This window comes from Muntiacus reevesi, chromosome 18 (assembly GCF_963930625.1).
Source record: "Muntiacus reevesi chromosome 18, mMunRee1.1, whole genome shotgun sequence".
NCBI lineage: Eukaryota > Metazoa > Chordata > Mammalia > Artiodactyla > Cervidae > Muntiacus > Muntiacus reevesi.
In genome coordinates, this window is record NC_089266.1 from 2,967,152 (window position 1) to 3,039,240 (window position 72,089).

The following is a 72,089-nucleotide window of genomic DNA, read 5'->3' on the forward strand; positions in this document are numbered from 1 at the left end:
GTCAAAAAGTTGTCTTTTTTTTTTTTTTAAAGACATAAAGAAGTACCAAACTTATGTTTTAAAATACCATATTGAGGATAGGAGTACACATTTGTATTAAAATCTAAAACAAATTGAATTATATCGCTGCAGTAGGAACCCTCCGTAACTGGTTGCCTGCTAATACTTCCATGATTAACATTATATCAGTGATAAATCTTTGTCAGTAAAGCCATATCCCACCTCTGCAACTATAGCACGCGCGCACACACACACACACACACACACACACACACACAAGTGAGAAAATGGGAAAAGCTGAAACTTTCTGACATTGTAAGCCAATTTGTACAGTATTAAAGTATCAGTCCCTTGGACAAAGGAAAGCAGGCACAATCATTAATCTTCGTTCCAATATAACCTTGAATGTTTCTTCTATTGATAGGTTGGGATATTGTGCATGCAAGTATACTCAGTTATGTTCGACTCTTTGCAGACTATAGTCTACCAGGCTACTCTGTCCATGGAGTTTTCCAGCAAGAATCCTGAATGGGCTGCTGTTTCCTTCTCCAGGGGATCTCCCCAACCCAGGGGTTGAAAGTTCATCTCCGGCATTGGCTGGTGGATTCTCTACCACTGACCCACCAGGGAAGTCCACGTTCTAGCCCTACTGTGTTCTTAACAAATTCCTCCTCTTAAATGAGTAAAGTCAGTATGGACCCTTATCCCCACACATCCCTGCCTAGCACAGGTGATAGCAGAAAATAATAACTGTCTTAATATAGCTGAATCTGATTTTATAAATGAAAATGTAATGATGTGATGGCAATTCTGAGGAATGAAAGTCCTAAAGAGAGCATGATTTTTACAGCATTAAAATTGTACCAAGTTAGAGATTACTGAATAATTGCAGAATCATATTAACCTGTTTTAGAGTAATAATTTAAAATACTGTATTTGCATAGGATATCTTGAAAAAGTTACAATTTTACTGGCATGTCAAACTGGAAATTGCTTTGGGGAAATATTATTGTAATATTAATCTGGTTTATGCCTACTTAATGTGAAGGGTTCTTTCACATTAAAGCAATCTTTTTCTTCTCAATCCATAGCCCCTGAAATTTCCTGCTCTCAGAATGTGTAGGAAGACAATATATAATCCTTGTCTCTAACTGCAATCACCATAATGTTGGTTAGGCTTTTATTTCTCCTGTAAAACGTCTTTTATTTCTTAGAATCTATTTTCCAGGTGTTAAATTTTCCAGAAGAGTAATTTCCCTTGTTTTAAGTCCTGGCTTCTCTGATATTGGTCTCTCTTGACTAGTTACTTGCAAATAAAAAGAGTTAATTTAAATTCAAGTCCATAACCTATTTTCCACTGTTTGTAGATGATACTACATGGGGAAAACTAATATAGTTCCTTGTTTCTTTTTTCTACTTCAAAAGTGATGTGACTTTGAATTCAGCTGCTCAGTTATTAATGATAACATCTAATTCAAAGATGCTATGTCTTAATAGACAACAAAGTTAAGTTGATTTAATTGGAGCAAATTTCTCTTCCAGAAGACTGGGGTAAAGATGTTTATATAGGTAGAGTTCTGTTGTCATTTTAACAGTAACTCATGTGGTGTCATAAAATTTAGATTGGTACAAACATTAATCACTAAGCCACACACTTCCTTTTTCATTTTGTGCAGGCTTCAAAGTCCTGCAGAATGTATTATACCAGGAGGTACCTGTTTATACTTCTGGGTCACCATTTATTGGAAGAAAGAACACTGGGATAAATCTTTTACCCTAAGTCATAAGGAAACAAGATTTCTTAATTCCTTCTTTTTTTTTTTTTTTTTTTTTAATATTGGCTACAAGTATGAAAGTTTAGCCAAGAGGGAATTGAAAATACCTTCCTGTTACATTTTTTCCACATCTGCAAGGCCTATGCTTAGAGGATTTAATTTTAAAAAGATTTCCCCTTATCATGAACAGGTTATGACATAAGCCAATTCTAGTTTAATATCTTCTTAAATAGAACAGAGCTTTCCTAGAATCCCTATGAATTTCCCTGTTTTATTCTCTTCTTGCCTGCCACTTTCCAAGACTTCCTATCACCTTTGCTCCACTGTTTGCAATCCGTATGGTCCTTCAAGACCTGTGCAAGCTCCACAAAACTGTCCTCAAAAATTCAAGCCAACAGCTCTGTCTTCCCACGCTTGACTTACCAGGACAGAGTTATGCTTTGCATTTGTAAGTGTTAGGACAGATCAGTTATTCCTGTATGGTTGATATGTGTAAGCTTTTATAATGATCTAAGGCAAAAAGAGAAGGGTTGGCAGAGGACGGGATGGTTGGGTGGCATCACCGACTCAATGGCCCTGAATCTGAGCAAACTCTGGGAGGTAGTGAGGGACAGGGGAGCCTGGCGTGCTGGCGTGCGTGGGGTTGCAGAGAGTCTGGCATGACCGAGAGACTGGACGGGAACAGTGGGCGCTTCTCCTCTGCGGCTACATCCAGGTGACTACCATGGCAACAGAGAGGCTGCGAGATGAATGGATGCTTCTTTACGAAGGGCTGAGGGTAAAGCGTGAGGCCATCGAAAGAGAACGGTAAAGGCCTTTCCTCTGCCACCTGCTCATTCAGTTAGTAAGCCACAGGGAAGCTTTCCAGCGCGGCATCTCAGAAGACCTCAGTCATTAAGCATGACAGTGAGCATGGTCCTGAAGTGCTTCCTCTCGGGGTGAAATCATCTGGCTTCAGGGAGTCAGAGGAGAAACAGGAATGAACGAGAGGAATTGAAGCTGGGAATATCTCCCAGATGCATGCGTGCATTTCAGGGAGACTGACAATCTAATCATTTCTTTATTGCAGTGAAAGGTTATCTCTAATTTGGACTGATAGGAAGTCACAAGCAGTGTTCTGAAGGATTTGCTAAATATATGCTTCTGTGTGGCACATTCGTGATCTGGAAGAGGGCTTCCTCTGCTCCCAGAGTTCAGGTGGCTCTGTCAGCGGCTTGCTTCTCCAGATGCTTTGCTCTGCTCCTCTGAGGTCTGTCCCCTTTGTACACGCTGGGCCCGTCCGGGGGAAATTGCATCTGACGGTTCCTCCACTGAGGAAGCAGCACCATAGTGGTTTAATGACTCTGACATTTCAAGTCAACTTGCTGGTTCACATACAAATCAAACTTTAATACAATCTATGATGGTTTTATTGCATGCTATTGCTTCAAAAGACAAAAAAAAAAAAACCAAAAACACAAGCTTCCACCCCTTGGAAACTTTCCCTAATTAATTTGAAGACAGGTAGTAAATCTGTCCATTGCATCCTGCCTTAATTTAAAAAATAAGAATAAATAGATCAATAAAATAATCTACCATTCTTGCTTTACCTGTCATCTCCCAGTGCACGTCGGCATCATATTTAGGAGCATATGTGAGCATGTTAAGGCAAAGAATGTCAATGTATAATATCAATCTATAAGAAGCCTGATGCAAAACTGGTTTAAGCTGTGAAAGAACCCAATAGACCAATTTCAGGCTTACAGTTAGGCTAACAGGAGAATAAGAAGTACTCTACACGGCGACGCCCTGTGCAGAAGAATCTCCAAAGACGTGATTCTGGCCCTCCTGACCTTGGCAAGGTCTGGAGAGTGTTTTCGTCAGCATGGATGGAGGGGGGCTGCACTGACATCTAGTGGGTGGAGAGAGGTCAGGGACGCTGTTCACTTCCTGCCGTGCTCAGGTCTAATGCCTGCCCCCCGCTCCCATCAAAGAATCACCAGGTCAGAGGGTAATAGGACCAAGGTTTAAACTCCTATACAACAGGCGAGCACTTTCTCCCCCTGGTATAATGAAGGTGTTGTTTCTATTTTAGAGTGCTTTGGGTGCATGTGTGGGTATGAGTGGGGAGAGGTAGGAGGGAGGGAGGGAGGCTTTTAGGATGAGAAATATACGTACTGAATATGAAAGTGCTTTCTCTGATAAATTGTGCAGGCATTGTGGAAAACAGTTTGGAGGTTCTTTAAAAAACTAAAAATGGAGCTGCCATATGATCCAGCAATACCACTCCTGGGCATATACTCAGGGAAAACTCTTACCCAACAAGACACACGCACTGCAGTGTTCTTTGCAGCATGATTTACAATAGCCAAGCCCTGGAAGCGACCTAGGTGTCTGTGGACAGAGGAGTGGATAAAGAAGATATGGTGCGTGTATGCACAATGGAACAGTGCTCAGCCGTAAAAAGAATGAGGTACTGCAGCCACATAGATGGACCTAGAGATTATCATAGTAAGTGAAGTAAATCAGAGAGACAAATACTCCTTGATATCACCTGTATGTGGAATCTAAAATATGACACAGATGAGCTTATTTACAAAACAGAAACAGACTCACATAGAAAGCAGACTTATGATTACTGAAGAGGGAAGTGGGGGAGGGATAAATCGGGAGTTTGGGATTAGCAGATATAAACTGCAATTACAGTTCAGTCACTCATCGTGTCCGACTCTTTGTGATCCCATGGACTGCAGCACACCAGGCCTCCCTATCCATCACCAACTCCTGGAGCTTGCTCAAACTTATGTCTATCAAGTTGGTTATGCCATCCAACCATCTCATCCTCTGTCATCCCCTTTTCCTCCTGCCCTCAATCCCTCTCAGCATCAGGATCTTTTCCAATAAGTCAGTTCTTTGCATCAGGTGGCCAAAGTACTGGAGTTTCAGCTTCAGCATCAGTCCTTCCAATGAACACCAAGGACTGATCTCCTTCAGGATGGACTGGTTGGATCTCCTTGCAGTCCAAGGGGCTCTCAAGAGTCTTCTTCAACACCACAGTTTTCAAAAGCATCAATTCTTTGGCGCTCAGCTTTCTTTATGGTCCAGCTCTCCCATCCATACATGACCACTGGAAGAAGCAGAGTCTTGACTAGACAGACTCAGGTTTGCTGATAGAGCAATACTTTTGTTTATGTGAACGGTAGCTACTAACAGCTCATACATTCTCAGCGTGATCTGCTTAAGTCATGAAATTGTCACGGGCACTATTCCTGTCTCTATTACTTAGATAGTGTTAATTTTTATTGGAGCACACGTACAACATTGTATTGGTTTCTGCTGTCCAGCAGAGTGAATCAGCTCCCTGCATACACAGATCCCTTCTTTTCTGAATTTCCTTCCCTTTTATGTCACCACAGAGCCCTGAGTAGGTTTCCCTGTGCTACAGAGTAGGTTTTCATTAGTTTTCTATTACTATCTCCATTTTAATGATGAGAAAACTAGACTCCAAAGATCCTCTTAGTAAATGTATATTAAACTAAAAAAAAAAAAAATCTAAAGCATTTACCCCATTATTATAATATGTTAAGTCATAGGTTTTGGAGACCAGTCGCCTTGCTGAAGGACACACAGCTATGCAATGAAGGGACCAAGAAGAAAATGTAAACTTTTATTAGTTTTTCCCCCATGATCCTCAGGGTTACCCTATTAATAAAGGATCTAACCTGGGTAGAAAGAAAGTGCTGTGAGTAATTACATTGGATCACACATTCTCCAGACTAAACTGGCACATAGCTGAGGCATCTGACACATGGTCCTATAGGTACAATTTTGCCTGTCACTCTTGATACAGTATATTGCATTCTACAGCCTAAAAGAGTTGATGACTGTATGTTTTTACATTGAAATAGTACAGGCGTGCTTTCTTTTTAATGCAGGTATAAATCAAGATACACCAAGAAAGAAACAAGTTAATTTGCTTTGAACTTACTTGGTTGCTGAAAAGAGAGACAGGACTGTGTGTCAGTGAGGAAACCAATGGCTTCATCAAATAAAGGAAATTTGAGAAGGATTTATTTACAGAGGATCCACTTGTAACATGTGGGTGTGGTAGGGAAACCACAAAAAGAACCCAGGAGGGAAGAGCTAACCATTCTGTCACCCCTAGATCAAGTATAAGGTGCCAAGTTAGATCTGTAGTTCAGATAAATAACAAATAAGTGATGTAAGTTTTGATGTCAGCATGTCCCCCCACCACTTTCTCTTTTCTGTTTTATCTTGCAATGCTAAGCCTCCTCCCTAAAAGGAAGGAACAGAGTGAGATTCCTGGAAGACCAGAAGGCAGTGATCTGGGTAAAGAGATGAGGAACCGTAAGAGCAGTGAAGAGGCAGAGTGAGCCTATAGAAGGGGACCTCGGGATGAGGAAGCTGGTCTCCCCTTCCTCCCCCTTTGAGCCCCTACAGAGAGAGGCTTCCCAATGTCTGAGCCCCCAGGGACCAGCTTCCCAGGACACAGAGCCCAGGGAAGAAATGGGCGGAATAAATCGGAAGAAACTAGTAGAATCTATCTGGCCCAGATAGGTTACATTTCTAACATAGCAAAGCTGGTGACCGGACTTTGGAAAAATAAATCTATACTTGAGGTGACACCTGACTAGTTAACCATCTTAAAATTAATTTTTTGAAGTGTTCCATATATTGGGGGAGCTTGGGATTAGCAGACACAAGCCTGCTATATACAGGATGGATAAACCATTTCCTACTGTGAGGCACAGGAAACCTTGTCCAATCTCCTGTGATAAACCAGGATGGGGAAGAATATGAAAAGAATACAAGCTAGGTATAACTGAGTCCCTTTGCTCCACAGCCCCAAACAGCACGATGCTGCAGATTAGCCACACTTCAACAAGGTTTTTAAAAATAATTACCTTGTAATGCCCCTCCCCCCCGCAAAAGCCCTAAAATCCATAGGAGATTACAAACAAATGACATTATGAGCTCTTTTACTAAGCCCAATACTTAGCCTGTGTAACAAAGTTCGAAACAGGGAACACCAATGATGCAAAAAAAATATATGCAGTGAATCAAAGGAAAATTTAATAAAAATAGGTTCCCAGCTTCTTTCAAAAGGCAAGGCAAGTCACAGAATGGAAACCGGTTTAAAGCAACTACATAGTAATAAAAAATAGAATAGCCTGTACCTATTGGATTTTTCTTACAAAACTGGATACATGAAGGCTGAAATTTCTAGAGATTCAATGGCCTCTGGAGAAAATTGTTTAGGATATAAAAACTTTTTTAAGCGATTTGAGATAGGTCATTGTATAACAGTACTGCTTATGCTAAATCACTGCCTGTGACCAAAGCATTTTGCAGACTTAATCTGCACACGTGATTGCGGATACCTATTTTTGTTGTTATTCTTCAGTTGCTAGGTCGTGTCCAACTCTTTCCAACACCATGCAGTGCGGCAGGCGGGGCTTCCGGGTCCTTCACTGTCTTCTGGAATTGCTCAAACTCATGTCCTCGAGGCAGTGATGCCATCCAACCCTTGTCCCCTTCTCTTCCTGCCCTCAATCTTTCCCAGCATCAGGATCTTTTCCAGTGAGTCAGCTTTTCGCATCAGGAGACCAGAGTATTGGAGCTTTAGCTCCAGCATCAGCCCTTTCAACGGATATTCAGGGTTAATTTCCTTTAGGAGTAACTGATTTGATCTCCTTGCAGTCCAAGGGACTCAAGAGTCTTCTCCAACACCGCAGTTCTAAAACTTCAATTCTTCAGCGCTCAGCTTTCCTTATGGTACAGCTTTCACATCCATACATGACTACTGGAAAAATCATAATTTTGACCTTAAAAATATTCATTGTAAATCAAAACCTAAATATCGATTTACACAATATGAGCACACATGTATGGTGAAGAAACACACAAATCTAAGACACAAAGGATTTGTGTACATACATACATATGTGGAAATAAATGCACAGAAATGATGACATTGCCTAATTCTGAATATGAGAATTACAGGTAACATCTCATGATTATCATTTATTTTTCTGAACCTTCTAAATTCCCCACACGACATGACTATGATCAGTCAAAATAAACAGTTTAATATTCTCTTTTATAAGAATTTCATGTTTTAAAATATGTTGAATTGTCCTTTTACATTATTTGTGCTTCTGATATAAAAAAATACCTCAGTGGAAGAACATATTTGCTCCTGGATAATACATTGCATTTATCCATCGCAAACGCTCCAGAGAAGAGGACTGAAACTTCGTGTGTTCCTTTCGTTTTCGTAGTAAAATGGAAATTGTTTGTAGTCACTGCCAAGAATAAGGCTTTGTACCCTTGAGTTTGGCACTAACCATATACTGCGTATCACTCCCCACATACTGCTGGAAAATCTGAGATGTTTTTGGATGCTTTTGTACGAATGAGTGAAGGATTATCTTATCACAATGGCCGATTATACGCTGGTTCTTTTGAATGGGTACGAGGTGGGTGGGACGTCAGGGGACAATTCTGGCCTGGCACCTCTTCTCCCTGTATCTGGCAAAGGAGTGACTTTCGCTCTTTAACTTTCTGTACGGGGAAGGAGAAATGTTCACGGTGGGGGACGTGCACTTGGCATCGCTTAGGCCATTTCTCAACATTTCAGTAACTGGAATGCCTCATTTCTGTGTCGACAGTCCTGAGTAACATAGTAGTACCCAGGAGATCATTTAAAGTCTCATTTTTTTAAAAAATAGGTAGCTTTTCCAGGCAGGCGTAGCATTTTGAATTTTAAGTCCTGTCATCACCCATAGGGGAAAAAAAATATATGATGTATTTCCTTTCCTGAATCTAAGTTCAAATTTTTGAGGTCTTTCTTTTGTCCAAATAATCCCTGAGTGCAATCCTTTTTTCCCCTGTTAGTTTCAATAACTTACTCTTGAAAGATATAAAGGATTAAAGAAATGCTAAGATATGCATTTTTTTTCTGAAACTGAGATTAGCACACACTTTATGAAGCTGATATCCTTCCATCGGAAAATACAATAATAATTTGAGGGTTTCTATGTTGCTGAGTAAGAACAATTTTTTAAAAAAAAATGACTTCTAAGTTCTCTAAATGCTGTCGTTCAGCTGCTAAGTCATGCCCAACCCTTAGCGAACCCATAGACTGCGGCATGCCCGGCTTCCCTGTCCTCCACTATTTTCCAGAGTTTGCTCAAGTTCATCTAAATGTACTTTGGTGGTGGCGGTCTAATCACGAAGTCATGTCTGACTCTTGCGACTCCACGGACTGTAGCCTGCCAGGCTCCTCTGTCCATGGGATTCTCTAGGCGAGAATACTGAAGTGGGTTGCCATTTCTTTCTCCAAGGGATCTTCCCAGACCCATGGGTGGAACCCAGGTCTTCTGCACTACAGCCAGAGGATTTAGCGACTGATAAGCTCTATATATAAATGGCAATAATTATTGCCATTGTCATTGAGACATTAGCTGGAAATTCAGAGAAGGGTCAGATTGCAGAATGTTTTGAGAGTTAATAAGAACTTAGAGATCATGTGACTTTACAACAAATCAAAACAAAACATTGGGAAGTTAACAAAGAAGAGAAGAGAGTCAACGTTGCTTGCTTCAGTTTGAGTTTTTGCCACAGGTGTAGACAGAGGATCAGCTGGAAGCATCTGATACCATTTTCCACCAGGTGTTCAAAGACTAATGCATGGATTCTGTGTTGTCGCCATGGTCCCTAATGTGTGTCTGACTCTTGGCGACCCTGTGCACGATAGCGCACCAGCCTCCCCGCCCAGCGCTCCCCAGGCAAGGACGCTGGGTGGGCTGCCGCCTTCTCCTCCAGGGGACCTTCCAGACCCAGGGACTGACCCCCGTCTCCTGCACTGGCAGGCGAGCTCTTTCCTGCAGAGCCACGGGGAAGCCCCCCGTTTCATGACTGTGCTAATTACAAAAGGAGCCAGTGTTCTTTGTAGCTCCATCTCTCGTCGGACATCAGATTAGTTACGACAACCAGGACTAGGGAGTGAAAACTCCTTAGGGTAGAGTCAACTTAGTCAAATCACGTTTTTAGTTCTTTCATTTATCTTCATCTGAAATGTGGATAACTGTTGTCAGTCACACAATCAATGATAAAAACATAATTTTTTAAAAAAAATTTAAAATTTTCCTTGCACACACGTTCACATACTTCCATGCACACCTCCACATGACTATCTATTGGAGTAACTCAAGGCAAAGAACGGGAAGAGGCTTCAACCGATCAGGTAACCTTTAAGCCTAGCAACTACAGAACAGGGCCGTGTTAAACCTGCCGGCAGCGATATCCGCCCCGCAGTGCCAACGTGCATTCATTTTGGGGCGGGTTACTTTATTGTGGAACAAGTTCATCAATAAATGTAACTTATGGAAGTTCAAGTCCAGTCAATATCCGCCATCTGATCTGGGCTGGGAGGATGTTCAGGTCTCCGGAGGCGGACTTTCTGGGACTTTCTGCAGGCGGTGCTTATCGAACCGGTCTGCACAGCGCTTCTGTCTGCTTCCACATTGCCTTTCTGGAATTAGAGCGTTTTTACTAAAGAAGGTGTGCAAACGTGAGCAGGCGTCCCTGGCGGCTCGGCAGTAAAGAATCCGCCTGTGGGTTCAGCCCCTGGGTCGGGAAGATCCCCTGGAGGAGGAAATGCGAACCCACTCCAGTATTCCCACCTGGGAAGCCCCGTGGACAGAGGAGCCCGGTGGGCTACCATCCAGGGGGTCTCAGAGTCAGGCACGACTTAGCGACTCGACAGCAGCAGAGTCTAGCTCAGTGACAGAGCAAGAGCGGCGGCCTGCAAGTCCTGGCTGTACTTCCCCAGAGCTAACGATGTCTCTTAAAACCAAGATGTCTCAAGGACCTGCCTTGTGAATGAGCCATGAAGGTTTCATGGTAGCAAGATGTGGAGCAAGTACTAACACTAGGTGGATAAGAGCATCCCACCTGGATGATACTTCACATTCTCAGCAATTTCAAGGTGAATGTCTTGCAAGCATTTCCCAGTTTTTATACATGTTGAATGAGACGTAGCTCAGGGGATTATCTGTGTTATAATGAATTTTTTAAAGTGTGTGTGTGTGTGTGTGTGTGTATGCTTGACAATTCTGGCTTCCATTTTCTCTCTCAGCCAAGCTAAATTAGTGAATATAAGTCTATAGTTTACTATTACATAGCAGCATGCAATGTTCAAACTGGGGAAAATGCTGAATAAAATAACTAGTTTAACAAGGTTAGAGCATTTTAGATCTAATTATAATCTCACTTTCTACTTCTCTTGTCCCTTGCACTGGCTTTACTCTTAACCTCACTGCCTTCTAAATTATTTGAAACATAAAATCCCAGCTCCTGACACATGTACTGTTTTAAAATTTTTACTGGTGCTCTTCTTTTAAAAGAAATTTACTACTCTCATATTTGACGTTTTATGTCATCATAAATAGCCCAGAAATCTGAATTCTGCCTGAAACTTCTTTGTTTCCTAGGTAAAACACTGGTCATAAAAATCTATCCCTGCCATTCTTTCTGAATATTTTGAGAATGTTTGTGTTTATTGATTGGGGGAAAGTTTTCATATTTTTTCCCAAATATTGTGAGTGCACTCAAGAGAAATATTGTCAACAGCTGGTGGAAAACTCCCACCAGAAATTAGTTCCATAATGAGACATTGCATTTGACTGTTTCCAAGAGCCCACAATCTTTATCTGCTGATAATAGGCAATTGGGCAGGATATCAGGACCAAATGATTTCCTAGATGTTACACCAGGGAGGAAAACAGATTTCCACTGAGCCTACTGTTGGAAAGGAAGCAAAGAATAAAATTTCCTATTCTCATTCTCACTCTAAAAATGTTAAAAACCGCAACAATTTTCTATCACCTTTACAAAGTTTTATTTTGCTTCAAAATATATTATTTGCATATCTTCTATACATTCACTGCTTTCCTCTCTTCTTGTTTTAGAAATTATTGAGAAGGGAATATTTGAAATTCTCTATAAAAGTGTTGGAACAACTGAATGCTCAGTTTTTCCAGGAAACTGAGAAAAAAAGATGTGATCCATGCTTATACCATATGCAAAATTAAAAATGGATCATAGACCTAAATGTCAAATATGAAACTATAACATTTTTAAGGTATTCTTGGGAGAAAATCTTTGTTCCTTTGTATAAAAATTTATTAGACTTTAACACCAAAACCATGAAATACTAAAGAACAATTGATAAGCTCTCCTTCATCAAAATTTAACATCTCTGCTTTCATGAGACATTGTTCAGGAAATGAAGTCACCATAGACTGACAGAAGAAATCTCAAATCATGTATTTGATAAAGGTCCTATAGCCATACTGCATAAGAACGTTCAAAACTCAAAAATAAAAGCAAATGATCAATTTGGAAAAGATGGGAAAAGTTTTAATAGACACTTTGCCAAAGAACATAAATAAGCACATGGAAATTTGCTTAACATTATTAGTCATTTGGAAAATGAAATTGAAAAACACAATGGGATATGACTCCATAGCTAATAGAATTGCTGAAATTCAAAAACAGACCATATGAGATTTTGACAAAGGTGTGGAGGAGCTGCAAACCTCATGCGCCACTGGTGGGAATGTAAAAAATACAACCCCTTGGGAAAATCCTTTGGCAGTTATTTAAAACTTTAAAATGAATCTACAGAGTAACCCAGCTGTTCTACTCCTTAGTATTCATCTAAGGGAAAGCCTGTGTTCATGTAAAAACATGTGCAGAAATGTTCTCAGCAGGTTTACATGGGCAGCTATCCCAAACTGGTGAAAAATGCGTTTGTCCATTGACAGATTGTTGTTGTTATTCCGCTGCTGAGTCTTGTCTGACTCTTTATGACGCCGTGGACTACAGCACCCCAGGCCCCCCTGTCCTCACTGTCTCTCAGAATCTGCTCAAGTTCTTGTCCTTTGACTCCATAATGCCATCCCACCATCTCATCCTCTGTCGCTCTGCTATCCTTTTGTCTTCAGTCTTTCCCAGCATCAGGGTCCATCAACAGGCAAACGGATAAAAAATTGTTTATCCATTATATAAAGAATAATACTCAGCCACGTAAAACAATGGACTATTGATAGAACCACAGGGTTGGATCTCAGAACCATTGGGCTCAAATGAAAGTAGACAAAAAAAAAAAGAGTAAAACTGTATGATTCCAGTGATGGAAGACCCTAGAAAACCCAAACTAAAATATAGAGACAGAAAGGAGATGATTGGGTACCTGGTTGGGAATGAGATGGAAGATGTAGAAAGAGGAATTACGACGGGGTACAAGGACAGTTTGGGGATGAGCATGTTTGTTCACTGTCCCGATGACAATCATGGCTTTATTAGCTTTGAAATATGGTAAAATGGATCAAATTGTAGACTTTAAATATGTTTGGGCAATTATGCCTCAAGAAAGCTATTAAGAAATTGGGAAAGTGGTTTCCATTAGGGGAGACAGAGCAGTTATGACAGAGAAGAGACACGAAGAGTATTCTGGGATTCAGGAATATTCTATTTCTTGACTCAGTTGCAACACATGTGTTCTTTTTATTACAACACATTCAGCTCGATAGAAAACTATTCACTTTATGTGCTATTTTTATTTCACCATTTTAAAAGTTTAAAAATTATATATATATACATGTATTATGTTTGGAAACTATATAATTTCTAAAAAAAAACAAAGAGGTAGTTATCCCTGACTCATGAATTTGATCATTATTCTTTAATAATAGCCTTAATAGTGTATTATTGTCCCTTAATTATTGCATCATAATTCCTTAATAATAGACAATTTGGGTGTGAGTGGTAGTGTATACACCCCTTTGTGTGTATGCTCAGTTGCTAAGTCGGGTCTGACTCTTTGTGAGCGTATGGACTTGTAGCCCACCAGGCTCCTCTGCCCATGGAATTCTCTGGGCAAGAACACTGGAGTGGGTTGCCATTTCCTCCTCCAGGGCATCTTCCCCACCCAGGGATCAAACCTGCGTGTCTTGTGTCTCCTGCACTGGCGGGTGAACTCCTTACCACTGTGTCACCTGGGAAGCCACATACCCCCTCACATGACTTTATAGAGAAAGTGTAGTTTAAGTTGCTTTTGGAAATTGAGATCATTGTCTCCACTGTTCACAATCACATGCCTGCACACACCGCTTTGAGAAGATAAGCCAGAAAAGGACAGTTAAATCGCGTCTCTCTGAGCCTCACTGGCGGTCCCTCCATCACGGAAACGTGTCTGTTTATCTGTTTCTGTGGTCCTGCCGGGTTTATGGCGACATTAGGGTGGGTGTCTACTGGGGATAGTGCAATCTTCCATTTTCTGTCATTTTTATGGCTCTCCTATAGTCTGTAGTCACTAGGTGCTGTGCCTCTGTCATCCCCTGGGGTATAGCAGCATATTTATTATACACATTTATCTCATCTCTGGTGGTTCGTTTCCTTTCCTATCCATGGAGAATTTCCTTTCTGCCTTCCACATCACATCAGTGAGGTCTTTCCATTCAATTGCCCGACATGCATTATCGTGGAATGCAATCGAAGTGAAGAATCTAAAGGGAAGCGTTTGTATCTATAAATGTCTCCAAGAAAATGTCCTCAGCAGTCAAGGAGAACAACTGTAATCTGTATCTCATAGGATGAGAGATCTGGGACAGGATTGAGAAGAGGGAAAAAAAAATCTGATATCATAAAAACAGTAATGTCCATGTGGAAAAATGAGAAGCTTATCCTAACATTAGGAAGAAAAGATAAAATGGATGAAAGAAAGCAAGCTTTCGAAACCATAATGGGGTGGGAGCTGCCTTTTCAGTGGTGGTTGTGATCTAGGGAACTAAAAAGTATCTTTTTTTTTTCCCTTTTGAATAATCCCTGGGTTAGTAGATGCTTGATCATTTCCATTTTAAAACAAGGGAGATAAGCCAAAGAGTCTTAACACTAAATCCAAGACCACAAAGGAATCGGGTTCGAAGTGGGAGTTTTCATTTTGTTCTATTTTGTACAAACAATAAAAGCATTAGTCCTAATAAAACTCAACCTGATGTGGCCTAGCACTTCCCAGGTGGCCCTCGCGGTAAAGAACCTGCCTGCCAGTGAAGGAGACGTGAGTTCAACCCCTGGGTGGGGAAGATCCCCTGGAGGAGGAAATGGCAACCCACTCCAGTATTCTTGCCTGGAAAATCCCATGGACAGAGGAGCCTGGTGGACTAAATGGGGTCGTAAAGAGTCAGACATGACTTAACAACTAAACAACAGCAATGTAGTTACTAAAGATCTACCTACATTATTTCAAACCCTGGGAACATCACAGGCAGGGTGGGTCTTAATACCTCAGTCTCATGGATGACCAAGCTAGGGGTCAGAGAGGTTACACAGTTGTTAAGGGACCGATCTGGGCTCCCTTCCAGGTCGCCTGGGCCCCGCCTTGCCGCTCCTTTCCCCATGATATTATTGCTGCTGCCTTTCACTTTGAAAGCAACCGGAAGAACTCTTCTGAGAGTGGGGGAAGAGCACCCTGTCCGGGGCGCTCAGCTCGGGCTCTGCGGTGACCTAGAGGAGGGTGCTGGGAAGGTGGGAGGGAGGGGATAGATATTTACACGTGTAGCCGATTCACTTGGGTGTGCAGCAGAAAGTAACGCGACACTGTAAAGCAGTTACACTCCAATGAAAAACTAAATAAAAATTATTTTTGATATAAAAAAAGGAGTGAAGAGGTTTCTGCTTCTGAGCCTCCCTGTATATCAGTGTGGATACAGGAGAAATAGATTAATAATGTAACCAAGCAATGCACCTTCAGAGGCAGCATCTCACGGAAGAAACCCCCTAAGTGGGACCCAAAGGATATAACTCCAACCTTCTCACAGTTATTCCATGAACGTTCTTTTTATTTTGGTATGCTCTTGTTAACGAAAGTACTTGTGATCATGATGGTGATGACGTTGAAACTTTACATTTCTGTCCAATGCCAGACAACGAAAGCCTTTGAAACCGGCGCTGATGCGTATGAAATCTTGCTGTGGTTGGATGGAAAACGTGTCTGAAAGTCTACTCCGCTTAAATAAAAATAGAACCAATGAGTGCTCAGTGAAATAAGGGGTAAAACTCAAAAGCATGCATGGTGTCATTTATGCCAAAAAAAAAAAAAGTATCAAAACACTGAATGACTTCATCTTTATTTCTCAAAAATCATATTTTTGTGCCTAAGTTGACATTGTTTTATATTTATCATCATTTTGTGAGCACAGCCCAAGAAAATGATGAATGGTGGGGCAGTCAACTCTAGGAAACTGTTTATCTCTGAGAAATTGAGGCTCCATCCTAAGCTAAGCATTGTTTGAAAGTTGGCATTTTTTAAGGGTCTTGTGTTTTTTTGAAGTCATGTTTTATCCTCTGCCAGAGAGCAGAACTCTTGTTATTTCATTCAGTTCTCCTTTCATAGTTTCAGAGAAACTTGAAAATAAAAAGGCTAATTAATTTCTGATGTCTTACAAATGATTGACATCACACAAGAAAAAAAGAAAGTAGGTTTTTTCCAAGTTTAGAGACATGAGATGGGATTTCAGAACCAAACGTGCTTGCACACAGCTTTTCAATGGTGAGCCTTGCTCTTAGATGGCCCTTTTTCCATTCACCATTCCAGGATTTTTCCCCAAAAATATCCTGTGAGGTCCACATGGTAGCCAGCATTCTGTCTTTGGTTGATGAGTCTGTACTTTTCCTAATCCAACACTTGTCTTGAAAGAGAAACACAGAAGGTGCATTGCAATTAATAGTAAAGGGGCGTATCCTGCAATTTTCCAAAAAATGGAAAATTTGTCTGTTATTCTTTTCCATCCCTTGGTTGAAAGAAAAACAATCAAAACCAAGGAAGGAAAAGAGGCCCAGGAACCAGAATGTGGAACAACTGCCAGACTGTTTCACAGCTTTCATCCTGGTGTGTCATTGTTTTTATGCCATTTAAGTGTATTTAGTAATAATAACCAGCAACTTCAAAAGTATGACCCTCTTGCAGAATAGATGTTTCTACAGCCAGAGCATGACTTTCTCTTTTTCACTCGATAAGTTTCCTTCCCGTCTGCTTCTGCCCTTCATACTGTTAGTAGCGTTCTTTTCTTTCCCTTTTTATTTTGTATTTAGGTTTAGCCAATTAACAGTGTTGTGATGGTTTCAGCTGGACAGCAAATGGACCCAGCCGCACATCTACATGCATCCATTCTCCCCCAAACTCCCCTCCCATCCAGGCTGCCACGTGACATTGAGCAGAGTTCTCTGTGCTATATAATAGGCGCTTGTTGGTGATCTGTGTTATTTCTGTTTTTCTCTCTTTCTTTAAACCTTTTATTTTGTATTGGGGCTTAGGTGATTAATAGTGTTGCGGTAGTTTCAGGTGGACAGCAAAGGGACTCAGCCATAAATACATGGTTCCATTCTCCCCCAAACCCCCTTCCCATCCGGGCTGCCGCGTGACATTGAGCAAAGTCCTGTGTGTCTAGCAGAGTTCTGATGCACTGAGTCTCCTGACTGTTTGGATTTGCACCCACTGCCGTGACTTCCCTTACTTCTGCATCATTTCCCTGTTCCTTTTTCCTCTGGCTTTTCTAAGAATTGAGTCGCTGGCAGTTAACATCGCACACAACTTAGAAACTCGGAGGGAAAAGATCAGCAACTCATCTGCCTGCTCTGAAGCCAGGATAGGTTAATTCCACCCCAGTCTCCTTGGAGGATTCTGATTCTTGCCTCCGGAATTTCAGGGAGGCTTCTTGTCCCCTGATGATCTGATGTGACAGGTGCCACCTTCACTAAGCTTGACGTTGCTCAGTTCCTAACATGTATCTGATGGTATGTGAGCACCTGAGTGGGTGCTCAGTGGTGTCCAATGCTTTGCAACCCCACGGCCCACCAGGCTCCTCTGTCCATAGGGTTTCCCAGGCAAGGATACTGGAGCGGGTTGCTGTTTCCTCCTCCAGAAGATCTTCCTGACCAAGGGGTCAAACCTGCGTCTCTTGCGTCTTGTGCATTGGCAGGCGGATTCTTTACCACTGTGCCACCTGGGAAGCCTGTAAGCAATTGGAGGTGGTGCCAAATCATGATAACGTCCTTACCCTCAAGACAGCACTAAGTCAAGGCAAATAATAATAATAATATGATTATTAAAGAAACAGGAGGCGGGAGAGAGGGAGGAGGAGGGGAGGGGAAGGGAAAGAAATTGGATTCTAGTCCCAGAGTGAGTTTTAGGAAAGAGAATCCCTGAGGTCTCAGATGCTCAAGGAGGTCTTCAGTTACTAGGTGAGACTCCAACACGACATCAGAGAAAGGCTGGGATTTTCAAATGCAGTAAAGAGTAGAAATCTGACTGGTTTTGGAGTTCATGTATCAACTCTTTCTTCTATGCATTCTTTACTGCAATCATTTATTGAGTGTGTACTACATGCTGGATATTTTACTAAGGCCAGACAAGAGGACCAGCACACTAAGTCCTTACCCAAGGGGAAGAACAGTATAAAATGTTTTTGAGACTGCAATGAAAAATTATACTAATGCAGCTATGTACCAGATTCAGTAGAGTAGGAGGATTTTTGAGAGCACAGTGAAAGGGGAGAGAAAACAGCAAAGAAGTCGCAGAGGAGGTAATAGTGAACGTCGGAGCTGGGAGAGAGGAAGTCCCTGAAACGACATGGATTTTATTGTTTTTTGTTTTTTCCTGGCTGCGCCCTGTAGCACATGGAGATCTTAGTTCCCCAAGCAGGGACTGAACGCCTGTCGCCTGCAGTGGAAGCATGGAGTCTTACCCACTGGGCCCCCAGGGAAGTCCCTGAAACTAAGTTGACTTTAAATGCAAATTAAAGAACTGAAGCCAATTCAAAACTACAATGAGCTCTTGCCTCACCTAGTCAGAACGGCCACCATCAAAAAGATCTATAGACAATAAATGTTGGAGAGGGTGTGGAGAGAAGGGAGCCGTTCTGCTCTGTCGGTGGGAGTTTAAAGTGACACAGTGGGCATGGAGAACAGTGTGGAGGTTCCTTAAAACCTAGAGGTAGAGCTACTTTGTGACCCAGCAACCCTGCTCCTGGGCCTGCGCGCAGAGAAAACCATCATTCAGAAAGGCGCATGCAGCCCAGTGCTCACTGCAGAACCGTCTACAGCGGCCGGACACGGGAGCAACCTAAGTGTGCATCGGCAGGGGAACGGGTGGAGGAGACGCGGTGCACGTGCAGCGTGGGCTATGCTGAGTCACAGACGGGAGCGGGGCTGAGTCCCTGGCTTGGGGCCGAACCCAGAGTCTGCCAAGCTGAGCGAGGTCAGGAAGAGAAAGATACATGTATATTAACGTGCATATGTGGGATCTGGAAAAATGTTCATAGACGATCTTATTGGCAAAGCAGAAATAGAGACACAGACGTGGACAGCAAATGTACGGTTACCACAGGGGGAGAAGGACAGGATGAACGGAGAGATTGGGGTTGATATGCGCGCACACACACACACACACACACACACACACACACACGTATATACAACACTACTGACGCTGTGCATAAACTAGATCACTAATGAGAACATACTGTACAGCACAGGCGACTCCACCAGGCGCCCTGTGGGGCCCTGGATGGGGAGGAGATCCAGACAAGAGGGGAGGTATGCATATGTGTGTGTGTGTGTGTTTATGTGTGTGTGTGTGTGGTATGTGTGTGTGTGTGTGTATATGTGTGTGTGTGTGTGTATATGTATATGTTATATATATGTATACGTGTATGTGTGTTTATATGTATATGTATGTGTATGTGTATATATGTATATGTGTATTCATATATGCATATGTGTATTTATATATATGTATATATGTGTATGTATATGTGTATTTCTAAATATGTATTTTTATGTGTGTATTTATATATAAATAAATAATACATATATGCATACGCATATATATGTATATATGTATATGTACATGTGTACTTATATAAGCATGTGCATGTGTATTTATATATGTACATGTGCACTTATATAAGCATGTGCATGTGTATTTACATATGTACACGTGTGCTTATATATGCATGTGTCTATGTGTATTTATATGTATGTGTGGCTGACTCACTGTGCTGTGTGGTGGAAACTAACACAACTCTGTGAAGCAACTCCCATGCTGCGCTATGTCCCTTCAGTCGTGTCTGGCTCTGAGACCCCTTGGAATGTAGCCCGCCATGTTCCTCTGTCCATGAGATTCTCCAGGCTAGAACACTGGAGTGGGTTGTCATTTCCTTCTCCAGGGGATCTTCCCGACCCCGGGATCAAACCTGGGTCTCATTAGTATCCTGCATTGCAGGCAGGTTCTTCACCCTAGCACAACCTGGGGAGCCAAAAAAGACTCCAGTAAGAAATGAACCAAAGCTACAAGGCATAGCTCAGGGAGAGCCAAGGATAATGAGAAAAATCCTCCCAAGGTTTATTCTGGAGGCAGTAATGAGGCCTTGATGCAGGTGGACAATACTGCTTAGAGTCAAATATTCAGAGATTTACTGTGAGAAGATACTTTACAGAAAACACATTCCTTCTGCTCTTATTAACAGAAGTGTTACTGAGTCCAAGCTCGCTCTGCTCACTGCGTGTGCATGTGTCTGACTCTTTGTGACCCCATGGACTGTAGCCCACCAGGCTCCTCTGTTCACGCGATTCTCCAGGCGAGAATACTGGAGTGTGTTGCCACGCCCTCCTTCAGGGGATCTTCCTGACCCAGGGATCAAACCTACATGCCTTATGTCTCCTGCATTGACCACTTGCTGCACGAGAGGCTGATAAATTCAAGAGACAAGGTGTTTGAGGCAAGGAATACAACTTTATTCAGCAAGCTAGCTGACCAAGAAGATGGCAGACTAATGTCTCAGAATAAGCATATTGTCCAGGCCTGGATGCCAGATTCTTTCACAGATCAGAGACGGAGGGAGGTGAGGAAACAAAGTAAAAAGACCACTGAATTCTGGCAAACATCTCCTCCAGTGACAAACCTCAGGCAGGGGGGATGTGTTCAATTCTTTCTTCCTGCAGTCTACAGGTGGACAGGGATCTGAACAAAGGCTCTTCAGTTGAGCAGTCAGGCAGAGGGGCAGGATTCTCTGAGGCAGGCCATTGTGTGTGATTAAAATAGCAAGAGCAATGGAAGGCAAGTGGAAGGAATAGTTCCAACATGGAGTCAGAATTGACCTCTCCCCGCAGCGGGAGGAGGTGAGTCACAGCTGCCAGCCATCTGGTTCTGGTTCCGGACACCAGGTACTGATTGTTCGGAGCGCGCCTACACTTACCAGCCAATGAAGTCATCCTGACAGTGCAGCGTGATGCTCTCTCTGTCATCCCTTTTTCTGAAGGAGGACCCTGCGGCCAGGAGCCGCTGAACACCTTTTTTAAGGAAGTCCAGCTATGAATTCTGAGAGCCAGACCACAGATGCAGGATGCTGGGTCTTCAGTTTTCAGTGGTTCTGCCCCAGTTCCTCAGACTTGAACCCAGAGAAGGGAGAAGGAGGAAGCGGAAAGAAGACAGAGTGTTGGTTCTACAACCAGCCCTGAACCCAGAGGGCAGGGAGACACGGAAAGAAATGACAGCCCCTGCAGACTGGGAGGCGGCAGGTTTAAGAAGCAGGGGACTTACCTACGAGGCTTGTCCTGAGTGCAAGGCGGGGAGACCTCCACACCTGCCCACCTGAATCTGAAAGCTTTCTTAGGAACCTTAACAGGATCCAGGAGTGTTTTCAGTCCAAAAGGCGGTCACATATCGCTTGCTCAGGCCCGCACTGGCTCCTACTTTGGGGAAGGTGGGCAGCAGGTCTGTTTTAAGGCTGGGGAGGGAGGGGAGCCTCCATCACCGGGTCCAGCTCCAGGGTCACCAGGAGGTCATACCCTCCGTCTTGGTAACCCCTCTAACACAGAGCTCTGATCTCCTGGCAGACTCAGAAAAATAGATGGTGTTTTAAAGTGTAGCTGTGCTTGAAGAAGGCACTCTTGCACTTTTGCATTTTCTCTGCAGACTTGAAATGGAGATTCTCCCTGGTTCCAAATATAATTTCTTTCAACCTGCTGTTTCCTTGAAAGAAAAGAAACGCTGTGTTCACAGAGTTGCCTGTGCTATACAGTAGGAACCTGTTGGTTATCCTTTTAAAATATGGCAGTGTGCACGTGTGTGTGTGTGTGTATAATATATATATATATATATCTTCCAGCTCCACTCAGACTAGACATCCTCAAGATGCAAAGTTTCTCCAGCAGGCAGGTCCAAATAGAGCGTCTGGCATGGCTATGAACAGCTTCCACTGGGGTTGCAGTGAAAAAAGGAAGATCTAGACATTTTGAGTAGCTCACTTGTCTAAATTCCCTGATCACAGTGGGAAGCTTTGCTTCTGTCATCATAATACAAGGAAAATCCAATAGAAATTTGAATCTCACAGACATTTCAACATGTGTCCACCCTTGGTTACTGGAAATGACTCCCGTCCTGCATTCGGAGACCCTCACTTTATACATTGTCAAATATCAGAATGCTTTCAGATGAAAGATTTCTGTTTCCCTCCTGGTGTATATAAAACAAAATTAAAGACGTTTTCCCCCTCTTTTTCATTTCAGCCAGATAAGGTTTAACGCTTGGAGGAAAAAAGCAATTACGTTTATACAGTGTCATGTTTGGCTGAAAGTTTCAACTTGAAATAGAGTTGAGATTGATGGCACTTGTATTCTCCCATGGTGTAATTGTTACTGGGTTCTAGAAGCCAAACAGTCTGAGACTGGCATTTATATCAAATTTTTTACAAAGCTTGTTTCTGTTTCCACTCCTTCATATGAACCTCACACATAAGTCCCACTAGAAAGTTTATAAGCGATATTTAATGTATAATTCAAAGCTTATCCTCACTTTTAACTGCTTGGGTGGTTAAAAAGAGAGTTGATTTGTTTCTCTCTGCCCTAGAAAAGTATCTTTCAAAAGAGAATTTCATCTCCTTTGAAATGGCGATGTATAGTTTATTTTGTTTGAAATTAGCGGCTTTTCTCTAGTGGAATTGGATTTTCTTTATCTTGCCATTCAGAAGTGATTAGTAAATTAACCCAACCCTGGCTCATTAAAATTCCACAAAGCCATACAATAAAGTTCTATCAGCTAAAGTTGTAGGCTAACCATCAAGAGATTTAAAAAGTAAAAAGCAGGAAAAGAACCTAAAATGATGGTTGCTACTGTGGAGAAAATGGGAATATGAAACGGTGCTTAGCAAGGAGGTGGATGAGGAGGAAGGCTTTGTTCATTGGTTACAAGTCCTCACTTCTAATTACTGTTTTTTAGCCACATATATTTCCCTTGTGGCTCAGTCGGTAAAGAATCTACCTGCAATGCAGGAGACCTAGGTTTGATCCCTGGGTCGGGAAGATGCCCTGGAGAAGGAAATAGCAACCCACTCCAGTATTCTTGTGTGGAGAATCCCATGGACAGAGGAGCCTGGCGGGCTACAGTCCGTGGGGTCACAAGAGTTGGACATTGCTTAGCGACTAAACCATATATATGCATTGCTTCTATGGGCTTCCCTGGTGACTCAGCAATAAAGAATCTGCCTGCTAATGCAGGAGATGTAGGTTTGATCCCTGGGTCGGAAAGATCCCCTGGAGCAGGAAATGACAACCCTCTCTAGTATTCTTGCCTGGAGAATCCCATGGACAGAGGAACCTGGTGGGCAACAGTCCATGGGGTTGTAGAAAAGTTGGATATCAGTGAGCACCTAAACAACAACAACAACAATATTTAAAACCTCTTATCTAGACTAAGAACTATTTTCCCAAGAGCAGCCAGGAGCAAGGCAGATGCAAGAATTTTTTTTTTTTTTTTTTTTCTTAGAACCTTCAGAGGAAGCATGGGCCTGTGGACACCTTGATTTCAGAATTCTAAACTCCTAAATGATGAGCGAATAAATTTGTCCTGTTTTAGGGCACCGTGTTTATGGTACTATATTATGACTTCCCTGGGAAACTAATACAGAAACGAAATCATCATCGTCATCATTGCTGTTGTCATCAACTCCACAAAGAGAGAAGCTGCTCTGGACTGTGGAGTTAGGTCTCATAGGAGGCTGCAGGTATTTCCAAGGGACTGTCATGACTTTTCAGAACAGTACTGCCCAGGAAATGAGTGGAAACTGTGCTCTTGAGGCTTCATTCCTTGATTTCACCACATCAGGTGCTATTTTTCCAAAACTTTAACAAAACACTCCAAAGGAAAAACAGTTTCTATTTTTACTTACAAAGGTGGAGTGCAATATTTTCCAGATCATACTTTGCTGAACAGTGTTTCCAGAAGATTTTAATTGGAAGACAACCACGATAGGGCTTCCCTGGTGGCTCAGAGGGTAAAGAGTCTGCCTGCAATAGAGCAGACAGACGTGGGTTCAATCCCTGGGTGGGGAAGATCCCCTAGAGGAGGGCGTGGTGACTCACTCCAGTATTCTTGCCTGAAAAGTCCCATGGACAGAGGAACCTGGAGGGCTGCAGGCCGTGGGGTCATAAAGAGCGGCCCACTGAGTAACTAACACACTTCTTCTTCTTTTTTTTCACTTTCAATAACAGTAAGAAAGGAAAGAAGGAAGATTTCAAGAGCCAAAACCTGAGAACATTTTAGGCAGAGTACTTCTCTCAGAGATTCGTAAGCACATTGGGAATCTCAAAGATCCTGAGGAAGAAGTCTGCTTTCCTTTAGTTGAGGTAGATGCTGCACTTTTAGAGAAATACGGAATGGGATTTGGGTAAACCCTGGGAGAATGGAAATTAAGTGGCCCAAAGACGCCTCAAACCTAGCTTTATCCATTCAGTCATGCAGTCCGATTCCACCCACAGCCTCAGTGTTCTTTGAACACAAGAGATAATACCTCCCACGTAAATGTTGTGGGAAGGGTCAGCAACCAAAGTTACATTGGTTTATTTTATGCTTTTATCCACTTATAGTATCTCATATCTGGGATGCTGATAATACTCACAATATTTATCTAAGAAGTTTGGCCCCAAATAACTAATGTATGTGAAAGCACCTTGGAAAATAAAATACTGTTTAAATAGGAGATTTAAATTATAGCTTGATTTTTTTTCTAATTTATTGATGGTAATTTTTTTGGAAATTAATAGATTTTTTTAGTTTGGGGTAATACAAAGTTAAAAAAAGAAATCAGTCTATACCTCCATTCCAGTTCTGTATAAACTGGATGCCACTTCTGAGATTAATGCTTTTACTCTGCCAAAAATGTTTATAGAAGTAGGGACATGTACTGTGTTCTTTTTTTATTGCCATGCATCCTTCAAAGCATAGAGAAAAGGAACTGTTTCTATTGAATCTCCATTTCTATCCCACATGTTTCTTTTGTACTTGTACTTCATCAAGGATGTGTGTGTGTGTGTGTGTGTGTGTGTGTGTGTGTGTGTGTGTGTGTGTGCGTGCATGTGTGTGCATGCATATGTTAGTTGCTCAATCCTGTCCAACCCTTTGTGACCACATGGACTGTAGCCCAACAGGCTCCTTTATCCATAGGATTCTTCAGGCAAGAATACTGGAGTTGGTTGCCATTCCCTTCTCTAGGGGATCTTCCTGACCCAGAACCCAGGCCTCCTGTATTATAGGCAGATTCTTTACCATCTGAGCCACCAGGGAAACCCTAAGGATATGTAATAGACTATTTATTTCAGACTAGGAGAAATAGCTACATGTCTACCTGTGAGGCACATTAAAGTACATAATGAAAACATTATTATTACTTCACTGGAAAATGAAATTATATACCCACATGAATGAGATACTGCAACTATTTGTTTTTCTCTATCACACCATCTCGCAAAAGTTATCATTATACCAAGAGTCTACAATTGGTCTGTAAAAGGAGATGCTTCATCATATCTTCAACTGAACATTAAATCCAAAAAATGGCTATCTTATTCAGAAAATATCTGACTCATAACAAATGGACTGAAATTAAAACACAGTGAATATTACTAAGGAATTTGACAAGCCAACAAACTAAATTTCAAACACATTAACACACACCGGTTCATCTGCAAATATAACTCATTGATTTAAGAGAATACATTGTCTAATTTTATTCGTTTGTTTAACAGATTCTTTTGAAACCAAATGCAAGTCTCTACCTCTTCTGAAAATATGAAGATATTAGTGAAACCACACACACACACACACACACACACACACACACACGCTACACACATTTATTTAACAAGTCCAAACAGTCTAATTCAAAAGAAAAGATGTTATGTTTCAAAGGCAGTCAATTGCCTACACAATTGAATTTTCCAGTGGATTTTTTAATTCTATGGCTTACTTCGTGCATTTGGAAGTGACTTTTTAACTAAAATTTTTCTGAATATTTACTGAAGTTCCATAGAGATCAAACAGGCTTTGACACACACAAACCCACAAAAACACCATTCTACTTTCCAAAACTTTTTCTATAATATATGCAAAGAATGACTTATTACTTGTCACGTAAAAAAAACACACATCTCCTTTAATGTTGGGCATTTCAGAGAGCTGTCTCTGTAACATACTGCATGTCCATATGTAGACAACGTGCAAAATCGACTCTGGACATTTTGCCATGGCTTGCAGTATGTAGCTGCTCCATGCCAACTTTCCATTTTCTTTACCAAAGAAGTTGTCTAAATTGTTAATGCAGAATATTTTAAACACAGACTGTCATCCAATCTTGTTTTTTTCTACTATACATTTTAAGGAGAAAAGGTCAGAGTACACCGATCAATTCACCCTTGTTCTAATTTTTGCACCAAGGAACTCAAAACTGTGGTGATTGACCATTTTCCATTTGTTCCCAGTGAAATTAGCCATAGGTTTTTCTGAGTGAATTTATAATCCAAGTTAGAGTAAAAGGAGAAAAAAAAAGGTTATGGAAGACAGTAGCTGTTGCAGTATTTTGTTTGTGAGGGGCCAATTTGAACACCTGGAAGTTGAATTGGAAAGACTCTCAAGGAAAACAGAGGCAAATCGTTAACCCTTTCCATCTCATAGGAGCAAATAGTAACCTGAGATTGGTGACCTAGAACTATTTTAAGGAATAGGGACTGTTTTTCGAGGACACAGCTGATGCCATCTTTCCAGAGTAGAATATTGGCCTTGCAGAAGTGATGGGCAAATTGCTAAAATTGGATTTTCACCACTTGCTGCCATTTCAAATGAGATGATACGTTTCCGAAGAGTCTTCCATGGAAAGAAAAAAGACGTTAGTGAAAATAAGAATTTCCATGTGTTTATGAACGAAAAACATGTTTCTTTTTGCAAGGAGGACTAGTAAAACTCCCCCTCCTCACCAAAAACAAAAACAAAAACAACAATTTTTCAGAAGATGAAAGGTTAAATAGGAAAAAAAGAAGAAGAAGAAAACAACAGCAGTGTGAGCCCCACTGAAAATCAGGCTTAGCCCTGCCTGCAAGATCTAAATAAAGTCAAGCTTTTTTCAGACACACTTAGGGTTTTGTGTTTGTCTGTTTTTTGTGTGTGTTCTTTCTGTGTGGTGTCTGTTGCTCACAACAAAATGAACGTTAAGAAACTTTAAAAACAACTGATAGTTTTTAACCCAAGCAGAGTATGCTACTGAGGCATTTTAAAATCTAAAAGTGTTTTATAAGAACCCAAGGTTTTGACTTTGATGGCCCTTGAAATAGGGATTCAAATCTCTCCACGTCTGTCCTCCTTTCTGTCCATTTATCACAGTGACCAGTGGGAAGAGCACTTAATTACATATCAGTAGAAAGTCATGGGGCTTCCCTGGTGCCTCAGACAGTAAAGAATCTGCCTGCAATGCGGTAAACCCCGGGTTTGATCCCTAGGTTGAGAAGATCCCCTGGAGGAGGGCATGGCAGCCCACTCCAGCATTCTTGCCTGGAGAATCCCATGGACAGAGGAGCCTGGCGAGCTACAGTCCATAGGGTCGCAAAGAGTCAGACGTGATGGAGCGACTAAGCACAGAAAATCGTGAGTTATAATTCCACTGTGTATTACTTGGCCACAGTTTAATGACCCAGTTGCATCTGTTAAGTATCTGCATCCCTTCAGGAGAGGAAGTCTTCCTGTGGATTCCTTATCTTGCCTCATCTGAAACCTGCTGGGAGGGATTAGCTGGTCTGCAGAGTCCCTCCAGTTTTACTTTCTGATCTAAGACTTCATCTTGGAGAGAGGAACAAACTCATAGACAGGGTTTTATCTTCACTTCTTTACACCACATCTACTCAGTTCTAATGCCAGAACTGTGTGCCTGTCTTGAGATTTCAGGTGCCACAGAGATAGGCCTTGGAGAGGTGACACAGCTAAATAGGCCAAGGAAATAAGGAAGGAATCAGATGACCAAGGTTTGAATTCTTATCTGTGCTACTTGGAGCTCTGTGACCTTGGTCGGTTACTGCATGTCTCTGAGTATTTTCATTGTAAAATCCATTGGATTACCTGCTGGGACATAATTTGCCAAATGTGCTTTAAAGAGGAGCCCATCTTACTTGATCATTTGCTAGTTCCATTTCTTGTCATATATGAATAATTTGCTGAGACTGGTGTGATGAACTGGTTAGTATTGTTGTTTTAACTAGCTAAACTTTAAATTCAGTTTCATCCCTATGTAAGCCAAAGGAATGGATGTAAAATAGTGAGACCGGCCAATAGGAAAATTATAAATAAGACAAAAATCGTCAGTATTGATCCTCGTCTTCATTTTATTATTTGTTGCTGTTTTGTTTTGGCTGCACCCCGATTCCCGGATCAGAGATCAAACTCTTGCCTCCTGCAGTAGAAGCAGGAAATCTAAACCACTGGACCACCGAGAAAGTCCGTTATTAGTTGCGGTGTTTTTTTTTTTTTTTTGAATACTGCACCTTCCCCAGCATTCATCTGTATTGTGCTAGTTGCTCAGTCACATCCAACTCTTTGTGACCCCATGGACTGCAGCCTGCCAGGCTCCTCTGTCCGTGGGATTTCCCAGGCAAGAATGCTTGGCTGGGTTACTATTTCCTTCTCCGATAGAGGTTGAGAACTCAGCAAAAACTAGTAAACCTAGTGTGGAAACAAATAGAAAAGTGTTACTAGAATCAGGCAAATATTTGCTTAATCCCTATAACCCTTAACGGATCCATGGAGTAATTCTTTTGTTTTTTGGCATGGTCATTTGTTGTACTTTTAGAATGAAAACCAGGTGATTCTCCTGCTCTGCAGCCCCCAGAAATCTTCAGGATGGCGTAGAGTCTGCTCCTCCCGCACTTTGGGGTGTCATTTACAAAGACACCCACAGGAGCACCCCTACCCTTTTGAAACAGGGGCTGAGCTAGAAATCTCTGGCCATGTGGCTATCAAACCACACTCTGCTGCTCTGCCCCAGGAGTGAATAGGACCCCCTCTTTTATTCATTGCTTCCCCCAAAAGCTGTCAGTTTAAGGATCTTGGGAAGCTTATTCAACAGAGGTAGTAGCTAAATCCCTGTCTGGGGATTTTGCTGGCGGTTCAGTGGTTAAGACTTCAACTTCCAATGCAGAGGCATGCAGGTTCGATCTCTGGTCAGGGAACCAAGATTCCACATGCCTCATGAACAAAAAACCAAAACAGAAAACAGAAGCAGTGTGGTCCTAAATGCAACATGGTCTGTTTACACACAGCCTCCATCAAACTTCCCTGGTGGCACAGTGGGTGAGAATCCCCCTGCCGATGCAGGGGACACGAGCTTGACCCCCGGTCCTGGCGGATTCCCCGAGCAGTGCAGCAGCGAAGCCCGTGTGCACAAATCCTGAAGCCTTCGCCCTCGAGGCTGCGCTCCGCAGCAGGAGACGCCACCACAGCGAGGAGGCCGCACACTGCATCTAGACCAACGCCGGTGTGCGACAACCAAGACCCAGAGCAGCCAAGAATAAATAAACAAATGGTCCACATTAAAAAAAAAAATCAGTCTCTCTCACAGTTCCAGACTGGATATTGAATTCAGGAAATGGAGACATGTGTAAAAATATCCGGAGTGAAAGCAAAGGTCTCAGAGACTGAGGCATGGGCGTGTTGGGTAGATAGATATGCAGGGGAGTCTAGGGGGACCCTTCCCCTGGGGCTGTCTGTTCTCAGCGTTATAGCTGAATGTCACATGTCCTTTAATAAGGCACAGGCCAGGTACACACCGAGTGTCAGAGAAAGCCTAAGATCACTTCCCCAAAGCAGAGTGACAGGTTCCCATTAAGCATTCAGTCACCTCTCAGTCCTCAAAAATCTAATTTTCTGGAGGAGTTAGGAAAAGGATTGTCTGAAGGATGGATGGGACGGAAATTTGTTCTCTCCCTATCTTTGTAGTTCTCGGAACAATGGCTCTCTTCAAATATTGACCGTCTGTGTTTTTTGAGACTACTGTTTACATATGATAAACACATTTATTGCGCCCACTTTTTCTAACTCCTGTTGTTTAAACTAGCCTCTCAGTTCATTTTCTCAGCTGGGTGTCCTTAGCTGGTTCTGTAATAAACTTCCTGACTCACAGCAATAACATGTCTCCTGTCGGAGAGAGTATACTTTATGGATGTGTTGGGAAATTTTAAAGTTAGAAAATCAGTGATTGTTGAAATGATATGTTGATAAAAACTAGGGCATGACTCGGGTTTGCTTTTAAAAGCCTCTGAAAAGTAACAGGCCGCAAATTAAAATGTATAAAATATCGATCTGTCTTTTCAAATTGAAAATGAAGGAAGCCTGATGATTTTGGAAATAATTCTGGAAGTGTGTGTACATTTTAAAGGTAAATTTAAACACATTTTATTTCTTAGGGCTGTTCTGAATGTCATCTAATACAGACAAGAAAAATAGACTCCCCCTCAGGCCAACAAGTAATATAAAATCTTTTAGGATTCTTTGGGGTTTGAATGTAGTGGACGCAAATGAAATTATCTGGGTAGGACATAGCAATCAAAGCTTGTTTAAAATTTCTTCACATTTTTTTCTTTTTTCACTTTAGTCAGTGTCTATGTTTTCTGCACCCAGGACCAGGATCGAAGCTCTAAGATTTCAGGGAATGACTGTTAAGCTGAGTGTTTTGCGTCTTCAGTAAATGAAGAGACATGAAATAACATAAAGTAACATGTACATAAACATCCACCCTAGATTTCCAGCTCAGAGAAGCTTAGGTGAGAGTCTGTTAACGTGCATCTCCCCATTTCTCTATGGGAGAGTGAGAAGGGGGAGGCCCTGGAAATGTCTGCGACAGGATTCAGAGGATCTGCCTTTCCTTCCCTCCTCATCAAGGACTCATGCTCAGGCATGTCCAGCTCTTTGAGGCCCCGTGGACTGCAGCCCACCAGGTCCTCTGTCCATGAGATTCACCAGGCACGAATACTAGAATGGGTTGCCATGTCCTTCTCTAGGGGGAACTTCCCGACCCAGGGATCAAACCCACATCTCCTGGATTGGCAGGCAGATTCTTTACCACTAAGCCGCCTGGGACACTCCAGTGATTTCTGTCCCTCAAAATTCTATCAACATCTAAAAAGCTCTCATATCCCCTGTGACCTGATATCCTGGAATCTCACCAGCCTTTTACCCCTAAACATGAATAGAGAATGTCTTTATTTCTTCAAAGAATGGGGAAAGAAAAACTTACAGATGATCTCTGTCGGCATTTTCTCTGCATTCATTTTCATTTTATTGAAGTGAAAAAAAAAAAAAAAAGAAATCTGTTACTTTGGTGAATAGGAAAAAAGGCCAGAACCGGGTGTGCAAAATCAAGCCTGATCCTTTGAAGTAAACCAGGTCAGATCTTTGCAATGTACACAGACTATTTCCACAAAGTCAAGCATGATTTGCACATAATGGAAAGACTAGAATTAAGAGTATCCCATCAAGGACTTTTTAAATAAGGCTTTTTTTGTTTTCTGTTTTTTTTGCCAGAGCAGTTTCAGGTTGAGAACACCACAGGCAGGATGGGGTGGTACATAACTGTTCTCATTGTCAGGGTGTTTGTGCCACTGAGGAGACTATACTGACTTTAAGAAAATAATTAAATGCTTCTATACCCTGATGTTTTCAATTAAGATGTGTATCTTGAAGGTGTATGTAGACTTGAAAAGTATTCACGATCTGAAAGCTGAGAGTCATGTTTTATTTGGGGGGACGTTTTGGGACGTGAGCTCTGGAGGCAGCATCTCAGAGGACCCTGAGAAGACTGCTCTGAGGAGACGCGGGGGGAGGAGTTACACAGAAGCTGCGCCGCAGAGTCACGAGTGTCGGAGCGGACTGAGGTTAAAGAGAAGCAGTATCCCAAGGTGAGGAGTTCAGTGCTGCTCTGTGCGGCGGAGGCCGAGTCCGGGCTCGCTGCCATCATCCCTTTGATCTGTAGCTCAGCTCCCTGGGGCCGGTATCCTGTGATTCCCCATCCTGGGTTTCCTGGGGGCTCACCGTGGCGAGGGGCTGCGGTCTGAAAGCCGCGGGACGGCGGGCGCTCCCCGAGGGGCTCTGGGCGGCGGGCGCTCCCCGAGGGCGGCTGGGCGGAGGGCGCTCCCCGAGGGTGGCTGGGCGGCGGGTGCTCCCTGAAGGCCGCGGGACGGCGGGCCTTCCCGGAAGGCCGCGGGATGGAGGCCGCGGGACGGCGGGCGTTCCCCGAAGGCCGCGGGGATGGAAGCCGCTGGGTGGCGGCTGTTCCCTGAAGGCCGCTGGGCGGCGGGCGCTCACTGAGGGGCTCTGGACGGCGGGCGCTCCCCGAGGGCGGCTGGGCGGCGGGCACTCCCCGAAGGCCGCGGGATGGAGGCCGCTGGACGGAGGGCCTTCCCGGAAGGCCGCTGGACGGCAGGCGTTCGCCCAGTCCCGAGCTGCCGCAGGGCTCACGAGCTCGCCATCCGCAGTGGCTGTGATTGCTGAGCGCTGTGACGTCCCTTACATACTGATACGGAAGAAACATTCCATTTCCCATGCACAACATGATGCTTTGATTTGCTTAATGAAGTGATTGCTGTGGTCAAGCTGATAATTAGCACACTCTGTATTATTAACTATCGCCAGCACGCTGTGTTTTAGGGCTCTGTGCCTCTTCACCCCACATCGCTGCTAGTTTGTACTCTTGAACCCACATCCCTCCCCCTCCCTGCCCCTTGTGACCGCAGCTCAGCTCTCTGCTTGTATGTATCTGACTTTATTTGATTCTGCATATAAGTGAGATGATGCAGTATCTATCTGTCTTTCTGCTTCTGGCTGATTTCACTTAGCATAATGTTCTCCAGGTTCATCTGTACTGTATGTTGTCTCAGATGGCAAGATTACCTCTTTATCAAGTCTACACTTTATGTTTATATAAATCTGTGTTCTTATGTGGATGGAGACTTGGGTTTTTCCCATGTTTTGGATATTGTCAATAATGCTGATGAACATAGGAGCGAAGGCTTACCTTCAAGGGTTAGGCTTTCATTTCCATTTGTTTGTTTGCTGGTTTTGCTCTTCGTTTTGTTTAGAAAGCATCATGTTGTTTTAGAAAAAGTCACTTTTTGTTTGCAAATCCCTGTGTATGCACAAATGAACAGCAAAGCGAAACAATGCATTTGAGAATTCATGGCCCGTGTTCCCTCGACAGTCTTTTTTGTTTAAAACTTTTTATTTCATATTGAATATAACTGATTAGCAATGTGACAGTTTCAAGTGGAAGACAGACTCTTTACATGTTTGTGACTTTTGCTGTGCTGGGTCTTTGCCATGCTGGTTTTTCTGCAGTTGAGGCGAGTGGGGCTGCTCTCCTGTTCTGGAGTGCAGGCTTCTCATTAAGGTGGTTCCTCCCGTGGAGCACGGGCTCTAGGGCGCGTGGACTCAATAGTTGCAGTTCCCGGGCTCTGGAGCAAGGCCCCAGAGCTGTGGCGCTGTGGCCTTAGTTGCTCCGAGGCACGTGAGAGCTTCCTGGTCCGGGGATTAAAACCACGTCTCCTGCCCTGGCAGGTGGATTCTTTACCCCTGAGCCACCTGGGAAGCCCATGAGAGGCTCTTAATATGATCACTTAGTCGAGTAAGTTTTCTTTGGCTTAAAAATACATATCCTTGTGTTTGCTTTTTCCTCTGTATTAACACTCTCTGTACTGACCTTTTCTCTAAAGTGACACTTTTTCTCTAAGAGAAATGCACTTCTTTGTCATATGGATATCCATCACAACTTTGATGTGATGGAATAAGTTTAATGCATTATTTCAATGTTTTCTAAAATTCATGAAAATAAGCCTCTAATTATTAAATTCAAAGGAGCACATCTATGCAACCACCTGAAGTCACCTTGGACATCATATTTGTGGAAAGAAGAGGGTAAGAGGCAGGACGTTAAGTGTGAGGATGTCTCATGACCACCATTCTGGTTTACCTTCTTACTCCGCTTCCTCGACTCCAAGCATTCTGGCATTTTTATTTATTTGACAGCATGTCTTAAAATCATCATCAGAGTTTGCCTTTCAAAGGGATTGATGGGACAGTTTAACTGGTATGAATAGACACCTCACTGTTCTCTAACTACCTAGGCAGCTCTTTGTTTTTTGTTCTAATAATAAAAGTAGAAAAGGAAATCCTTAACTCCACATAATATTTGTTTTAAAAGGAAGTACTGTTTGGGTGAGGGGGATGATGCCTGTTTACATCACACAGAAATCGTATTTGTCCAGGCGCTTTTTTTTCCCCCCCAAGCTCAAAATACAAGTCTTCTCCAAGGAGCACAAAGGCTTCATCATAGAAGCTTAGTTAGAACCGGACGATCGTACAGTTCTGCTTTTGTCTGACTCCTTTCTAATCTGTTGACTTGTAGAATTGAATGAGAAACATTGCTTCCTGAGAAGAGAAGGGCGCATGAAAGGCGGGGAGCGCAGTGGGGACAGTGCTCCTCACCTGGGCTGGGGAGGCGTCTTCCAGGCGCTTCTGCCCCAGGAGAGGTCACAGGTGGACCGTTCAAGGGCAATGCGGTCCTGATTCCGGAAACCACTATCCGATGAAGTTCAAAGGAGGAAAATGTGAAAAGGGAGAGAATAAATGAATTAATGGGAGGAAAAAATAGACAATAACTAAAAAGTGAAAGAAAAAAATGAATTTTAAAAGTTACGTTCGAGTATTGTAAAGGGTGAGTCGCTCAGTCGTGTCTGACTCTTTGTGATCCCATGGACTGTAACCCTCCAGGCTCCTCCGTCCACATAATTCTCCAAGCAAGCTTATTGGAGTGAGTAGCCATTCCCTTCTCCAGGGGATATTCCTGACCTAGGGTTCGAAACTGGATTTCCCACATTGCAGGCAGTTCTTTACCATTGAAGCCATGAGGGAAGCCCCTAGAGTATTATAAGGCACCCCTTAAAATATCCTATTTTCATCCAACAAATAGATTATTCTGGTTAGATCTTTTAAAATGCTCAGGTTGAAAACTCTCTTTAAAAAAAAAAAAAAAAACTGACCACACCATGTGGCAAGCAGGATCTTAGTTCACAGACCAGGGGTCAAACCCACACCCTCTGCAGGGTATGCACAGAGCACCAGGGAAGGCCCCGGAAACTCTGGAATGGTTCTGAGTAGAGTGACCAGTTTACATGGCGGTGGTGATGGGGAAGACCAAACTAGTGGTGTCAGGCAGAGTTCTGGCAGGGAGTAGATAGAATGTTGAATTAATTCAAGGGGTTAATTGAAGAGAGTTCAAACAGAAGGGGATTTTGGCTGATGCAAGGGCAGGATTAACAGAATCATAAGGCGATGGCCCAGTGCCCAGGGGCTCATAACGGTAGGAAGCTCACCATAAACCCTCTAAGCCTGAAGAGGGCGGAGGAGAAGGCTCTGATGTAGAATTCAGAGAGATTTGGATGTTGGAGAGGGTCGTCCGGCAAAAGCCATGGCTAAGGAGTGGCAGCCCAGCAGGAAAGTGGTAGAAGTCTACAGGACCGTCCTTCGCTGGCACCTCTGAGTCGGCAGAGCCTGGAGCCAGAGGGAGAGACCCTGGGCTTTGCAGCTCCTGTAGTTAAGCTCCTTGGGTAGAAAACAAGGCAGAGAAGGAATCTGGAAGAGCAGAGAACGGTGCTGACGGATCAGCACACCAGCGTTTCCACTCATTTCTCATAAGCTGCAGTTCTTGCCATATTCTGAAAGCAGGATTGAACACTTGTTCTTTAAAGGACCTTTAAAGTGGCTTTGTGGGAGCTTGGGGCTTTGTGGATTGGAGCTTGGAACGTTGACTTAGCTGTCTTATAGAACTGATGTCTCAGGCTGCCTGGGAGCTTAACCTCCAAGTCCTTAGGCTTTGCTTTTGAACAGTAAAATGCTCAATTTTCTGTCAAACAGACCACAACTGGTTTAAAGACAGTTCCTAACAAGTGGAGTTTCTGTTGTATTAATTTAATTATCAAATTTGAAACTTTATATCAAAGTTAAAACCAGATGATCGGCAGAAGTCAAGCTTACTTCTTGGGCATGCATCCAATTATCATTATTTGAATCAAGGTAACTGAAAGAAATCACACTACAATCTCAAGAGTGTTGAGAATTCCCTGGCAGGCCAAGGGTTAGAACTCCACATTTTCACTGCTGAGGGGACAGGCTTGATCCCTAATCAGGGAGCTGAGATTCTGCAAGCCACGTGGTCAAAAAAAGAAAAGAAAAATAAATATATCACCTTTTAAGTAAAGCTCTCAATTTTGCTTATTCGCTTTCAAACTGAGAGTGATATTTCAAAGCAAATTTGAGACTTTTGCTGTTGTGGGATATTTGGGACTTTTGCTATTTGTATCCTGCTGGATATTTCACAAGTATTTCTCATCCACTTTGGCTGCATGGTCTTTTATGTTGGAGTCTCATGGTAGTGTTGATTTTGGGCAAATGCTGAATGATATTTAATATTTCACTTGTAAAATAGTCTCTCTTTGAGTTATCATAAATCATTGCAAACCAACTTTTTTTTTAAAGAAAGGTAAAGCTAGATTCTTCATGGCACTGAACAATTGATTAAGAAGATTCCAAGGAACCAGGAGACATTTTTATCTAAAAATTGAATGTGAAATTTCTTTCAGTGAGATACCTTGCCTGAATGAGGCAACTGGAAGCAATGCACGACTTTGCACACAGTGCTTACAAAATAATACATCGTCAACTCAATAGACCTTAAGGTAGATACAGAGGGGAAATGAAATTCACCACTATTGATATAAGTAAATATTTGCCACATATTAGAAATAATAGACTTGCAGGAATAAAAGTAGGACAAAGAATGATTAAAGTGACGTGTAAAATATTCCAAATAGCGAGGCTAAGGTCAACATCCAAAAATGTGCAAACATTCTGAGCAAACCATGTCCTATTAAAAAACAAAAAATAAACAGTTCAAAGAGAAGATCAGGAAGCACTTGACATAACGATTGGGTCACAATAAAATATTTATGAGTCTCTCTCATTCATTCAGGAAGCGATCTGATGCCATCATGGCGTGAACAAAGTTGGAAGCCAGGAAAGATTATTGACGTCAGCATGTATTATGTTGGTGAAATAAATATTGAGAGAGGGTTTAGTGAGACCTGTGACCATGAAGCACGTGCATACTCACTTCCAACAAACACACCAGGAAAAATTGACAGCCTTATTTGACAATTGGCGCATTCTTTTAAAGGTAGTTGACATTAGGAAATCAGAGGACTAGCTTTATGCTTTTATTAATTTTGCAAAAACCTATACATTCCATAATCTATAGCCACCCAGGCATAATCCTGCCTCTTCTAAAAACACCCCAGATATCAGTTGATTACTTTGAAAATTTCTATTTTATTTCTCTATTTGTCATTGGGTGATGGAGGCGAACATAGCTATAAACATTCTCAGGAAGAACAGGGAAGAGAAACTAGGAGTCAAAGAAATCTTTGTCCTCTCCGTTTCTGACCTGCAAAGACAAAGAAAAATAGTAATTAAATTAACACCTGTAAGAGAGAACAGAAAATGAATTTAGCAGTATGTAACTCTGAGTAGGTAACATCAATATCAAGATTATCTCATTTAATTCCAATCAGTGCACCAATTCTCCTTTGTTTTTTTAACTTTTACTTTATTGTATTATCTTGGCTGTACGGCTTGTGGAACCTTCGTTCCTGACCAGAGACTGAACCCAGGCCCTCGGCAGTTAGAGCTCAGAGTCCTCATCATTGGATCTCAAGGGAAGTCCAGTTAGCACACCAATTCTTTTTCTTTTTTTTTTTTTCAATTCTTTTTCTTTCTGTGAAATTGCAGTTACCTCCGCATCTCACAATGTTTCTACCCTCCAGATTTTTGCTTCTGGAAATAGATGAAAAAGTTAACTGCTCCAAAGAGCTCAGGATGGCTGGAAATTCATCTTTCTTGTTGACATTTTGTATCTAGATGCAACGTGTTCTTTAAGTGAGTGTTCTTTAAGTGATAACATTCTTATTTGAGGGATCATGATAGATTTCAAGTTCTTTGGAGTCTCCCTAGACTGCAGGAAAAGAAGAAATCTTCTCTAAGACCGAAGGTACAGACAACATCTTATAGGAAGCAGGAAAAAAATGCTGACTTTGGGGTCTAAATCCTAACCATTTGAAATACAATCCTTTGGATTAAGAAGGAAATAGATGGACTTATCAGCTCCCCCCCCCCACCCCCACCAACTCCCAGTGAATTTGTCTTTTGGAAAAGTTCCCACAAAAGCAAATAAATTTTGATAAAGAGAGCAGAGAAAGACACAGTCCAGAAACAGCCAGAGTGCGGGAGGACAGGCATCAAGGGCTTCTGGGCAGCGAAATCAACAACCTGAGAATCCCAGCCTTGGCGGGGGAGGATGGAGAGATCTCCCAAGTGCAAGATTCAGGGATGAAACTCAAGGCTAAAGAGGAATTTTAAAAGGGCACGCTGCTCTGCCTGCAACACAGGAGCCTTGGGCTCAAACCTGGGGCGGGATGATCCCCTGGAGAAGGAAGCACCGACCTGCTCCTGTTTTCTTGCCTGAAGAATCCCATGGACAGAGGAGCCTGGTGGGCTAGAGTCCACGGGGTTAGCAAAGAGTCGTACACGACTGAGGCACTCACAGCACACTGTGCAGACGTAAGTTATCCAGCACAGCTTCCACCCGTGTGTTGGATTAAAAGCAAACAGGCAGTGGCTTTCTGGGAAAGACGCTACACCAGTGGTCCAGGTTTGGCATCTCCCATACATTCACTAATGTGCAACGGATCTTTATGCATTAACCAGGCAGAGCACCAGGGCAGGAAAACTGAAGAGTTATTGAGAAAATTATGTCTGAGTGAAGACATGGAGAAGGTGAAAAAGTGAGTCGCCTGAATACCAGAGAGAAGAGCAGTCCAAGCAGAGAAGACACACGTCTGGGAGCCTCGGGGCTGCAGGGAACCTTGTGTGTGTGAAGAAGATGGTGCAGAGTGGAGAGGAAGGGGGTGAGGAGGAGAGGCAGGAGGTGAGGTCAGGAGGGAGTGGGGTGGCCCGCGTGTCCCTGGACTTTGCTGCAACTTGTGTCAAGTAGGGACCTGTTGGAGGATCGCAAACGCCGGGGTGGTGAACTGCACTTAGCATGCTCCCTCTAACTGCAATCATAAGATGTATTTATATGAACTATTCCCAAAGAGCTAAGAAAAAGGACATAGGAAAAGGATAGGATAGAACACCCAACATTATCTCCACTGGGATTTCAGGGGTCTGGAAAAGGGAAACTGCTGTGTATTTTTTTCTCTTCTTTCTCCATCTCTGATTTACTAATTACAATGAGAATGCATTATTTTGTTTTGTGTAATTCTTTTTTAATTTTTTCGTGCTAAAAGTCACATAATATAAAACACACTGTTTTGACCATATTTAACTGTACAGTTTAGTGATGCTAAGTCCATTCATGTTGTTATGAAACTTGCCATCATCCACCTCCCTAATTTTTCACCTTCCTGAGCTGAAACTCTGTCCCCACTAAATGGACTACTACGGAGTCCCCATCCCTGCTCTCATCCACCTCCCCTGGTCCCTGGTATCTGCCAGTATTATTTCTGGCTGTATGGATTTGACTATTCTAGCTTCCTTGGATAAGTGGAATCAAACAGTAATTGCCTATACCTACTGTATACTGGGATGCATTTTGAAGGTTGACTTAATATGTGTCCTGCTGATTGTATCTTCGTCTCCACCCCGTGCTGTCCAGGAGGTTCTCATTAGTAATCTGTTTCGTACATAGCAGTGTATATATCTCAATCCCAATCTCCTGATTCACCCCCCTTCCTCTGCCTAGTGTCCATATATTATTTCTCCTTACTTTTTAAGTAAGTATAATCATGTCTACGTTTATGCCTTCATTTCCTGGGTATCAACCCACCTGTGGTGCATAAACCGTCTCCAGGCACCCTTATTAAAAATCACCTCTGGAAACATTTCTGTTTCCTCCCCACCCCCCCATGTCAGTCTTACTTTGGGGCAGCTTTTCTTAGGAACACGCTTTCCTGATTCTGCCCTAGATTCTCCTCTCCTGTATCTTCTCTCCAACCTGTCCTGGTTTGAATTACTAGGAGATGCAGAGAACGGGCTTCACAATTCTTTCGCAAGGTTCTCGGCATCTTGCTGTAGAAAGGTGCTTCAACCTGGAGGAGCCTAAAGAGCATTGTGTGAATTTCACAACTCACCCAAGGACTGGTCCTGCCTAGTGGACAGAGGTACACAGACGTGGGAGGAAGAAATAAGCCATGAAGGAAGTGTAGCGGGCGCACGTACTGCTCTGGGATATAAAGAGAAACTTCCATCTCACGTTGGGCAATCTTATAAGCTTGTAGGTGAGTGACCCAGAAAAGCTATTGGGAAATGTAAGGTCCTCAGTGGCTACTGAAGGCAGTGCCAATGTAGAATAGTTGAGAAATTCAGCCTCGAGAGGACTTAACACCCTCTCATTGGTTTCCAAGTGGACTGCGTCTCCCACCAGAATTTATTTTTAGAAATGTTATCTCATATTTTCCATGCTTGTGTTACTTTTTTCCCTTCTAATTTTACACCTGACTGCCCTGAGTGGGTGTGTGTGTATCAGGGGTGGGAGGTTGAAGAAGGAAGCAATAGTTTCAAAACACAGAGGAATACAGATCTTCTAGACTCGAGTTGAAGCCAACGTGAGCTCTCTTCCCACTAAACCATTCTGTGGACCGAGAGGACTTACACTGCTTTCACAAACGGAGACGCGCTTAAATCACTGCCTTCTATGCTGGGCTTAGTCGCTCGGTCATGTCTGACTCTTTGCAGCCCCGTGGACTGTGGCCCACCAGGCCCCTCTGTCCATGGGCTTCTCCAGGCAAGAATACTAGAGTGGGTTGCCATTCCCTTCTCCAGGGGGTCTTCCCGACCCAGGGGTCGAACTCAGGTCTCCTGCATTGCAGGCCGATTCTTGATCAGCTGAGCTATCAGGGAAGCCCAATTCACTGCATGCTATTAATGAGAGTGTGAGTTCAATGAAAATAAGGGGATAACTTTTATAAAGAAATAAAGGTTGTATCGATTATGTTTGGTGGGAAGAACCGAGAAGGTTTGAGAGATGGAGACGAAAACAGGAGAGTGCATTATTTTTTCTTTTTCACACAAAGCCTTGTTTCTTGTGAGAAGCTGTGCCTTTCACTGAAGGAGCAGTGTGCTATCATCCTAGGGGATGCTCTCGATAATAGAGAATTTGACTAAGAAAGCACTTTGGGGAGTTCCCTGGCGGTCCAGTGGTAAGGAATCCACCTGCCATTGTAGGAGACAGAGCTTTGATCCCTGGTCCAGGAAGACTGCTTCAGCCGTGGGGCCACTAGGCCTGCGGGCCACAGCTGCTGAAGCGCTTCTGCACTAGAGCCCACCGCAGTAGAAGCCCGCGCCCTATAACAGAGAGGAGCCCCTACTCGGCACAGCGAGAGAAAAACCCTCATGCACCCACGGAGACGAGAGTAGGCACAAATAAATAAGCCTGGCAAAAAGAGAAAGCATTTTATGTTTGAGCTTACGGAAGGGACAGGGCCAAGCTTGGATAGAAAACGTTTTTCGGTTCTTGCCAAGCCCCTCGTGGAAAAACACTTGCAAACACAAAACACGCATTACCAAACCTGCATGTGCAAACTCACAGGAAAATCACAAGCACAGCGCAAATCAGAGGGATCAGAACCACCAGATCAATGGAGCAGGTAGAGAGATACTGTGACAATTAAAAATACATCCATTTCCCAAGAATGATGCCTCCTATCCCATAAGTCATTCTTCCCCCAAACGTGGCCAAAACCCAGAAGACACAAGCAAGAACTTGAATGTGTTTTTTAATACAAGTATTATAGTAATAGGACTTCCCTGGTGACTCACTGGTAAAGAATCCACCCGCAGTGCAGAAACCACAGAGACCCAGGTTTGATCCCTGGGTCAGGACAATCCCCTGGAGGAGGGCCTGGCAACCCACTCCAGTATTCTTGCCTGGAGAATCCCATGGACAGAGGAGCCTGGCAGGCTACAGTCCATAAGGTTGAAAAGACTGAACACGACTGAAACAAGTTATTACTATAACCACAACTACCACCTTAATGTTGGTGAAACTTTCTAATTTCCAATAACAGTGCTAAGTAAGTGATGCACTTTACGTGACTTAATTCACTCAATCAGCTGATCTAGTTTGTCAGAGATCACAGTGACTAGTAAAGAAGAAATTGGTCCCCCAATGGGTCTTCTTGTCTTTTTCATCCAAGTTGTACAACCAGCAGCTGCCAGATGGGCTGAACACATCTCTGCAGGTGTAGGAAATGACCTGTGGGGGTGTGAGAAGAAAATATTAAAGATGTTCATTTCAATTTCTGTTTTTTTTCTCTTGTTTTTGTATATAATGTGACATATGCATAATATAGTAAGTTTATATAAAGTGTATAAATACAAAAATTTACATACTGTAGGTTGGGCTTGAAATATGTGATGATAAGAATGTGCAATCTAAATGTTTTAAAAAGAATGCTCAAAGTATTAAGCCAGATGGCTCCAAAATTTAGACCAACCCCAAAAGCCATACACAAATTTCTTTTAAAAGTTCATTTTCAGTACATTTTTATCGACTTTCTTAGGTCAAGTAAAAAGCTCCTTGTAAAACTTGATTTCCATTTTAGAAAAATTGGTAGCAAACACTGCTACTGTAGTAACCCAAATCCCTGTAGATAAAAGTTGCAAATTACAACGGTAAAGGGGATTGCTGGAGGCAAATGATACTATCTAGAACTTTGAATTGATGTAGATCAAAATATTTTTAAAATTGTTATAAATAGCATATACTAAATCTTTAGAATAGTCCATCTGAGGCCATTTCATGTATATTTTGCTTTATTGTAGCATAATACATCAGACAATAAACAAAATGAGGACCCTTCTTCAAGAAGAAATGCTCCCTTCCTTCTCAATATTTTCTGCTTAAAAAAATTATAGGAATACTGTATTGAAGGGTGAGAATGGCTGAGTGTAAGTATTAAGGGCACAGTAATAGCAGTTATCATTGTGATATCGCGCTAGTCTACTGTTACTGTCGTCCTGCTTTAACTGTTGTTGTTGTCATTTGCTCAGTCGTGTCTGACTCTGTGACCCCACAGACTGTGGCCCGCCAGGCTCCTCTGTCCACGGGATTCTCCCAGCAAGAATCCTGGACTGGGCTGCCATTTCCTTCTCCAGGGGATCTTCCCCACCCAGGGATCAAACCCAACTCGGCTGCACTGGCAGGCGGATTCTTCACAGCTGAGCCACGAGGGAAGCCCCATTGCTATAGTAACCTTCCACAAATTTATTATCTTATATTTCTGGAGGTTGCACGTCTCAGTGGGTCGTATGGGCTAAAATCAAGGTATTTGCGGAGCCATGTTCTTTCTTGAGGGTTTAGGGGAGAATGTGCATGCATGCCAAGTCGCTTCAGTCGTGTCCAGCTCTTTGCGACTCTTTGTGACCTCATGGACTATAGCCCTCCAGGCTCCTCCTTCCATGGGATTCTCCAGACAAGAATACCAGCGTGGGTTGCCATTTCCTTCTCTAGGGGATCTTCCCGACCCAGGGATCATACCCACGTCTCTTATGTTTCCTCTGTCCATGGGATTCTCCAGACAGGAATACTGGAGTGGGTTTCCATGCCCTCCTCCAGGGATCTCCCCAACCCAGGGACTGAACCCACTTCTCTTATGTCTCCTGCACTGGCAAGTGAGTTCTTTACCACTAGCCCCTCCTGGGAAGCCCCTCAGGGGAGAATATGTCTCCTTAACTATTCCAGCTCCTCAAGGTCACCTGCATTCTCTGGTTTGCGATCGTATTCATTCCAGCCTCTGCTTCTGTCATCAGCACCTCCTTTTATTGACTCCACACCTATCTCTTATATTGGGACCACCTGGATAATCCAGGATGACCTCTCCATCTCAAGTTCCCAGCTTAATCATGTCAACTGAGTCCTTTTTACCTTGAAAGGTAACCTATTCCATGATTCCAGGGACTGGGGTATTGATATCTTCAAGGAGCCATAATCCAGCTTACTGCACAGTTTGAACTCTGGCCCCCAAAGATTTGTGTTCATCTCATACACAAAATATATTCATCTCCCTGCAGTGTCCCCCAAAGGCTCAACCCATTACATCATCCAGTTAAATCCAAAGTCTCATCTGAGTCTTATCAACTCACAAGTCCCAAATTTCATCATCTAAGTTAGATATGGTTGAGCCTCCGGATATAATCCATCATGGGGAAAAGTCCCTCTCCATCTGTGGGCCTGTGAAACTGGAAAAATCAGCTATCTGCTCCCAAAATACAGTGGTGGGGCAGACATCAGATAACAGTTCATAGTTAAAGATGTTCCTGATCTGAAGGGACATGTAGTCACCAGTCCTAAGCAATTTCAGAAATCCAGCTGGGCAAACTTGATTAGGGTTTGAGTCTTGTAAAACATCATTGGTGGCTGGCCACCCATTCTCTGGACCAGTGGCCCAGCCCTCAGCATCATCCTTCCTTTATTTTGGAAGATAGAATATGCTTGGGGCCAAGTGGTTTCAGCAAACTGTTTCTTGCCTTTTAGAATTTAGGGGCTCAGATAGCCTTTCTTCATTTAAACTTCTCTTTTTTTAAAATTTATTTATTTATTTTTTAAGGGAAGGATAATTGCTTTACAGCATTTTGTTGTTTTCTGTCAAGCTTCAATGTGAATGAGTCACAGGGGACATACAAATATCCCCTCCCTTTTGAACCTCCCTCCCATCTGCCTCCCCATCCCACCCTCTTGGTTGGTACAGAGCCCCTGTTTGAGTTTCCTGAGACATACAGCAAGTTCCCGTTGGCTGTGTATTTCACATATGGTAATGTGAGTTTCCTCGTGACTCTCTCCACACATCTCACCCTCTCCTCCCCTCTCCCCATGTTCATAAGTCCATTCTCTATGTCTATTTCTCCACTGCTGCCCTGCAAATAAATTCTTCATTATCATTTTTCTAGATTCCTTACATATGTGTTAGTATATGATATTTATCTTCTTTCTGAGTTCACTCTGCATAATAGGCTCTAGGTTCATTTGCCTCATTAGAACTGACTCAGATGTGTTCATTTTTATGGCTGAGTAATATTCCATTGTGTATATGTACCACAACTTCTTTATCCATTCATCTGTCAATGGACATCTAGGTTGCTTCCTTGTTCTAACTATTGTAAATAGTGCTGCAATCAACTATGGGATACATGGGTCTTTTTCAATTTTGGTTTCCTCAGGGTATATGTCTAGGAATGGGATTGCTGGGTCATATGGTGGTTTTATTCCTAGTCTTTTAAGGAATTCACATTTCGTCTTCCTAAACTTCTCTTTGTCCCTTTCAGTCCAAGCTTGCGGTGTTTCTAATGATGTGAAATTGCAAAACTCCTATAGATCTCCTATTTGGGTCTGGGGCATTCATTTCATTAGACCAGAGATTCCTCCACAAATCATTCCTGGGTAAACACATCTTTATTCCTGGCCTCTACTGAGATGGGGCTTGGAATTCACCATTCCTACACTGAAGCTTTTCAAAGGGTCCTCTGGGTGATGACTGAGCATTCTGTTCTTTCAGTCCTTTTGAGGCACTAGTGGACAGCCAATGATGGAACATGTTTTCATATGCTTATTTCCCTCTGTAGTATATCTTCTTTGGTGAGGTGTCTCTTCAGATCTATTGCCCATATTTTTAATCAAGTTTTCTGGTTTGTTTCCTTATTGTTGAGTTTTAAGAGTTCTTTGTGTAGTTTGGATAACAGGCCTTTATCAGATGTGTCCTTTGCAAATTATTTCTTTGTGGCATGTCTTCTAATTGCCCTGACAGTGTGTTTTGCAGGGCAGAAGTTTTAATAAAGGTCATTATTATTACTTCTTTCTTGGGTTGGATCTCTGGTGCTGTATTACAAAGGCACAGTATGGACTTCCCAGGAGGTCCAGGGGTTAAGACTTCACCGTCCAATGCAGGGTGCATGGGTTTGATCCCTGGTCGATGAGCTGAGATCCCACATGGCTCGAGGCCAGAAAAGTGTTAGTCGCTCAGTCATGTCTGACTCTTTGTGACCCCATGGACTGTAGCCCACCAGGCTCCTCTGTCCGTGGAATTCTCCAGGCAAGAATACTGGAGCGGGTTGCCATTTCCTTCTCCAGGGTTCTTCCTGATCCAGATATCAAACTTGTGTATCCTGAATTGATATTGTATTATAGTAATATAGCACTGGAATGGGTGAATTTAACTCAGATGACCATTATATCTACTACTGTGGGCAGGAATCCCTTAGAAAAACTGGAGTAGCCATCATGGTCAACAAAAGAGTCCGAAATGCAGTACTTGGATGCAATCTCAAAAACAACAAAATGATCTCTGTTCATTTCCAAGGCAAACATTTCAGTATCACAGTAATCTAAGTCTATCCTCTGACCAGTAATGCTGAAGAAGCTGAAGTTGAACAGTTCTCTGAAAACCTACAAGACCTTTTAGAACTAACACACAAAAAAGAGGTCCTTTTCATTATAGGGGACTGCAAAAGTAGGAAATCAAGAAACACTTGGAGTAACAGGCAAATTTGGCCTCAGAGTACAGAATGAAGCAGGGCAAAGGCTAATAGAGTTTTGCCAAGAGAACACACTGGTCATGGCAAACACCCTCTTCCAACAACACAAGAGAAGACTCTACACATGGACATCACCAGATGATCAACACCAGAATCAGATTAATTGTATTCTTTGCAGCCAAAGATGGAGAAGCTCTATACAGTCAGAAAAAACAAGACTGGGAGCTGACTGTGGCTCAGATCATGAATTCATTATTGCCAAAGTGGGGAAAACCACTAGACCATTCAGATATGACCTAAATCAAATCCCTTATGACTATACAGTGGAAGTGAGAAATAGATTTAAAGGACTAGATCTGATAGACAGCCTGATGAACAATGAATGGAGGTTCGGGACATTGTACAGGAGACAGGGCTCAAGACAATTCCCGGGAAAAAGAAATGAAAAAGAGCAAAATGGCTGTCTGAGGAGGCCTTACAAATAGCTGTGAAAAGAAGAGAAGCAAAAAGCAAAGGAGAAGAGGAAAGATACTACCATTTGAATGCAGAGTTCCAAAGAATAGCAAGGAGAGTTAAGAAAGCCTTCCTCAGAGATCAATGCAAAGAAATAGAGGAAAGTAATAGAATGGGAAAGACTAAAGATTTCTTCAAGAAAATTAGAGATACCAAGGGAATATTTCATGCAAAGATGGGCTCAATGAAAGACAGATATGGTATGGGCCTAACAGAAGCAGATGATATTAAGAAGAGGTGTCAAGAATACACAGAAGAACTGTACAAGAAAGATCTTCACAACCCAGATAATCACGATGGTGTGATCACTCACCTAGAGCCAGACATCCTGGAATGTGAAGTCAAGTGGGCCTTAGAAAGCATCACTATGAACAAAGCTAGTGGAGGTGATGGAATTCCAGTTGAGCTATATGAAATGCTAAAAGATGATACTGTGAAAGTGCTGCACTCAATATGCCAGCAAATTTGGAAAACTCAGCAGTGGCCACAGGACTGGAAAAGGTCAGTTTTCATTCCAATCCGTAAGAAAGGCAATCCCAAAGAATGCTCGAACTACCGCACAATTGCACTCATCTCACACTCTAGTAAAGTAATGCTCAAAATTCTCCAAGCCAGGCTTCAGCAATATATGAACCATGAACTTCCAGATGTTCAAGCTGGATTTAGAAAAGGCAGAGGAACCAGAGATCAAATTGCCAACATCCATTGGATCATCGAAAAAGCAAGAGAGTTCCAGAAAAAACATCTATTTCTGCTTTATTGACTATGCCAAAGCCTTTGACTGAATGGATCACAATAAACTGTGGAAAATTCTTAAAGAGATGGGAATACCAGACCACCTGATCTACCTCTTGAGAAACCTGTTTGCAGATCAGGAAGCAACAGTTGGAACTAGACATGGAATAACAGACTGGTTCCAAATAGGAAAAGGAGTACATCAAGTCTGTATATTGTCACCCTGCTTATTTAACTTCTATGCAGAGTACATCATGAGAAACGCTGGGCTGGAGGAAGCACAAGCTGAAATCAAGATTGCAGGGAGAAATATCTATAACCTCAGATATACAGATGACACCACCCTTATGGCAGAAAGTGAAGAACTAAAGAACCTTCGATAAAAGTAAAAGAGGAGAGTGAAAAAGTTAGCTTAAAGCTCAACATTCAGAAAACTAAGATCATGGCATCCGGTCCCATCACTTCGTGGGAAATAAATGGGGAAATAGTGGAACCAGTGGCTGACTTTACTTTTGGGGGCTCCAAAATCACTGCAGATTGTGATTGCCTCCATGAAATTAAAAGACGCTTACTCCTTGGAAGGAAAGTTATGACCAACCTAGATAGCATATTAAAAAGCAGAGACATTACTTTTGATACTTTTGAACTATGGTGTTGGAGAAGACTCTTGAGAGTCCCTTGGACTGCAAGGAGATCCAGCTAGTCCATCCTAAAGGAGATCAGTCCTGGGTGTTCATTGGAAGGACTGATGCTGAAGCTGAAACTCCAATACTTTGGCTACCTGCTGTGAAGAACTGACTCGTTTGAAAAGATCCTGATGCTGGGAAAGATTGAGGGCCAGAGGAGAAGGCAACGACAGAGGATGAGATGGTTGGATGGCATCACCGACTCAATGGACATGAATTTGAGTAAACTCCAGGACTTGGTGATAGACAGGGAGGCCTGGCATGCTGCAGTCCATGGGGTCAGACACGACTGAGCTACTGAACTGAACTGATATATTTATTGTGCACAACTTTAAACTTAATAAAACTGATATTGTACAGCCCAGGGAATTCACCTCAATGTTATATAGCAGCCCAGATGGGAAGGTAGTTTGGGGGAGAATGGATACATGTATATCTATGGCTGAGTCCCTTCGGTGGGCACCTGAAACTCTCACAAGATTATTAACCAGTTGAACTCCAACATAAAGTAAAAAGTTTTAAGAAATATAAAGATAAAAGTGGCATTGCATTTCTAAGCTGATATGTTTATAGTCAGATATAGAATGTTTCATATTTAGCTTGAGAAAACGTGCACTGCATTTGTGAGCTAAATGACACACATTAGTAATTGTTTATTTTCATTTATTTTTATCTGCCTCCTGTGGGTTGAGTTGCTGCCAACATATTTAGCTCAATAAATGTTCCTGTGCTACTCTTCCTGGCTTTATAATCAACTTTGTAGCTTCTAGTTGCATCCCGAATAAATATTGGCAGAGCAATTCAAATCCTTAAAATGCTTCAGCAGATTGATATATTCTCAGCTAAGGGAAAAATAAAAACAGAGTCCTCAATAGGAATCGTGTTTGTCAGGCTTTACCAGAGGGTTCTCTAACTCCACTAGACTCAGTGAGTCAGGCAACCTTTCAGTGTTTCTCTCAGACTCTGAAATCTTGGGCTAAGTGAAAGTGATGTTTAATATCCTGTAAGTATATTTGTATTTGATGGTAGTTTCCTGTGAAATAAAAGAGAATGGGGGAAAGTGACCTTATGTATTCACTCTGACAGAACCCATTATGGTAAATTCAAAAGAAACTCGATGGCAAACATCACTGTTGAACTGGCAAATTGCCATGGTCAAGAAAGTGTGCTGGGAATTATACTCGAGGAAAAAATGTAAAGTTAATAAGCCACTCCCAGCCTAGCTGTTCCTCTTTAAAGGACCTGGCTGCCAATGTTATCTGTTGACACCAAACCAAGGAATCTCTTCCACTTCTGTCTTTATCAGGGTCTTTATTGCCCCAACAGTCGGGTTCGGGCAAATCATCTTATTTTCCCAACAATCAAGTCAAATCAGAAAGACATGAAGATAGTACCATACGGAAACCAGAATTGTGGTGTCTAGAACAAGCTGGAATATTTATAGCCTCATTGTAGTAGTCACTGATGTAGATACATTTAGTTAATATCCTTAAGAATGTTTCTCGCTGAGCCCCCTCATCCCTTTGGTTAAAAGCACTTGCTTCCAAATCTAATTTCTCAGGGAATGTAAAGGATATCCCTTTAGAGACCAAAGCCACAGGCTCCACTCCTGTTTCCTTCTCAGGCGTGTATTTTTCTTTCTTCTGCATGCTCTACTTTTTATATCTCTCGATCTAAATACAGGTCCTTTAAAATCTATGAAAATGTCAGATGCATAGTGCGTGGTTCAATTCGCCTAGAGGATATTGTGGAAGTTGTCTTGTGTGTTTGTGGGGAAATCTAAAACACTCCGCAAACCTAATGTGCATTGCCGTTTCACTCTGCCATGTCAGCGGGCACTTTGAGAATTTTGCTGATGTCTTTCAGAAAGGTCATTCAATCGTGGTATTTCATATACATTGCGTTTGAAAGCAGGCTAATATCCATTCATTATTTTCATTTCACTTTGGTTATTTAAAGCAAAGATCTCCAAACTTGGTACGAAAAGTGAAATCGTCAAAGTCGCTTAGTCATTCACCACTCCTTGCAACCCCATGGACTGTAGCCCGCTAGGCTCCTCTGTCCACGGGATTCTCCAGGCCTGAATACTGGAGTGAGTAGCTGCTCCCTTCTCTGGGGGATCTTCCTGACCCAGGGATTGAACCCGTGTCTCCTGCATTGCAGGCAGATTCTTTACAGCTGAGCCAACAGGGAAGTCCCCCAAACAAAATCTAAATGCATTTATAAAAACACATGTATTTTCTGTTTCTAAAACAGAGGAAAAAAAACAACAACCATGACTGGTTGGGGTAGGGGAATAGGAGGAAGGGCGGTGTCTTGAATGGACACATCAAAGGAAACGCCGAGGGTTTACAGCCTCTCTGTGCATAGCGTTTTTATTACTAAGTCTCTCCTCATTAAAGACCTTACTTGCAAAATAAGTGTCTTTGAAAAGAGGAGTCAAAATAATGTCTCCATTTTGAAACTGAGCAATCACATGCTTATCCTGTCTTTTACCTATTTTGCATTTAGAAAGCAAACTGTTACCATTGCCTCTTGAATAACAAAGAAGCACCTAAGAATGAAAATATTGCAATATTTCTTCCTAAAATTCCCCTTAAACCAGGGAAAGGAATGGGCCATAATTCATGCTGATCAAAATGGCAGAAGGGATGCACTGAGCTCCATGACGGATTTTCACTTTATCTGCAGCAGAGAATTATAATCTCCTACTAGCGATTCTTTGAGATTGACATTTCACTTTTGCCTTTCTTGGTGGTAAATTCTGTGGACAGCAAAAAACCCAAACCAGAGAGAAGACAAGTATTCATAGAGGACACAAGCATGACTCCAAAATTTGTAAGTCACTTGGGTTCATTTCTCCTATTTTTGATGTTAGTGACCACAAATACCAAACTGGATTTACTCACAATTTATAACTTCAACTACTTGGTAGAGGACACGCTGAAACTGCACTTTAGGTGTAAAGAAGCAGGGCCAATAAAAAGAGAAGCTGCTATTTGTGTTTTTTGAGTGCTTTTGTTTCTTGGAGCTGCCTGGATTTAGCAAGATGATCAAGAAGAGGGTGAGAGGACTGGAGTAACTATTCTTATCGTTCAATGTGGGAGTGTTGTCTGTTTGCTTCTCTACAAAGCCAGGAGCTCCAACCACATCCCAAAATGTGCTTGGGGTTTGACAACCCCCTGGGCAGAGGCACAGAAGAATCTGAACTTGATCTAAAAAACACTGTCATCCTTTCCCTCCACCTCAGAGCTCTTTGAAGATATCAGTTGTGTTAGTTGCTCAGTTGCATCTGACTCTTTGTGACCCCATAGACTGTAGCCCACCAGGCTCCTCTGTCCGTGGGATTCTCCAGGCAAGAGTACTGGAGTGGGTTGCCATTCCCTTCTCCGGGGATCTTCCTGACCCAGGGACTGAACCCCAGTCTTCTGCTTTGCAGGCAGATTCTTCACCACTGAGCCACCGGGGAAGATTTTGAAGATGTTTTAAGTCACCCCAAACATGAGATGGAAATGTTTTCTTTAAAGAATTTACAGGAGGTGACTGTACTCAAGGTCTCTTGTATAATAGTAGGTACCGAGTTCCGTTGGTTGAAAACATGAGGACTCTTCTGGGGGCATTTAGACAGCTGAGAAATTATTTCTCTCCATCCCAGGGCCCAGAATGAGCACAAATGGTTGCATGATTTATGTAGATGTATGCAGAAGCTCTGCCAACAGGTATGTGTGGGAGGATCAAAGTCTTGCTGTCTCCACGCGTTTCTTTCACCTCCACCTCCACTCCTCCTTAACAAGCACCCTGTGCTCCGAGTGGGTTATTTTTTCCCATTTTTTCCCCTCTGTTCTTGTCATTGGCCCATTTGGAACGACTGCCTCCTCCTTCTCCTGTAACCAAAGTATCAATGTACCATCTGTAGGTGCCAAATAAAGCCCAAGGCTTTCCAATAGCTTCCTTGTCTGGATGCACTGTTATTTCTTCCCTGGAGCCTAGGATACATCATATGTGCATACTTGTTATGTGTGTGTGCGCGTTTGTGAGTGAGAGTGTGCCTGTGTGCACGCGTCTACATTGCCCTTTTTGTTTCAGTCTCTCCCAGTACACTTCTTTTTAAACTGGGATATATTAACACTTGTTTTACAGCATCGTGTTTCGGCTTTACAGTGAAGGGAATCAACTGGGTGTGTGTGTGTGCTCAGTTGTTCAGTCACGTCCGGCTCTTTGTGACGCCGTGGACTAAAGCCCGCCAAGCTCCTCTGTCCGTGGCATTTCCCAGGCAAGAATACTGAAGTGGGTTGTCACTTCCTTCTCCAGAAGATCTTCCCGACCCAGGGATCGAACTGGCAGCTCCTGCGTTGGCAGGCAAGTTCTTTACCGTGGCACCATCTGTATACATATATCCCCTCTCTCTTGGATCTTTCTCCTACCTCCCCATCCCACCCCTCAGGTCATTGCAAATATTGCATTTCAAGCTTATGCAACAAAAATGGACCCTTCCTCAGTAGTAGTTACCATTTACTGAGGGTTAATTAGATGAAAAGAACATACACAAAAGATGTCGGAGCAAATGTCGAAGTGATAAAAGAATCAAATTAAACTTTCTTATCTGATCACTTCTGTGGGATGTTGATTCAACATCTGGTTCATTTACATATATAATTCTAAATGTCACAGTGGTGGGAAATGTTAGTTTTCACTGATATTGTCTTTCTTTTACAGCCAAGCATTCCCTTCCTTATACCTAGATCTGGTATTATAAATAGATCTAGCAGAAGTGCTTTGTGTAATTCCTGTAAAATGTCCCTAAAAGGAGAAGGCAAAATCTTTACTCTTTCCAACACAAACCCAATGGCTGGAGCACAAGCAACCATTTTGGGCCAGGAAGGAGCCTGGAACCTACTATCATAGATCAACATTATCAGCCACAGACAGCAACATTTCAGGGTGGGGATTTAAAAATTAATTAATAAAGAAAAGCAGATGAAATTTTCTATTTTTTTAAGGCCACTGTTGGGTGGGTTTTTTAATATTCAAAGCTGAATTTATTATTCCCATACTTCCCTTTTAACCTGGGAGATCCACATTCTCAGGTTACTTGGGACAGTTCTGGCTTATGGTCATGTCTCATTGTAATTTTTCTATTACTTAGCATTCTCAAAAGTACCTGTCTTGGATGATGTGTTAGATGGTGATGATACATATTCCTCTAGATTCTAAATGTTTCTAGTTGCAGAAACATTCATGGAAATGACATTTTTCTTGGGAGTTTGAATGTAAAACAGCTAAAAATGGAGTAACTCTGGGTTAAACAGGGTTGGCATGGTTACAGATCTGCTCAACAACAAATCCCAAACTCAGCCTGAATTAGTATGTACGTGTGTGTTTGGGGAGAGGCAGGTATTTATATGTTCACTTGTTGGTTTGCTTTGTTTTACAATGGATGGGAATTTCTTAGAAATAAGTGCGATGATAAATATAAACAGGGAATAAGGACGATCCCCTGGGTAGTGTTAAAGGCTCTTTCTTAATTACATTCTGCTGAGTTCAGCCAATTTATTAAACTCACATAATCCTCACCAACTCAGGGAATAAATACGTGGAATATCTGAATTTTACAAGAGAGAAAGTTGAAGCTTAAAGAAGGCTAGTGACCCTTTGTGGCTGCATGGTGTCTGAAAGGGGTCATGACACAGCAGTCTGTAGACCCCCAGTATACCACCCTCCTTCAGAGACCTGATGTGCTAGGAAGCAGAAAAAGGCCTGAGACACACAGGCCGTCACACCTCCAAACAGAGTATGAGAGCGGTGAGTCGTGTTGCAAAGTTTTCGTTATATGTCTGTTTATTCTGGACTGTGCTGGGTCTTCATAGCTGCAAGGCTTGTTCTTTAGTTGGGGTGAGGGGGCTCCTCATTGCAGTGGCATCTCTCATTGCGGAGCACAGGCTCTAGAGAGCAGGCTCAACTGTCCCCATAGCATGTGGGGTCTTCCCAGATCAGGGACTGAACTCGTGCTGGCTGCCATGGTGGGCGGATTCTTAACCCCTGGACCATCTGGGAGCCCAGCAGTGTGCGTTGGTGATGATGACAGGAGTCGGAGAGAACGGTGTCTACCAGCACCTGGATATTGTCATGTGACAGTATGTCATCTACTGCGACCGTGGATCAGAAATGTAGTTGAGAGGGTGAGTACCCTCAAAAAAAGCCCCGAAAAAGCTTTTCAGGTCCCCCAGCCTTGCCATTTGGTTGAACACAATTGCCATATGTACGTGACCCAAAGGGTTTCCAGTTAGATGGGTTTTGGCCATCCACTGCAGTATTCTTGGCTGGAGTATTCCATGGACAGAGGACTACAGCCCATGGGGTTGCAAAGAGTTGGGCACAGCTGAGCGACTAACATTTTAACTTCACCAATAACAATGATGCCACATTTAAGTTTTTAGGAGCCCAGCAATTAGTAAGGGGAGCATTCTACGTTAGATAAGGTATGGATCCATAGACACAGGTGTTCAAGATTCTACTGGAGATACTTGAATTTGGGATCGTGAATCAGCTTGGAGCAGCAGGGCAATGTAGATAAGGATTTCTGAGCTGGTTATCACGTGCGCTGGTAAACCGTGAACTAAGTCACTAAGTCCAAAAAAAGAATACAACTATGATGGGCTGATTAAAGCAAAAAGTAATAATAAAGTCGTAGAAACTGAGACTAGGATGTTCATGAATAAAGAAACCAGGAAATGGAGATATGGAGGAGTTCAGGTAGCTCTGAGCTTTTGCAGATGTCTTTTCAGGTAGCATAGTGGTAAAGAATCTGCTTGCCAAATAAGTAGACACAGGAGACACACGCTCAGTCCCTGGATCAGGAAGATCCCCAGAGGAGGAAATGGAAACCCATGCCAGTACCCTTGCCTGGAGAATCCCATGGACAGAGGAGCCTGGCGGGCTACAGTCCATGGAGTCGCAGGAGTCAGACACGACTGAGGACACACACACACAGGTCACTGAGTCCAAAAAATTAATACAACTGTGACGGGCCAATTAAAGCAAAACAGTATAGTGAAGTCATAGAAACTGAGATGAGAATGTTCATAAATAAAGAAATTAGGAAACAGAGGCAGGGAGGAATTCCGATACCTCTGAGCTTGTGCAGATGTCTTTTCAAATGCTTGCTCCTGGTTTTAAGTAGAGGATTGCCCTGAAGGTGCAGGGATACAGCCTAAAGATCTTTTGAATCATGCACTATTTCTTTGAACTTTAGGTGACCCAAACCAAGGGATGAGGAAGAGCTTAATTTGATGGAAGCAGAAGGTAAAAAATGGTATCATCTATTTGGCAAAGAACTTATCTGGCAAGCAGCAGACATAATATAGCTGATGGAGGCTCAGAGATATTATAAAAGGCTTGGGCTCCACACAGAAGGACACAGAGAGGCACCAGAAGTCTGCGTTGCAGAGTCATCTATTTCCACCTTGCAAGGTTGCTTAGGGAGATGGCCTTCCTGCCTGAAATTTTACTTTAAGTGCTTTGAAATGTAATATCTTCCGCCCTCTGGTGGTTATTATTATTATTATTTTTCAATTTTAAGTAAGAAAATGGAATGAAGAAATCACACAAGACCAACTACAGGAGTAACTGGGCTCCCAAGAGGTACTTGACTGAGCGGCATACGTGATGCTCTGACCCTTGAAGTGTTAGCCCTCAAACAAGAAAGGAAAACACTTCATCCTTTTGCCAATTGCCAGGAAGTCTATATTCTCCCCATTTTTTCCCCCCACTCCCCAGAAACGTTTCCACTACACTTCTAGCATGAGAACACTTCAGAGATTCCTTACATTCTGACTTCACAAGAGGTGGCCGCCACTGCTTCTCACTATTTTGATAGAAAGACCTCTTGGAACTTGAAAGGAAATCTCTAAAAGATACTTTAAGCCACACAATGACCTTAAAATTGGAAAAGAGTTTGAAAAGGAATTGATGCATGCATAACTGCATATCACTTTGCTGTGCGTCTGAAGTGACACAACATTTTTATTTTGTGTTGGAGCATTGCTGACGAACAATTTAGAACATAAAACTGTGATAGCACAGTAAGACGTGGAATGATGCCTCGTTAGGATTGAACCAACTTGTCTCTTCCCTCTTTGGTGTGTTTGGGAGACAGAAAAAGAGCCTGGCTATTATCATGACAAACTGTCATTAAATTATGTCAAGTGCAAATAGTTGTGACTAACGCTCACAATCAAAGAAAGGGAGTCCAGGAATAAACACTTTAATGAAGATTAGATGTTCTTTTAGTGACAGAATTTAAGGACCTAGATTCCACTGAATGAAAATTCCATATATATATTTGCACATGTATGGTGGTGGGTGCAAGTTTTGACTCTTTGCGACCCCATGCATGTATATATATATATGTAATTTTATCAGAAGCCTCATGTGTATATTTATATATAACCAATAAAGGTACATTATTGAAAAGATAAGAACATTGGTTATATTTCCACTGACTTAACAAATATTCACAATCTGAAATTCGAGAGTTATGTTTTATTCAGTGGGAATTTTTCTGACTTCAAGCCAGGGGGAGGCAGCATATCAAGTAACCTTGAGAGAGCTGTTCTGAGGAAGTGAGGGGAGGAGCCAGGTTAGATAGAAGTTTTGCAACAAAGGAGAGGTAGTCTGAACATGAAAATGTTATTGTTAATTAAAGAAAACCAGATATCCCAAGTTGAGGAATTTTGCATTTTTTTTATGCAGTGGAAGATACAAGAGCTTGGGCTCACTGAAATCGCTCCTTTCAGATGCATCTCAGCTCTCCTGGGCAAGTACCCTGTGTTTCTTCCCGTCCTGAGCTTCCTTGGGGCTCACCGCATGGAGTGGCTGCAGTCTGATGGCTGGGAGACAGCAGGTATTCTTCTCCTTCCTGAGTGCCCTTTGGGCTCAGAAACACACACTGAAGGGCTGAAATTGCTTTAATGATTGTGACGTCCTGATTGACTAGTATGGCAGGGAATCCTCGATTTCTCATTTCTCTCTTGCAAATGATATTAACATTCTTATATTCAACCTTAATGCATACAGGATCTGTTCAAGAAAGCCAACTACCATGTTTCAAGAGTATGTTTTGTTGGGAGCATTTTTATAGAAAGCTATGTATTTCCGTACAGTATAAACAATGTATGTTTAATACATATTTATGAATGAATTCAAGGAGAAATTTGAAAAAAAATCTTACAGTGTGTGCCTGAAATTTTAAACAAGAACTTCTGACAAGCTATGCAGTGTTCCTGGTTTTTTAAATTTTGTTGGATGGGACCACATTCAGATTCAGAGCAACCTATAAAAGGTATTTCAAAACATTTTAATAAGAAAAGTTATGCAAATTTCAAGAGTTGTATTCATTTTGATGGTTACTGTACAGGTAAAAAACTCCTATAAAATAGCTATTGGAATTTTTCTAGAACTGCCCTAATATTCTAAAATGTCTACAAAATGTGTCCTGCCATTTTTCAGTGTAAAATTGGGAAATACTAAAGCCAAATTCTAAGATAGAACATCTTTCATGCGAGTGTAATTTTGTGTGTTGTTGGGAAATTCTTCCATTTCTCTTGTAGGAAGGGGCTTGCTTGTGATTTCCCATTTATGAGGAAAACCCATTGTGCCCTGTGGGGGTCCTTCCACTTGGTTTAAGTTATACTTTCATGAAGCTGGCCATTCTGTTTGGTTTCAAGGCAAGAAAGAATCTCTAGGTTTAGAAATGCTAATGATGTCTTCCTAGCAACTTTTCCCCAGAAGCCCAAAATGCTTTCACTGGGGCAACAGTCTTCCTTTTGAGTTAAAAAAAGAAAAAGGAGAAAGGAGAGTAAAGAACTGAAGGAAGGAAGGGTCTCACAGATTCAGAGACTGTTGGAAAGAAAACACGCACAGCACACTTCCATACACTGAGCCAGCAGAGATACTGAATCTACTAGTTTCAGAGCTAATGATTCTGAATTAAGCTCTGCTTCCAGTGCAGAAAACAAATGTGCCCAGTAAATAAAAATATAAAAGCCTCATATACTGGACTTAGTATGTTTAGCATCAAAATTTGATTGACAAGCTCTCATCTCTTATCAGGATAAGTCTATGTCAAATATTGAAAACTTAAACACTTAAATTTCACAACTTGTTTCATTTCCTTATGTAATTATCAATATCTCCCTTTCTATTACTCTCTCACTGTACCTACAGATATTTTGTGTAGAATGTACATTATTTATTTAGAATTGATCTCATCCACATTAATTACAGGGGCTTCGCAGGGGGCACAATGGAAAAGAATCTGCCTGCCAGTGCAGGAGACACCAGAGACTCGTGTTGAACCCTGGGTGGGGAAGATCCCTCGGAGCAGGAAATGGCCAACCACTCCAGTATTCTTGCCTGGAAAATTCCAGGGACAGCAGAGCTTGGCAGGCTCTAGTCCTTGGAGGTGCAGAGTCAGACAGGACTGAGCCTGCACGCATGCCATGTCATGTCATACGTTAATTATGTTGAAGAATGGGTTATTTGATATGGTAATATTAACAATGGTTGTTTTACTAGGCAACTGGGTCGTATTTCAATATCACTTTTATTGTACATGAAGAGCCAATAATATTCAAGATAATTTATTAATTTTAATTAAGCTTTATGGCACAACTGGAACCAGAAATATTGTGCTATCTCATTCAAATGGAACAGGATTATACACTTGACTAGTTCTGAATCTAACATGGAAAATTTAGGGAACTTTTGGATTTATACACATTATGAAATTCAAGGTTGATCTTTTTAAAATTAAAAGAACCTAAATGAATAGTGTTGAAAATCAACTATGAGGTGAAAACTACCAAAATATTCATTAACAATAGAATAGATGAATTAATTGTGGTCTTTACAAACCCTAGAATAAATGGAACCGAGTGATTTAAAAACACATGCAACAGTATAGATGAATCTCAAAACATAATTTGAGTGAAAGAAGTCAAGCCCGAGAATGTACATGTTGTGTGTTGCTCCTTATATAAAGAAAAATCATGCAAAGCTACTCTTTGCTATAAAGGGGAGAAGGAAATGACTATTAGGGGTCATGAGGATTGTTCCTTGATGCTCATGAAACTTCGAGATATTTTTCAAATGGCATGCGGACTGCTCTTTCACAAATATTCTCATAAAACTCAATATCTCAGCCTTCTCTCCTAAAAGCGAAGGCTTCCCATTTCTAAGCGAATGACATCCCTTTAAACCCTCACCATCACTAACCCGCCTGGAACAGCCCCTCTGATTCCTCTGCCCTCGTCTCTTCCCCACTCTCAGCTCCTGCCTCCCTTCCGTTCCCACCTATGTTCATGCGCACTCAGCTGAGTCTGATTCCGCAGGACATCCACGGGCTCCTTATTTCTCACTCAGTTCTCGCCTCCGTGTCCTGCTCAGATGTCAGACCCCTCCCCACCCGGGTCAGTGACTTTTCCTAGCTATTCTCAAGGCACCAAATATTTCCTTCGGGGCAGAGGTACCACACTGCTTTGTAAATGCTTGTCCACTTCCATGTATCTTCCACCAGAACCCAAAGGCTGGGGAAAAGGACCTTGTTTATTTGCACTGTGAAGGCTTATGCTTTGAAAACAATAGGCTCTGGGTGTGTGTTTGTTGTAGAACTAGTTAAATTAGTTTGTATCATGGATAAGATGCTTTGAATTTATGAATGGTGTTTTTTTTTTTTTTTTTTTTTGGTCTTTGGTCTTGCTATTCATAAGGTTTTTAATTTTAGTTCACTTAGAATATCTATTTGTGTGATGAAATCAAGATTTAGAATGTATACACATGGAAAGGCTGACATAGTCTTCTGACCTGCAATATGTGTGTACATAAAATTTATAGCATTCTTTATATAGATATTTAAAATTTTCCTATCTTCTCTCTTTTTTGTCCCTATGAGGTCTTGTGAGAAATCAAGCATTGTTTTTTTAAAAAAGAGAAACTAAGAATCATTCTAAGATTTCCTTTGAGTGATCCAAGTACATTAATACATTTTTCTCCTGCTTACTATAAGATGGGATGAAGGAAAAAGGCAAGATTAGCGAGGTGCACAATAAAGAGATTGTCTTTCTCTTTATATCTCAGCTGTAGTGTAAGTTTAGCTTTGTGAACTAGCTACTAATCCTCGAATGGAGAAAAAAACGAGACATTTTTAAAGACACACGGAAATTATTCATGAAAATTTATGATTTGATAAGGCATCTGTGTAAGGTCTTAGTTAGATATTCCTGATCATTCGTATGAACCGGATGAGATCTTTCCACTAGAAGGAGCGGTAGATACACCGTCATGAGACTTGGATACAGAGATACTCAGTTACTTCCCAGATGCTGTTTGGAAAATTACTGTGGGCTTGATTTTCCCCATCTCTAAAGGAAGAGGACTGGACTAGTTGATTCACGTGTGTGTGCTAAGTCACTTCAGTCAGGTCTGACTCTGGGACCCCATGGACTGTAGCCCGCCAGGCTCCGCTGTCCATGGGATTTCCCAGGCAAGGAGACTGGAGTGGGTTGCCATGCCCTCCTCCAGGAAATTTCCCGACCTGGGGATTGAACCCACTTCTACTGCCTCTCCTGCATTAGCTAAAATAGAGTGTTTGAGACATCAGTAGACCTGTCTTCAGAAAGTGAATGTATACTTTTAAGGGCAACATTGCTTTGTAGCTCTTTAAGTACTTTTCCATGACAACTCTGTATCTATGTGTTACCAGCACCGGGGTCAGGAGGTAGAATTTTCCTGTTTTTTACAGAACAGTTTCCTCTTGGTGTATTTTGGTTGGTTCCTTCCTCAAGGACCATTTCTCTGACCTCTGTCACCACAGATTAGTTCTATCTATCCTAGAATTTTACATAAATGGATCCACATATGTTCTCTTTTGTCTCATAATTCCATCATTAGCATGATGTTTTTGAGATCCTTCCATGTTGTTTTGCCTATCAGTTGCATGTATATTTTTAATCTTGATTTTTGGCTTAGCAGTCTTCCTCTGTGTTCATGTACCACACTTTATTTGCCCATTCACCTGCTGATAGATGTTTCAGTTATTTCTGATGTTTGGTTATTATGAATGCAACTGGTGAAAACATCCTTGTGCAAGTCTTTTGTGTGATACATGTTTCTACTTCTCTAGGATCAATACCAATTACTGGATCACAGGCCTGATGAATATTTAAAATAAAATGTTGTGTGTTTCAACAACAACAACAAAAATCAGAAAAAGAGATTCTTCTCAAATTCCTTGAGCTTTTGTGTATTTCTGAATGTAATCTACAGCATCACTTAGCCTTTTTTTTCCCCTTGGCTTGAGACTTGTCTGACTTATGGGAATTTGGAATCGCCCTTGGCGCTGCATGTGGCAGCACAATTGTATAGAAGCTTCTGTGAAAGTTTTTGTTTCCATGAATATTGGGAAGTGCCAAAATTAAGAATTATGTACTCTGAGTGAACTCTCACATAGCTGAAGTTGATGTCACTAGGTGACAAGCCCAGGGCTTAAACAAATAAGCTAAGTCAAGACAAGTTTTTCTTTTTTTTCCCCAGAAAGTGGTCCAAGGACTTGATTGCAAATCACCTAGGTAGCTAATTAGCCACACTTTGATTTAAAAAAAATTTTTTTTTATTTTGTATTGGGATATAGCCAATTTACAAACGATGTTGTGATAGTTTCAAATGAACAGCAACGGGATTTAGCCTTACATATCCATGTGTCCAATCTCCCCCAGACTGCCCTCCCATCCAGGCTGCCACAGAACGCTGAGCAGAGTTCCCTGTGCTGTAAAGAAGGTGCTTGCTGGTTTTCCATTTTGGACCGGCATCTTGGTCCTTCTGATCAGATTAGTTTAAGAATCACTGTATCCGTCTAGACCAGTGATTCTCATTGGCGACTGCACATTAGAATCACCTGGAGAACTTTCAAAAAGCACCTCACCCGTGGCACACCTAAGACTAATTAAGACAGAATCTCTGTAGGCCTTAAACCTCCCCGGCGGTTGCGATGAGTGGGCGCTGATAGGAACGCCTGGTCCATTCTGTGCCATGTTTAGTACACTTGAGAACCCCATGGCTTGCATCTCTGACCATTGGCTTGACATCCACATCATTCTGACAATATTGAAGAGGATTAAAGAGGTTGTTTTTTTTTTAAATTTTCTTTGTACAAAAATACCTTGAGCAAGCAGAATCTCAAGTACATTGTCATCATCATTTGCCTTTATTGTCTCTCTTGTGAAACATCATGCATCTTAATCTATAAAAATTTATTATACATTCAAATTTAAGAAAAGCATGTATTTCTGAAAGTGAAATTCACTTTTTTTGGGAGAGCTTATTGGCATATTTCATTGGAGTTAACTTAATAATATGAACTCAGTAAAGTATATTTCGGTACACATGATTAGACTTCTACTTTAAAGCTAACCTTTCAGTTTGAAATTTTGCTAACATTGGCCATATAATTTACCCAAAAAGCAATCTAAAGAATTTTTCTATTTCTTAATTCTAAGAACAATATTCTCTACCTGTCACGCCCACATTACAACTGCCTCCTCACAAGCAAGTGGATTTTATTCTTCAATGAAATATGATCACTTGATGGAATACATCTAGATGAATACACAAGTCCATTTAAACCATCTAATTTCACTATGCTAACTGAAGAAGAACATACTTTGTCGTGCTTCCCAGGTGGTGCTAGTGGTAAAGAACCTGCCAGCCGATGCAGGAGATGTAAGAGACTCAGGTTTGATCCCTGGGTCAGGAAGCTCCCCGGAGAAGGAAATGGCAACCCACTCCAGCATTCTTCCCTGGAGAGTCCCAGGGACAGAGGAGCCTGGCGGGCTACAGTAAGGTCACAAAGAGTCAGACGTGACTGAAGCGACCTAGCACCAGAAACAACTCAAGAAGAAGACAATTTGTCACCCCCAAATATGGCTCTTTGGCTTATTATTTGTAAAGAACAGCAGAATCAAAGAAGCTCTGAAAATGAAGTTATGCTTTTGTAGGGGCTATTTACATTTATAAGGGAAGTCTCCATTTGAAAGGCTATCATCCTCTCTGTTCCAGAAAGAGAATGGCTAAATCTATAGGAACTCTTATCAACAGAGAAGGGAACAACTTAAATCTGCAAAACAGCACTGCCTGTGGTTTCTGTTCTTGTTGAGTCACTAAGTCATGTCTGGCTCTTTGAGACCCCACGCACTGCAGCACGCCAGGCTCCGCTGTCTCCTGGAGTTTGCTCACATCCATGTCCATTGAGCTGGTGATGCTGTTTAACCATCTCACCCCCTACTGCCCCGTCTTTGCCTTCAGTCTTTCCCAGGAACGGGGTCTCTTCCAATGAGTTGGCTCTTTGCATCAGGTGGCCAAAGTATTGGAGCTTCAGCTTCAGTGTCAGTCCTTCCAATGAATATTCAGGGTTGATTTCCTTTAGGATGGACTGGTTGGATCTGCTTGCAGTTCAAGGGACTCTCAAGAATCTTCTACAGCCCTTCCTTCCTTTGTGTCTAGCTGGAGATGATATTTAAGATAATGACTTGGGCCATTTCTGAGAGCTACTCAATTTTTCTGGGTGTACATATTATTAATCACTTGCTTGCTTTTCTCTTTATCTTTTATTATGGGAGGATAACAGTGAAGAAACTAGGAGTGTAGAGGAAAAAATATTTTCTTTCCCTATGTAACAAAATACCTTCAATTCATTTAAGTTCAGTCGCTCGGTCATGTCTGACTCTTGGCGGCCCCAGGGACTGCAGCCTGCCAGGCTTCCCTGTCCATCTCCAACTCCCGGAGCTTGCTCAAACTCATGTCCTCTTTGATGAAGAAAAGTCTTGATCATTCAGGTTAAGAACCGTTGACTGTTTCTTACTTCATGTATTGAGATTGCTTGAGTCTACTTGGAGGAAACCAGATACAGGGTGCTATTTAAAGGAAGCCGTAACTTCATTTCACTCTGATCCAGAAAATTGGTCACACTGGAGAAAACGTTTCTTTTTTCTAGCCTTCTGCATGTGTGGTTTGGATTGCCCATTGACAAAGTAAAGTCAGTTGATGGTGACGCTCCTGATTAAAATCACATTAAAACCTTGAATAAAACATTCTCTCTGTCCCATAATCCCCATTATCCAGAGGGGCTTTGAACCGCAAATCAAAGAGCAGCTTGGTTGGCACGGAGTGGAAGTCATCTCCGAGCCATGGTGGGTGCCCCCCAGTCTGTGTCGCCATGCCCGTCACGTCTCTCTGGAATTTCACAGGCTGCAGCCTCTGCTATGAGCCCGTTAGGCAACCCCTGTCCATCCCCGCTGCTGCTGGCCTCTGGCCATCCTTCCCAGCGCACTTAAAGTATAATTGGCATTTGCTTGGCTGGGAGTCAGTTTAATTTCTTGCTACCTTTCCCAGTTGTCTTAACCAGCGGATGTCTTGACAGTTGGCAAATGGAAACCGTGGTTCTGATATGTCACATAAAATCTGCTGGATGAATATTTTCCTCTAGGAAAGAGTGAAAGTGAAATCCCATCCCGACCCACCCTCTTTCCAAAACAATAAACATTTCCTGGCCGCCACGATTTTCCTAATCATTTAAAGCAGCACATTTGTTACAGAAAGGGCAGCTGAACTTCATATTTTCTTGGGCCATCTGTTCACGAATTCAGTCTGTAAGCAGATGACTTCAGTGACTGCAGCTCATTGCAGAAGTGGGTGGGTTCTATCAGGGAATGTGTCAGGGCACTGGGTCACAGAAAAACATAATCCAAAGACTCTGGATAACTTTTTTTTTAATTATTAGTATTGCTGAATATTTGTGTGGAAAAATAGGATTTTCTCCTAAATACATAGGTAATACAGAGACACACTTATCTTCAAATTTATGACTTGTGTTACATTGTTGATACAGATGAGATATGGTGGTAGACGAAAGCCAAAGTGTTTGATTTCTTTGTTTCCTTGAGACACATTTTCCATTGTTAAGTAGACATCCTAAGTTGAAAAGTTCAGATAAAGGGGGAAATTTATGCATTATAAATTTCATGAAGTAGGTAAGCCTGAAAATACAAAAAGAGTAGAGATGAAGAGAGTTTATTAAGGGAAAACAAACTCATGTAGATTTTAATTCTCACTTTCTACTCTATTTCTGGACCTGAAATGTTACAAATAGGATGGTTCAACACTCTTTCCCATGAGAACAAAGACTTCTGGAATACTTGAGGTTAGAAAAGACAGGTAAAACTCTGTGCACCAAAAGGACAAATATCTGATTCCTCTTATATGAAGTTCCTAATTTAGTCACGTTTATAGAGACAGTAGCATGAAGGTTACAGTGGACTAGGGGGAGAGACAATCAGTTCAGTTCAGTTCAGTCGCTCAGTCGTGTCCAACTCTTGGCAGTCTCATGGACCACAGCACGTCAGGCCTCCCTGTCCATCACCAACTCCCAGAGCTTACTCAAACTCATGTCCACTGAGTCGCTGATGCCATCCAACCATCTCATCCTGTCATCCCCTTCTCCTCCCGCCTTCAATCTTTCCCAGCATCAGGGACTTTTCAAATGAGTCAGTTCTTCGCATCAGGTGGCCAAAGTTTTGGAGTTTCAGCTTCAGCACCAGTCCTTCCAATGAATATTCAGGACTGATTGCCTTTAGGATGGACTCATTAGATCTCCTTGCAGGCCAAGGGACTCTCAAGAGTCTTCTCCAATACCACAGTTCAAAAGCATCAATTCTTCAGCTCTCAGCTTTCTTTATAGTCCAACTCTCACATCCATACCTGACTACTGGAAAAACCATAGCTCTAGATGGACCTTCTTTGGTAAAGTACTGTCTCTGCTTTTTAATACACTGTCTAGGTTGGTTGTAACTTTTCTTCCAAGGAGCAAGCATCTTTTAATTCCATGGCTTCAGTCACCATCTGCAGTGATTTTGGAGCCCAGAAAAATAAAGTCTTTCACTGTTTCCATTGCTTCCTCAACTAATTCCCAAAAAGTGATGGGATCAGATGTCATGATCTTAGTTTTCTGAATGTTGAGTTTTAAGCCAACTTTTTCACTCTCCTCTTTCATTTTCCTCAAGAGGCTCTTTAGTTTTTCTTCACTTTCTGCTATTAGGATGGTATTATCTGCATATCTGAGGTCATTTTTTGTTCTCCAAGTAATCTTGATTCCAGCTTGTGCTTCATCCAGTCCAGCATTTCTCATGATGTACTCTGCATATGAGTTACATAAGCAGGGTGACAATATACAGACTTGATGTACTCCTTTTCCTATTTGGAAATAGTCTGTTGCTCCATGTTCAGTTCTAACTGTTGCTTCCTGACCTGCATACAGGTTTCTCAGGAGGCAGGTCAGGTGGTCTGGTATTCCCATCTCTTTAAGAATTTTCCACAGTTTATTGTGATCCATTCAGTCAAAGGCTTTGGCATAGTCAATAAAGCCAAAGTAGATATTATTCTGGAACTCTCTTGTTTTCTCAATGATCCAGAAAATGTTGGCAATTTGATCTCTGGTTCCTCTGCCTTTTCTAAATCCAGCTTGAACATCTGGAATTTCACAGTTCACATATGTCTGAAGCCTGCCTTGGAGAATTTTGAGCATTACTTTACTAGAGTGTGAGATGAGTGCAATTGTGCGGTAGTTTGAGCATTCTTTGGGATTGCCTTTCTTAGGGATTGGAATGAAAACTGACCTTTTCCAGTCCTGTGGCCACTGCTGAGTTTTCCAAATTTGCTGGCATATCGAGTGCAGCACTTTCACAGCATCATCTTTTAGGATTTGAAATAGCTCAACTGGAATTCCATCACCTCCACTGGTTTTGTTCGTAATGATGCTTTCTAAGGCCCACTTGACTTCACATTCCAGGATGTCTGGCTCTAGGTGAGTGATCACACCATTGTGATTATCTGGGTCATGACGATCTTTTTCTGTACAGTTCTGTGTATTCTTGCCTCCTCTTCTTAATATCTTCTGCTTCTGTTAGGTCCATACCATTTCTGTCTTTTATCGGCCCCATCTTTGCATGAAATGTTCCCTTCGTATCTCTAATTTTCTTGAAGAGATCTCTAGTCTTTCCCATTCTGCTGTTTTCCTCTATTTCCTTGCATTGGTTGCTGAAGAAGTCTTTCTTATCTCTTCTGGCTATTCTTTGGAACTCTGCATTCAAACGGGAATATCTTTCCTTTTCTCCTTTGCTTTTCATTTCTCTTCTTTTCACAGCTATTTGTAAGCCCTCCTCAGACAACCATTTTGCCTTTTTGCATTTCTTTTCCATGGGGATCGTCTTGATCCCTGTCTCCTGTACAATGTCACGAACCTTCATCCGTAGTTCATCAGGCTCTCTGTCTATAAGATCTAGTCCTTTAAATCTGTTTCTCACTTCCACTGTATAGTCATAAGGGATTTGATTTATGTCATACCTGAATGGTCTAGTGGTCTTCCCTACTTTCTTCCATTTAAATCTGAATTTGGCAATAAGGAGTTCATGATCTGAGCCACAGTCAGCTCCTGGTCTTCTTTTTGCTGACTGTATAGAGCTTCTCCATCTTTGGTTGCAAAGAATATAATCAATCTGATTTTGGTGTTGACCATCTGGTGATGTCCATGTGTAGAGTCTTCTCTTGTGTTTTTGGAAGAGGGTGTTTGCTATGACCAGTGCGTTCTCTTGGCAAAACTCTATTAGCCTTTGCCCTGCTTCATTCTGTACTCCAAGGCCAAATCTGCCTGTTACTCCAGGTGTTTCTTGACTTCCTACTTTTGCATTCCAGTCCCCTATAATGAGAAGGACATCTTTTTTGGGTGTTAGTTCTAAAAGGTCTTGTAGGTCTTCATAGAACCGTTCAACTCAGCTTCTTCAGAGGTCTTGTAGGTCTTCATAGAACCGTTCAATTCAGCTTCTTCAGCATTACTGTTTGGGGCATAGGCTTGGATTACTGTGACATTGAATGGTTTGCCTTGGAAACAAACAGAGATCATTCTGTCATTTTTGAGATTGCATCCAAATACTGCATTTCAGACTCTTTTGTTGATCATGATGGCGAGTCCATTTCTTCTAAGTGATTCCCGCCCACAGTAGTAGATATAATGGTCATCTGAGTTAAATTCACCCATTCCAGTCCATTTTAGTTTGTTGATTCCTAGAATATCAACATTGACTCTTGCCATCTCCTGTTTAACCACTTCCAGTTTGCCTTGATTCATAGACCTAACATTCCAGGTTCCTATGCAATATTGCTCTTTACAGCATCGGACCTTGCTTTTATCACCAGTCACATCCATAACTGGGTATTGTTTTTGCTTTGGCTCCATCCCTTCATTCTTTCTGGAGTTATTTCTCCACTGATCTCCAGTAGGATATTGGGCACCTACTGACCTGGGGAGTCCCTCTTTCAGTATCCTATCATTTTGCCTTTTCATACTGTTCATGGGGTTCTCAAGACAAGAATACTGAAGTGGTTTGCCATCCCCTTTTCCAGTGGACCATGTTTTGTCAGAATGGGGTGCAAGTATTGTTTCATGGGCACAGAGTTTCAGTTTGGGAAGATGAAAAAGATCTGGAGATGGCTGATGGTGTTGGTTGTACAACAATGTGACTGTATTTAATGTTGATAAACTGTATGCTTAAAAATGGTTAAGATGGTAATTTTATGTTATGTATAGTTAACTACAATAAAAAAGCAAGTATTGTTATTGAGTGAAAATTGTTTTGGAATAGAAGATGTGGTATTGGTAGCCAATGTGATTCTAAGTTTTGAGAAGCAGCAGAAGGCACAAATGAAATGCACATCCCATTAGTAATTATGGTTATTTAAAAATGAAAGAAAAATGCCTTAAAACATACTGTGCAGGATATGCAATCCTTAAACTTGAGCATATATATAAACAGTACAGATATTTAGCCGATAGTCCTTACTAAGAGGAGGTAATTCTATATGTGATCTCCTATCATGCATATATGTGGATTTAATCTATTGAAAAGCCTAGTATAAAAATAGAAGCAAGGCTGGTGGTTAAAATTATAGAGCAATAATTGTTTATAATGGAAGAAGAATGTCTGATTATGAAGCAACTCAAATGGAATCCTCTGCCTCTTCAAGTAGCAAAAGAATCAAATGCAGAAATATTTTTAAAAAGGACGTTGGATTCTCTAAATCAGGGGTCTCCAATCTCTGGGATCTAATGCTTCATGATCTGGGGAGGAGCTATGTAATAATAATAGGAATAAAGTATATAATAAATGTGATGCACTGAAATTGTCCTGAAACCACTCGCCACTGTCCCTGGAAAAACTGGGTCGTCTTGAATGAAGAAAAGTCTTGAACATTTAGATAAGAATCTTTGTTTGTTACTGCATGTATTGCTACGACTTGAGCCTTCTTGGAGCCAACCGGATAGAGAATGCTATTTAAAGGGTGCTGCTGTGTGCTCTTCCACAAAATTCATCCTTGGTTCCAAAGAGGTTGGGGACCTCTGTTGTAAATGATACGTACTTTGGGTGAAAGTTTTGACTAGGTGGTCTTTGTGATTCTTAAGCGTGGAGCTCGTTGTACTAAAAGTGTATAAATGTGGACCTTTGTGTTATGTGAACAAAACAGGTTCATGAAAGGCTAGAGGAATCTCTGTATCATCGAGAAAGTTGTTTCTTAATTTGCTCTGTTGACCTTCAGCAAATAGACGGCCAGTTTGTATCTAGTCAAAGCAGGGATTTATTCTGGATCAGCAAGGAATTGTAATTTGGAGTCTGGCACCTTGACTTGCCAAGAGCCAGGAGAGGACAGCACTTTTAGAGAAGGGGAAAGGAGTTGGAAGGGCTATAGTAAACAGAGTTTGTTGGAGGAATGAAGAGTTTGAAGTAGTGGCTCTTTGTCAACTGACTGCGGACGTTTCTCATTGGTTGAGCTCTTGCAAGGCAGGAAGAGGAGTCTTTCTGCTTCATCTTGGGGCCTGAGAGTTCCCCTCTTCTCGTGTCTCAACTCTATTTTAATTGAGGTTTCTGGTCATTAGGTTTTATAACTTCTACAATGCTTATCAATTACAAGATACGTTCATTTGGAGTTGACATATTAGTGACTGACTAGGAGCAGGAGGAAAGAGATTGCAAATAAAGAGCAGCATACTATGGAATAATCTTAGAGTGCATGTGAGTGTCTTTTATTCTGTGACTTAAATGTTTGTGAAATGGAACCTGCTTTAGAGGATACGTTTTTAAAAAAGAATGTTTGAAAACTCATGAAGACCGACCTCCAGCAGCAGATCAACCAGCAGGATGACATAGAGGTAAGTAGCCTGAAAAGTAGATTCCTTAATTGCTATCACGCTCAAGAAAAGGGTCGTCTCTGTAGCAGTCTCTAGGAAAATGAAAGGATATTATTAATATAAACATGGGAAGAAAGGTAAGGTAATATATAAGAGATACATCTTCTCTCCCATTTCCCCCTGGTGTTTTTATGAATATTCCCTCATTCTGTTGGAGGTGATACTGGTGTACCTTAAAAATGACATTTCCCAGCTTTACTTGTGGGTGGAGGTATCTGCATGATGAAGCTTCAGTCAATGAAATAAGAGTAGAAGTCCCTGGAATGAGGGCTTCTGGGCTGCTCTGTCAGGGGACTGACTTAGCTGAAGATTTCTTTCTACTTTTCGCCTTTCCTCTTACCGTCTGTAGGATTGAAAAGCCGGTTGAAAAGGGCAAGAGATGATGCAGTAGAAACTAGAAGTCTGCGATTTTAGCAGCAGCATGCTCGCCTGACAGCAGAAAAATAACCTCCCGATTTGTTTAAGCCACTGTTGTTCAGTTTTTGGTTTCTATCAGCTGGGAGTGATTTCTGACGGACAGCAGAAGACCTGTTGTCCTGATCTCTGTGACCTGGGTTTTGTTCATTTTTCTGATTGTGAGGATCAGCGTTGCTATTTGTTCTAATGATACAAAGGGGGGGATAAAAATCTCTGGGTATTTCAGTTTACTTCAGAGAATGGCTTCAGTAATATATTCTGAAAAAGGAAAGAAGAAAAAAACAATTTGAAGGCATATAGGGAAATCGTAGAGGACAATGTCTTGAATGCTTTCACTCTGATTTTAATAGAACTGAAAAATGTATGTTTCCTACATCTTAAAAAAAAAAAACCTGTCTTCAAAATGTGGCCACCTCAATTTCTTATACAGTAAGTTCTCTGCTCAGGAATATTTTATCCAGGATTCTGAGAATCTGTTGCTTATCTGAATGACTTCAGAGTAGGGAACTCTCTTGGTTCATTTTTCAAGGCCTTGTTCTGTAGCCCACTCA